Genomic DNA, 60,948 nt, shown 5'->3' with positions numbered 1-60,948 from the left:
TGAAAGTTAAGAAAAGGTCAAAATTTGGTTTGACTGTTAGTTGGATGGATAGCTGGAATCAACATGTGGAGCTTGGGTTGGTTTAATAGCTTGAATTATTGCTTGGTTGGGTCAATTTGAACATGTTGGAGTCAGGTTAGTAAATTGTTGATGATGCAAATCCGCTTGTACCCATACAACCTGGGACTCGTCGGGGTGCTGATCCTGTACAACTGAAGACGAGCCAATCACACGGGGACAAGGTAAGAGATTTAAGGACAACCTGGTTAGCTTCATACAAGGTGTTATTAATTCTTAAGAGGGTATGACAAAACCCAAAAATCCAAAGCCCGTTTTATGCATCCAAGTTATGAAAGCGGAAATAAACTCGGGAAGTAGTTTTAGTACATTTATGGACTCTGGGTAACAAGGAATGAATTTGTTGACTTATGAACATGATTAGCACTCCAAGGGATCAAAAAATCATGCCAAGGAAGAATCAAACCTGTTCATTAACCATGTTGACGCACAAGACTTCATGTTGGCTGAATTGCTTCATTTTGGCGCTGACTTTGATCTTTCTTGTTGTTCAAGCAAGTTTTTTTGTTCCAATCAAGGGCAACATATGGGAACCAATAATAATCCTATTTAGTATCTCACATGGAATATAGGAGCTAATTTGGAGCCTAAACTAGCTGGTGATTGGATAAAATCAGCTTAGTTGGCAAACTAGTCAACTAGTTTATTAATTTGAACATTTATTTTTTGTTTTAGGAAATACTCTTTATTTTTTTTTTATTTATTTATTTGCTGGAACAATTACTTTAGGAAAGTTATAATTTTATTATTTTGGTTATAAATTAATTAATTCCTAATTCAAAGTAAAGGAATTAATTAATCCAAATTAGATTAGGAAAGGTAGTAGAATTTGGCCACACCTTTGTTACCTTATCCTTGGCCGGTTCCAACCTAGCTGTTTTAGGGTTTTATTTTTGTCTTTCAAACCTATTTAAGGGCTTATTTTTCTAAATAATATTTAGTATATTATTCATACAGAATTTTATTTTGTGAGAAAGAAAAGAATTCTTTTTGTTATCTTTGAACGCCTAAAACATTGAATAGAAATCAAGTGTTTTAGTTTGATTTATCAATAGGATATCCATTACCTATTGTTATGTCTTTATCATATACCAAGGTTTCTAATCACAAGTTGATTAGGGGTTAAGGTGACCATTAGAACCTAAACTTAATTGTGATCCAGGCTAATTAAATACGGGTTTAGGAGCAAGTCGACCTAGGTTCATATCAATTGAGCCTTCAAGTGGGTTTTATTTTAAAGGTATTTTATGATCCCTGGGCATGGGATTCTTTATGTTTTCTTTAACTATTAAAGATGATCCTGCTGTGATCTTGGGGACTAAAAACGCAAAATTGGAACCTAAAATAATTGTCATGTTAAACTTTGAAACAAGCTTTAATTACATAGTGCATAATAAAAGCCCTTTATTATTTTATGTTATGATTTATGACAATTATTGTACAAAATAATCCGCATTTTCAAAGCGACATATATGCATGTACCTTGCTCATTCTAGTATGTTAAAATAGTTAATCAGGTTTTGGTTTGAAGAATTTAGAGACAGAATAGAGCCATTTTCTTCTTTCTAAATAATAATTCCCAATTAAATCCACTTTCTCAAACTAGGGGGTTCCTGTCAAAGGAAACAAACTTTGTAAGTGCAACCTCTTCACCATCTAATACTTAGGAAAATTAAACCCAATGGTTTAGCTGTTCCATTTCCCCCATCCTAAGAATGTAGTAGATATAAGAATGTAGCAGATGCCTTTGGTGTACTGCATAGATTTACTTGGAAAGGTCCAAAAAGTCTTTCTGTCACCTCTTTATCTGTCTCTCACACTCACCTGTATGTTACAATTAAATAGTGGAAGAGGTTTGTTAGATCAAAACAAAACGAAAAGCCCCATTCTTAATAATGGAAGAGTTTTTTTTTTCACTCCTTTTTTTTTTTTTTTTTTTTATCTCCCATGGTTGTTGCATCTCATGAAGTCACAAACATATGAAGTCACCGGTAATCTACTTCTACTTATATTTGATTTCAGTGTGTTCATGTGAATTTAAAGTTTGGATATAGTTTAGCTAATTTTTGTATGGGAAATCCATGTATTTGGTGTGATTAAATGAATGAATGAATTTTTCATTTTCTTCGGAGTCTCAAGAAATCTATATGATTGTATTATACTATACAAGCTTGTATGATGGTCTCTGTAAATTTGTTAATATTCTTTTAATTAAGTTTCTATTGCTATTTCTTGGAATTTAGGACCATGTAAATTTTACTAACAGTCATGCACTTTATGTTTATTTTAGTTGGTGATTCCATATCCAGTGTCTGTGATTAGTTCTTGTAGCATGGTGACTATTTCATTACATTGAGTATACGTTGTTTTACATTGGCTATGCTTTACTTTGGCTATTATGTGGTAGAAGTTGGAAAAACTTATATTATCTATGTGCATGTGCAATTCTAATTGCTATGGCAATTATTTTGTTTGAAGAGAGAACATAAATTCTTGTAATAATCTTTTATGTTTGTTGAAGTTATGTTTCATTATGTTTTAGCATAGATTTTATAACGATTTATTTTGTTATAGAGATACATTGAGATATCTTATGGAAAGTTTATTGCCAATCCATCTAATTATATGTTCTCAAATGAAATGCAATCATATGTTTTGGGGATTTGAATGAAGGAGTTGAAGCTATGGAAAAGAGTAAATCATGTCCAATATATATGTCCAAATTGTATAATGTTAACTATTAATTTATTTATTGTTCTAATTGGATTACTGTAATTTACTGACAGTTATTGATTCCATTGAACAAGTGAAACATGCATTGGCTTCTAGTGTACGTGGATTTGAAATAGCGCCATATAACTACATATAACTTTGATAAGGCTGGCAATCGAAACAGGGCAGATATGTATTTTAAGAAATTATGCTGTATGTTTCCTTATTTATTGCAGTCTGCATGCTTCTATAAGGAGCGGACGGATCTTGTAGAGTCCGTTGATGAGTTTACCTATGCATTGGCACAAAATTTTCCTCAGCAAACTAATGGGTAAAACCCATTAACACTTACATGTTTGTTGAATAAATTTTAACTATTTAATATGATTGTTCTTATGTGACGGATCTTGTTGTACTAATAAATATTTTGCAGTGGTGATTGTGGCATTTTTGTGTTTAAGTGTATGGAGTTTTTATATGCTAGATTACCATTGAATTTCACACAGACGACATAGTGTTCTTCATAAGGAAGTACGCTCATGAGGCTTACAACAATGAACTAAGCATATGAGTCGGGTGGTGGATTCATGAACAGCATAATATCTTTTTTATTGCTTTGTTTTTGTTACTTTCATCATGTTTATAGATGCATCCTTTTCCTTCTATTAGCCTTTTGAATGTAAAGATAATGATGGATTTTAATGTTCATTTAACAAAGATAATGATGGATTTTAATGTTCATTTAACAAAGATAATGATGAGTTTTGATGTAAAGATAACTAATTTACTTTCTAGAAAAGTTGACATTTTTATTAGAATTCATTTTTGCACAAACCCCTTAGGTCCAACTCAATTCCAGCTTCTAAAAAAATTTTCACTTGTCGAAAAAAATTTCCTCCGAGTGGAAAAATTTTCCTCCTATCAGAAAACATTTCCTCCTGTCCGAAATTGTCGGGAAGTATTTACTCTAGTCGGAAACCAATTTCCTTAAGTTGGAAAATCATTTTCCAATATATGAATAAATTAATATTGGGGTAAAAAAAATAAAAATGAGAGTAGAAACAAAATATATCATGATCTCAATAAATGAAAGTCTATCACATAATATATATGTGTATATATATATTAAATTCAATTATTATTATAAATATATAATGAAAATTAACCAACAAGATGAAGATGGATTTAACAAATAATATGTTGACTTTTATAATCACTAACCAATTAAAGGTTAATCCAAATTTATAAGTAATTAAACTTTAAACATTTAACATCAACTATTATAGTTTGTTCAATGTGTTATCAATCAATTGATATGCTTATAACTTTCGATGAAATCTTCTTCTTCTTCTTCTTAAAAAAAAAAAAAAAAGGATTATTGATACATCTTGTATTTCTTTTCAAAATCATTTAGACATTTCAGAAAATCTTTTGTAAACTAAAGATTCAAAATCATTTCCACAATGCATATTTTCATTTAGGATTACATTCTTAAACTAAAATTTCTAGATACATACTACACCATTATCACAACATAAAAAAAGCATACAGTTCGAGTAGAAAATATATCCATGATACAAAATAATTGTCAAAAGATATTAAACAATTTTATTAAATTAAAAATTCCTAATTCGAAGCATAAGACAATAGATTCGTACATCTCTACCTATAATGTCCAACACTACTGCATCGGCTACATCTACGTCCAATAACATCTTTAACTTGACATGGTATGTGTTGCATCCTCGGCCTACTGGCTCACCTACGTGTCCATCTCAGTGGAAAAGCAATACAACTTGACACTTCATCCGGAGCATGCCATTGTTTTTTATCTAACACAGGATAAATGGACTTAGCATAAGCTGCACAATATGCATCCGCAATATAATAATGAGAACACATGCCATAAGGAGTAATTTTACATTCTTTGCAAGCAACCATACAATGATCACAAGAATATTGATCAAGATTGAAGATTTTGCATGAGCATGTTTTTGATTGGAGGTTAACTATGCCCTTCAAACTCCCACCTTCCACAAGAAACTCATACATATGAACGGCCTTCACACGCAACCTAATAAACTCCAAATTGTGGATTTTGTGTTGCTCTTCCATATGGTTAGTCATAGGCTTCGTCAATTTTGCACCTGCAATTCGTCGTTCATAAAATCAAATTTGCAACAAATCCCGTATGTGCTCAATCAATGCTATTATTAGAATCTCTCTAGCATCTAGCAAAATACCATTCAAGCTTTTTGCAATATCGGTGGTCATGATAGTGTACTTTCTACATGGAAAAAGAGAACATGCCCACCTTGTAGGGTCATATGCTTGGATATACTGGGTAGCTCTATTGTCTTTTGCCTCAATTTGGCCCATATAAAACTCAAAATCTTCAAGCAAATATGTATTAGCTGAGAGCATGATACATTGCATTATCGTATCATCATTTTTTGCATGTCTATTTACCTTAACGTTTCTGCTTGTGTGGTATGTGGACAGCTCATGCTATGCATTAGGCAAAACTTTGCATATTTTCCTTTTCAATACCTCGGTGTCTATTACTCAGAAACACCAAATCCGAGAAATCTCCAATAGTATCCTTAAGATTTTGGAAAAACCATGTATATGCTTGCTCGTTCTTTTCATCTTCAATATCGAAAGCCAAAGGATATATTTGCTTATTGCCATCCATGGCCGCTGCAATATACATGTATATTTTGTATTTTCCTTTCAAAATAGTCATATCAATAGCCAATACGGGTCTTATGTGGGATATAAATCCCCTAATCCATGTTCCAATCACTATAAAGAAATATACAAAATGGTTATTGTGTTGAAGTATGACAATTTTGCCACTTGATGGTGCATGCATTACTCGGCTAGTATGCACACTTTGATATCACCTTCTTTCGTTTTATGAGTTTATATTTTCTTATATGTTTTTAATTGATGCAAGGTATATTTTGATGATGCTTTTTGCCTAAGTTATCTATGCAAAAGCATAGGCAAAACTATGTACAAAAGAGTAGAAACATTGTGCTTGAAATGCCTATTGGTGCTAGATTCATAATTTCCAGCATCATAGGTCCACTTTTTATATTATATCTCAGGATGAAAAATAATTTTTGGGCTAAAATTTTGATGGATGTCTACGGACATATAAATAAGACTGTACTCCAAATTTCAGGTCAAAATGACACGAGGAAGTATATTTTCTATTCCAAACAAATTCTATATTTGATGGGCCCAGTGTGCAGAGTTTAGGTTAGTTTTGGAGCTATTTGACCCATGATCCTGTTCCAGAACATTCCTATCTCATGAAACAATATTTCTTGATGAACAAGGATGCTTCAAACCGATTTTTATAAGTAGATACAATGGGAAACTAAGTAGGTGAAGCTAGTTTGATTGTTTACCTAAACTAGTTAGACAATAGAAATTTAGTTCCAACCATGTGCCACCTTTTTGCTATATTTGGAATAGACATGCTGCATCTAGTTTCTACCTCTTTTGTGTATGAAAATTTAGGTGTTGACCATTTTAATTTTTAAAATTTAAATGCTTTACTCATTTTGTAAGCTCGCATGCTTGACATGTGTGAACTAATTGTAATTTCATGCTTATATTGTTGAATAAATGAGATGACTGTATATCTAAGAGTGATTTTCAAAAATCAACGTGTTCTCCCTCTCCTTCTCTCTTCTTCAACATCTTAGGACACTTAGGAACTCTAAAAATGAGAAAACACCATAACTAAAATCTAAAAATACAACTCACACACAACCATTCCTAAGAGCATCACCAAAAGCTTGCTTGTTGCTAATACTTCAAGCTAGCTTGCTCTTGGTTACAACCTTCTCACCTTAATATGTTGTTGTCTGTTTTGATACGTGTAAGATTCTCAGGATTCTTCGACACTAACTCATAAGGTAGGTAAGAAACTTAGCAAAATTCTCATTCGAAGATCCCCTAACACTGTTAAGTGCATATTCTTTACCTCTTCATGCTTTATTATAGCTTATTTCGCCATATTTTTACAAAAAGTCATGTTGAATTTCTTTGAATTTGTAAACACGTGCAATCCCTTCATATTTAGATTTGATACATTGCTCGATAACCCAGCTACTTGCCTGCTTATGCTCTCGATGCACAATATCTAATAAGCAACTGTGTATATTATCAAAAATTTTCATAACAAATATTTTTTCATTTTTTAATTTGGTCGCACATAATCGCCATTTACAAGTATTTTCCAAATATACAACCTCATAGTGTTGTGTAGTTGACCATGTCACCTTAAACTCTTTATTTTCACACAGGCAATAAATACTTAGTTTATTCTGTAAGTCACGTTTGTTGTGAAATATCTGTCCAACTATATTGCTCTCACAGCTAGTGAACTTTGATAAAAATATGGCCATAGAACCACTTTTGTTGCTCGATGATAAGTGTTCACTTGTAGCACGATGAACCCTAACATCATCAACTCCTTAATTGTTCATTTCAAGATGCATATTGTTATTATTGTTGGGTGACTCATGTTCAAAATCTATATCATTATGATCAATATCATCCGACTGAATATTAATACCATCCCCTGCTGTACTGCAATTCTCATGGTTATTAATATTATGCAACTACTCATACTCCTCTTGATTAGGAAACCATTCAGTACAGTCACCTTCAACATCAACTCCTCCATGGTTAAGTGATGTACAAGATTCACGAACATCAATTGATCTCTAAAATGAGTTTGACGAACTACAATGTCATGAAATGTAGCCTCAATAGGTTCAAATTCGGAAACTTGGGGTAGACAAACACTAATTGAAGGACAAGCAAAAGATAGATGATTACTCCCACTATCCAAAGCAAATGTTGTTTCATGAACTTTTCTATATACATGTTCAACTTTTGAAATTACCTCAACATATAATGGAGGTCACATCGTTGTCATCCCTCCATTCCTCACTTTTTGAAGAAAGCATTTCACATCCCTATTATTGCGTATTTCTGTAAGATCTAACTTTTTTGCACATCGTTCATATATCCATTTTAACTTAAGGAAATATTCATTTTAGTTTATCTCAATAAAATTGAAAATCTCATCATCTAACTCTGATTTTGTGCATCTTTTGCAGACAAAAACTATTATATTTTTACCATTTTGATACTCCCAATGACCACCATCATTTTGCACCAATGTTTTGTCGTATAAAACCGCAATTACAATATCATCATTTTCTATTTTACTACAAAATTAAATAAATAACCTTAAACTAAATTAATAAATATATAAAAATATGAATACTACTAAACAAACATATTAATTGTCTCAAAAAACCAATCCCACTAAATATAACATTTTCCTATTAGCGGAAAACTAGCAACAAATTGGCGGAAAATGGCTGAAGTTCATCTTTTTTGCCAATTTTTCTTAGCTTTTACTAGTTTTCATGATTTTTTAGTTCTACATAATTTTTTTTCCCATTTTCACACCATATGTCATCTAAGTATCTTTAAACTCAAATATTACAGCTCATAAACTAATTTATTATATACCCATATTAAAAAAATCTTAAGAAATACAAGAGTGAGAAAATACAAGAATAAGAGAGTAGTTGGACAATTTCACATCATTTCACACCAATGTTTTATCTAATAACAAAAAAGAAAAAAATTTTATCCGAATTTAGCTTCAAAAGTAAGAAAATACAAAAAGAAAGAGAGTGAGACAAATAAGATGCCTAGGAGAACAAGCTCACTAGTGAGTTTTTTTTTTTTTTTTCTTTTTAGGTGAACGGGTGTTTATTTGAAAAAGGAAAAAAAAGTTAGGATAAGAGAAAAAATATTTTGTAATTTTCAATTTAACCAATGGTATTTTTGTCCATAGTTGATTAACTTTTTTTTTTTTTTAAATTACTATTTTTTAAGTGATGACCGAACAAGTGGCTATTTTTCCAAAAAAAAAACCCCACAAATATTTAATTAGGTTTTTTTGAAAAGTAACCATGTTTAAAATTGATAAATAACAAAAACTTTAATTTTATTGAATAGTAGCCATCTTTTTACACTTTCGTACTAAAATGCCCTTACTGACCAAATTGATAAACAACAAAATTAAAAGGGCTTTTTGTTTATTCTTGTTACATTTTCAAAAAGGTTTTTCTGAAACCTCCCGTTCTTCTTCAGCCATCAGCCCCTTTCATCCCTAAAAGATCATAAAGACGATGGAGGAAAAGGAAAAGCTGTTTCAAAAAATCCAAAACCATAGAAAGCTACCAAGGAGTAAACACAGGACAACGATTAATAGTTGGTCGATCACCATGCACCATGTTTCTTTCCTTCATTTTCTTTCATCGTAGCTGTTGATCTACTGGGCCTTGATCAGATGCCCAAAATATCACTGACAGAGGGAGAGACAGAGCCTCAAGAAAAAAAATGGAGATTAAAAAGGTAAATTATGATTTACTTGTCTTTCTTTTTTGCCTATTGAATTTTGTGAATTCAAACTCTTTTCATTTCATTTTTTTAATAGATTTTAATTTTTTTTTTATTGCAAATTCATTGTTTTGAAGTACTAAAAGTTTTTTTTTTTTTCAACTGAGTATGTGTATTTGAAAAAGGGCTAATTGGGGTTGATTTGTCTGCATTATGCACTTCTCCTGCAGCAGGTTATTATTTTTCTTTTCTATTTATTTTTATAGCTTCTTCTATTCTTTTCATATTTAAGATTTTTTTAAGTGTTAGTTGGGGATGAATATGAAGCTTACATTTTTTACTTTGGTTCTGATCAAAGACAAAAGTTCTGCAATCATTTTCTGAGTAAAGTTCAATGGAATGATTATCTATGGTAGGCAGAGAACCCACTTAAGTGATGTTTAATGCAATTTGTGATTGTGATCGATCAGGGGATGTATGAAAAATAAGATTAATTAACCACTATTTCAAATCTAAATTGCTTGTTATATATGTTTTGACTTTTTGATCTCCTATTGGTTTTTGTTAATTTTGGCCAGACCATGCTTTTGTCATTAACAATAGAAGTGAATTTCGTCTTTAGATTTAGCATATATGGCTTATAGTACAAGAGAGAAATCAAGGTGCAAATATTCCCTAGCTTATGAAAATAGAAAAAAACAATTAAATATTTATCAAATTTGAAATTTTAATTTGTAAAATTCCAATCTTATCACTTGGAAACACTTTACTTTTTATTTTTCAAGTAGAACCTCTACTTTTTTTTAAAAAAATATATATATAATTGCAAAATTTTAGTAAGTTTTTTATGTAATAATTCACTTGATGATAAGCCTTCTGCTTTTAATATATCCAAAAATTGCATTTCTGTTGGATTTAGTTGACATGAGATGTATTTAAAAAAAAAAAATTTATTGTTTGACCTCACTTTGTACTGATAAGATATGATTTCAATTTTTTTATTTAATTTGGTGACTGTAACTTTCAGCCCAAAAGGAATCTCGGATGATACTGGAAGTGGTATTTATCTGCTTATTAAAATGGAAAATGATCAACAGTCAAACTGATTGATTGGTCAAGTAAGAGAGGAAGAAGTCATTGTTAATTATAATTCATGCCTTTTTTATTATGCTAAATAAATTCAAACAATATGCTGCAAAGCCTATATTTAGTTTTTATTATTTTATTTTATTTTTATTTTTATTTGCTTTTTATATTTCATGTTTTTTTAATCAATGTTTCATGAGATAATTAAATACGTTGTTGTACTGTAATAACTATATTATCGTACCATCAACATTTTTTTTTTCTTTTTGTCTCAAATTTTGTTGAAAGCACTCTAAAAATTTTGCTAAACATAGATATAAAAAGAAATATTGTGCTACTGTCTTAGAAGTTGATATTGAAGGCAAATATGTAGTTTTTACTATTCTAGGCGGTTAACATTGTAAATTTATTTTGTTAGAAATATCACTTAACATTATCATAGCAATGTTGGAGGCTTTCTAAAGTATGATTCAAGCTTATAATCATAAATAAAAGGTTAGTTGCGTCTAACCTTTCCACATCAGATTATATGAGAGAGTTTAGTTCTTCCCATCTCATGTAATTTTTTGATAAATTGCCCTTAAATGGTCTTATTCACTGTTACAGATCATTAGTCTCCTATGTGCTTTCTTCTTTTTGGATTTATTTTGTGAACTACATACAATTCTACCTTTAGTGCATGTTTGTGATATTTTCCTTTTTCCTTTGAAGTGATTGAGTAGGTTGCAGCACAAACTTCTATCAAAACAGTGGAGTTTGATATGCCTCTTTCATCAAATAATTCTATGCAAAAAGAGATGAGTGAAAATAATGGTTTCTATGTCACAAAATCCTGCATGACTGTTAAAGAGCCCATTGGTATTTCGAGAGATAACATTGTTTTATTTTTGGAAAACCCATCCCCGTATGCCAAGAAGAACCCAAATCTAACCCATCGTCTTTCGCCGTTTGCTGTTCGCCAAAAATTCAGTTGCCTCAATAATGAAATTATTGAATACTTTTCTGATTTAGAAAAATTGTTGGTCCTTTTCAAATTTAGTGTTATGGATTTTTTGAATTCAATAAAGGAAGTTGCTTCCTAAAGTTTTCCTAAAGTTTTATTTATTTGTCTATATATTGTGTGAATCTCTGTAAATGCTTTGCAATCGAGGATATTGAGAACACTGTTTTGTATGTTTGCGAGAGAGAGAGAGAAACCTATGTGTTCAACTTTTTCTTGAGGCATACCTTTTCAGCTGCTAACGCTTTTATCAATTGAGAAGATGCATCTTTTTTCTTCTATTAGCCTTTTGAATGTAAAGATAATGATGGATTTTGATATTCATTTAACAAAGATAATGATGGCTTTTGATGTATAGATAACTAATTTACTTTCTTAAAAAGGCAGCATTTTTATTAGAATTTATTTTTGCACAAATCCCTTAGGTCCAGCTCATTTCTAGCGTCTGGAAAATTTTTTGCTTGGTGGAAAAAATTTCCTCCTGTCGGAAATCAACTTTCTCTTATTGAAAATCAAGTTCATAATCCAGGATTGATCCACGGACATCAACTTGATCTCTAAATTGAATTTTATGAACTACAATAGCAAGAAATGTAGCCTCAATAAGTGTAGGTTCGGAAACTTATGGTAGACTAACACTAATTAGAGGACGAGCAAAAGATAGATAATTACTTCCACTATCCGAAGCAAATACTGTTTCATAAACTTTTCTAGCTACATGTTCAACTTTCGAAATTATCTCAACTTACAATGGAGGTCGCATCATTGCCATCCCTTCATTCCTGACTCATTGAAGAAAACAATTCACATCTTTATCATTGCGTATTTCTATAGGATCCAACTTTTTTGTATATTGTCCATATATCCATTTTAACTTTAGCAAATATTCATTTCGATCTATCTAAATAGAATTGAAAATTCCATCCTCTAATTCTGATTTTATGTAGCATTTGTCGACGGAAACTAACATATTTTTACCATTTTGATATTCTTAATGACTACCATTATTTCGCACCAATGTTCTATCATATAAAACCACAATTATAATATCATTATCTTTCATTTCACTACAAAATTAAATGAATAACGTTAAACTAAATTAATAAAATTATAAAAGTATGAATAATACTAAATAAATATATTAACTGTCTCAAAAAAATCGATTTTGTTTTTTTCCCCCTAAATATAACATTTTCCTACTGGTGAAAAACTAGCTAAAACTGACAAACTGGTGGAAATGGCAGAAGTTTATCTTTTTTGTCAATTTTCTCATGCTTTTACTGGTTTTTGCAATTTTTCATATCTACAAAAATTTTCACCCATTTTTATACCATATGTAACCTAAATATTTTTAAACTCAAACATAACAGCTCATAAATTAATTTATTACATATCCACATTAATATAAATTCGTTTAACATAATAATGTAGAATTTAAGAGAAAGAAAAAAGAAAAAAATTTTACATGTCAAGGAGAACAAGCTCGAGTGATAATGTTTTTTTTAGGTGAACTGGTGTGTATTTGAGAAAGGAGGAAAAAGGAAAAGAGAAAAAAAAAATATATATATATATATATATATATATATATATAAATGTTTGGTAATTTTCAATTTTAGCCAAAGATATTTTTGTCTATAGTTAGCTTTTTTTTCAAAAAAAAATTTGTTTTTGCTATTTTTCCAGTTTTAATCGGGCAAATGGCTATTTTAAAAAACAAATCCTTCCTAATTTGTATATTTCATTTAGATCCTTTTGGTTATGTTTTTGTTACAGATGCTATAGTCTTAAAAAATTATCATTCAAATTCTATTTGTAAGTCTTTTTACAGTGAAAAACTATTATTGTATTTTACAATATTATTCAATCATAAAATATTGATTTTTAATTTTTTTATGGTTTTTAATTGTAAAATTAAATAGAAAAATTTGACAAATGAACTTATTTTGATAAATATAAAAAATTAAAAAGAAATTAATGATAATTTTTTAAAAGCATGAAGTTTAATTGTTATGATAGAAAAAGTGAGGTGTTGATGTAAAGTAATCAACTTTCACTACTCTGTTTTTGTTCCCAATAAAAAAAAAAAAAAATTACATTTAGACAATCTCAGTTTTACTATGAATATACTTAAACACCAAGTTTTTGGAGTATTATCATTAACATTTTTTTTCAGTTAATTTTTACAATTAAAAGACTATGAATGTCAAAAGTCAACATTTTATAATTGAATAATACTTTTAAAACACAATTGTATCCCTTAACTATTATAATTAACTTTAAAAAATGATAAATATAATCTAAATGATAATTTTTCAAAAGCATAGGATCCAACCGTAATTAGGACAAAATTAAAGACTATAAATGAATATTTTTTTTCTAAAAAACCAAAAAAAGAAAAAAAAGAAATTGTGGTCTCTGAAAAATTTGTTATTCAGTTCCACAGCTAATTTGAAATCCAAAAAGAAAAAAGTTTAAAGTCAGCATGTATTACTTCTCGGCTTGGATAAAGATTGTAATTAAGGTATGCCAAAATATTTTTGAATAGTGAAGGATTTCTATTACATCAACCAATATTTGAGTATCATCTAAAGTTTGAACCATTGAACCTTATGGTTAAAATAATAATATAACAATAGTGATGCGTCCGAACACACCCCCCCCCCCCCCCCCCCCCAAAAAAAAAAAAAAAAAAAAAAACACACACACACAGAGAAGGACAAAAAAATAAAATAAATACTAACTGAACTCATAGTAGTGGGAAAAGGGAAAAGCAAAAAAGAAAAAGAAAATTTTATGAAGGTTTAATATATGTAAAATTTCAAAATTGTTACAGAGCCTTTTCACATGGGCTTTATCTTCTTCTGCAATCTCCGGACTCTGGAGCTTCCTCCCCTTGAGGTAAATCTGATATGATAACCCAGAAAAGACCATTACAACGCAATCCCATTGCTTTGTTAACAAGGGATTGCCACTCAAAAGCAAAGACACCATAATGCTAACAAACTTGCGGGTAGAGGTAATGGTAGTGTTTGTAAGGGAACCAAAACGAATTATGGTTAAGAAGATAAAATTCTGGCTAACTGTGCCACAAAGGCTACAGAGAAAAAAAATGTCCCATGCTGCTTCTGGATGCTGCTTGCAGAATTGGACTGCCTCGAATTTGCTTCCATGTGGCCAGCGAAACATGTAGATAATGTTGTAAATGGTATCCCATAAATTCATTCTCCCAAGTATTAGTTTGCCTTTTATCATCGCCAAGGGATAGAAACTATTAGCCGTGTAGATCCTGATAGAATTGCGCCGTGCTTCTTGAAACTATTGTTATCAAATGTATGGATTTCTACTGTTAAATACAATAACATCAAATACATACATATGAGAAAAAAATGATAGAATAACCTGTTAAATTTTAGTCGAGGCAAGAATTTGATTCTTTGGCCGTAAGACAATTTTCGCCTCTCATTGGTGTTCAACGGATTGATAGATGGTGAATGTCTCCCAATATACAACGACTATTTTCTGAGAATAGTAACACTCCAAAATTCTCAAAACAGCTATGTGTTTTCACTCTCTCTCTCTCTCTCTATTTTATAAATGAATGATGCAAAAACAAAATTAACGAATAGTTCTTTCTATTGTTATGTTTCAGTCGTAGAAATATATTAATTGTTATAGAAAAGATTGCATCTATATGAAGAAATCCAATGCTTCAAAATATACGAAGCGTTAAAAGTTACTTCGTTTCCAATAATAGATATTTTTTTGTTTCCAATAATAGATACATTTCCACTCTGAAAATGTATTCTTTCACTAGAATATAGTTTCTATTATTTTATTTATTATTTATTTATTTGTTAAAATAAAACTTGAGTATTTTAAGTATTATGGTAACCAAATAAGTAAATAAATAATATTTATAATTTCTATTCACAAAATTCCAACAGCTATCTCTTCCCTCACATTCAGATCCTTACCTGCATTTCCAAAAGATAGCTTTAACATACAGGAACGAAATGACAAAACAGAATACCTTCAACGTAGTTCAAGGAAGATTTAAAGCAGATTTGAGAGAAATATGAGAGAAGAAAGAGGTACTTCACTTCGTTTTATACAAGTAATGTTAGAGCAGGTGAAGCTCGATCGTTGGCCAGTTTGCGCTAGCCGATCAAACTGAAATAAGAGCATCCTGTTGATTCCTTGTCATTATATTGGTAAAAAGCTTTCCAATGATTCACGATAGCTGCTTCAAGATATAGTAAACTTGATGAAACCTTTGGAATTTTTTTAAATTTTTAAGCAACTTTCTATACATGTTACTAGAAAGAAACTCAAGGCTTTTTTTCATGAAGCAAAGTGTAAAGATCAAAGACCCACAAGATCTTCAATTGGCATATATATGCAGATCTTTGAATGCTGTTGTTTCTAAATAAAGTACTTCTAAGCATTCCATCTTTTTCTCCAATTTCTGGGAGGCTTTTGGAAGTCTAGTAAACTTTAACTTAGAGCTACTTGGAAGCCTCCTAAGATTGACAAATAATATCAGACTCAAAGTGACAAGCTTGTTAAGAAATCCTACACAGTGATGAACCTAAAAAAAACTTGTACAATGATCAATAGTAAAACTCTATGCAGTCATAAGATGGTCGAAAAATCATTTTCTCCTAAGAATTCACAGAAACTGAGATTCATAAGTTAAAAATTTTTGAATACCTGCCAAAAATATGGAATAATACAAAAATTAAAATAAGTTTTAGACAAAATGTAAATATTAGTTGAAAACAAACGCCAAGTCTAGAGGATTCATTTGTCATTAAAATTGTTTAGATTGTAATGAACTTAATTGGTGCATCATAATTACAATATACACAGCCAATTCATATCCGCCAAACCTTTTCCTTTGTCTTTAGTAGTACTTCAACTTTCCATTGTTGGCTGAATATTAGTTGACTGTTTTTGCTTCATATTCTGATCTGTCACAGTCTCTTTGATCCTCAAGGGTTCACAGTACCTTTTCTGCTGCGGAAACCAACAGGATTCAGAGTCTTCATAAGTGTTGTAGACAGCAAAACTTCTCTTACTTGGTTGACTTCCTGAATTCTGAAACGGACAAGCGACTTTAATCTCATCTTCATCCCATAGAATGTGGATTCCACATTTAGAGATTACATTCTCAATTCGTTCCTTAAGAATTGCTGAAAATGTGACCTTATATCTGTAACGAATTCCAAATGGAAGCTCTGAGAGGCAAATAAAATCACCAGGGATATAGTGAAGCCACATGTGACCTGACTTTACTGAAATGAATGTCCTTGGATTCAAATTTTTATGCTTGTTTGAGTCGAATGACAATGCATGAAATAGATACGAAGCATGCTCTGTGTCAAGATGTAATGAAAACGTTACTGCTACACAGTCAAATTCAAAAACAGCACATATAATTATCCCTTTCACTGTTTTGAATTTGTTGGAATGAACGATGAAGTTAGATGTAAAACACCATTTATGAGATCCTCCACAAGAAGTTGTTATGGACTGCTGTTCCAATTTATTGCTAAACCAGTGTGGTATATCATGTCCAGAGAGTATAACTTGGATTTCGGAGCACTTCTGCTAAATCAAATGAAAATCATAATTTTGACATTAAATGGAGAGAGAGAGAGAGAGAGAGAGAGAGAGAGAGAGAGACCTTATTCGGTATGATGTTAGCCGTGGCATTTTTATGAGTATTGAGTGATTTGCAACCACTTGCAAACAAAAATGCTACATTTCCCGGAAGCTCTGGAATTTCTTGAAGGAATTCGCAATTATTCAAATCAACATACCAGAGTTTTGCAAGCCTGCGAATAGATGGAAGGCTAACAAACTTGTTTTCAGCTAGATTTAACTGTTCTAGATTGTTAAATCCACTAGAAGTAACAAGGAAATCAACTTCTGATATATTACATTTTTGAAGATCAAGGGACTTTAACATGGGAAAGGGAAGCCTCAAACTTCTACCAGGAGCAACTTTAATGACATCAGGAAGCAACTCAAGACTTGGGAACATTTCATCACTATTTGAAAAGAATATGCTCTTTGGAAACTTTGAGAGCTTTGAGCAACCACCAAGACCAAGATGCTCAAGTTGATGCAGCTTATAGATGCTACTAGGAACATGCTCGAGTTTTTTACAGGAGGCAAAATTCAAGATTTGAAGCGAAACAAGATTACCAATTGAAGATGGTAGCTCTCTTATAGCAGTACCAGATAAGCTGAGTCTCTTTAAATTTTTCATTTCCACAACAATATTGGGGATGCTTTCAAGACTAGAGCAGCCTGTGAGATTCAATGTTTCAAGGTATCCTGTTAGAAGACTGCTTGGAAGAGTTATGAGGTTAGGACAAAACTGGAGGTCCAATGTGCTCAGCCTATTAAGGAATCCAACAGACTCATGAATCAGAACTAAATTTGTACAATGGTCAAGATCTAAACTCTCAAGTTTTGGAGTTGTTGAGAGGCCACTCAACTCTTTTATAGCAGTTCTAGATAAACTAAGTTTCTTTAAATTTTTCATCTTTACAACAATCTTGGGAAAGCTTTCAAGACTGGAGCAGCTTGAGAGATCCAGTGTTTCAAGATATATCGATCGAAGACTGCTTGGAGGAATCTTAAGGTTAGAACAAAACCGAAGGTCCAATGTGCTCAGCCTATTAAGAGATCCAACAGATTCATGAATCTCAACTAAATTTGTACAATAAGAAAGGGATAAGCTCTCAAGGTTTGGTGCTGTTGAAAGGTCAGGGATTTTGGTTAAGAATTTGGAGGAACTTAAATTCACAAGTTTCAGGTTTTCAAAATTCTGCAAACAAAGAGAAAGAAAACAGAAACATTATGCAAATGAGTTTCTAAGAAAATAACAATGTAACTATAAGAATCTACTAAATTCATGCCCATTAATTTTACCTTAAATCCTTCCCCAAGTTGCTGGATATTGCTATGAAGCATGCTAAGTCTGACAAGCTGTTTCGGACCAGAACTTAATGGCAATGTGGGAAACTTATATCCATGCCAATCCATTGACCTTAACCCAGTAGGAAGATATTCAATGGTTGTAGAAAGAACTACATTATGAAAAATAAGCATTCGTAGCCTTTTCATTTTTTTGAATGCTTTGGCACTCAGGTATAGGGTTTTCGGTTCAGGTAACTCCAGCTTAATGCCTTCAATTGCATTTGTTCCCTAAATAGTTCAAAGCAGAGCACGTGATGCATTAATACCTAAACCAAAAAAAGAAAAAGAAAAAAAAATTATAGGAAAAAAAGTCTACTTGTAAAGTAAAAAGATCAATTAAGCTCCTTTAAGCAACCCTTACCATATTTTCTAAGAATACATGAAAAACATCCTCAGGTAACCACAATCTACTGCGTTTGCCAACTTCAGGAGATTCTTGCCGAACAATTTGCCAGCCCATCTCCTGTATTAAGAGATGCATTCGCACTTTTCCAGACTCTATGGATATGAGAGACATATCAGTAAGAACTCCAATTCCGATGGTTGGACAAAAATTAGAAGAACTCTCAAGCAGTTTGATTACATAATCTTCGTCTTCTCCAACAAAGAAACATGCAATATCAAGAAAGATAGCCTTTTCATCATCCTGCAAAGCATCATAACTTAATTTAAGTACTCCATAAACCTGCTCATGTGGTTTCCTTTCTAAATTATCAATGGCACTTTTCCATTCAAGTTTGCTCCTACCACATAGGAAGGAACCTGTAACTACAAGAGCCAAAGGAAGCCCATTTGCATAACCTACGACACGTCTGGATAGCTCATAGTAATCTTCTATAGGTTTGTCCCCTTTAAAAGCATTCCAGCTAAGAAGTTCAAGAGCTTCATAATCATCGAGACCCTCAACCTGATATGCTAGATCAACTCCATGAATTGTTAGAAAGTGCCTATATCTAGTAGTTATGAGAATTCTACTTCCTGAGCCAAACCAATCATGCCCTCCTGCTAATGTTTCCAATTGATCTAACTGATCCACATCGTCAAGAACTATAAGTACTCTTTTGCAACTAAGCCTATACCTTATGATGTTGCTACCTCTATGAGTATTCCCAACGTTTAAGTTTCTATCCCCAAACATGTCAAACAGAATTGTTTCCTGTAATTTAACCAGCCCACAATATTGCTTCGAGGTTTCTCTAACATTTGCAAGGAAACTTGAACCTTCAAACTCATCAGCAAATCTATTGAAAGCAGCTTTAGCAATGGTTGTCTTACCTATACCACCAATACCATATATCCCAACCATTCGGACATCATTCCCTCCTCGACTTATTAATGAACCCAAATTTTCTAAACGAGCTTCTATACCAACTAAGTACTTGGCGACATACAGGGTTGTGCGATCCAATTTTCTCAAAACGGCTTCCACAATTCTCTGGATTAACAAAGATTCATCTCTGCCCATATCAAAGATTAATTTCAAGAATATGCAAAAGAAAGAATCATACATATGGATGATGAATACACTTTATTGCTCTGGCTTATCAGCTGGTCTGTATATGATTTATAGAGAATTTGCACTACAAAAATATTAAGTGGTGTTCTATATATATATATATATATATATATACACACACTTTATTGCTCTGACTTATCAGCTTGTTTGTATATGATTTATAGAGAATTTCATTACAAAAATATTAAGTGGGATTCTAAATATATATATATATATATTATATACACACACTACAACAATAATTTTGATAAATTAGAAGATAAAGATATGTATGTATACCCAATGGTTAAATGCCATCCGGATAGATTACCAGCTTTGTTCAAAGCAATCTTCCATTTGGGCAGCTTTTCTTTGTACTTCTGACTGGGATTAGCTTCGTACATGGCTAATGCCTCTCCAAAACTACCACTGTGATTTCGCACTTGGGACGGCTCAACGTTGAAGAAGATGGGCCAAACCAATTGTCCGCGTGATTCTCTACACTCCATGATCATTACAAGTTCATCCAAACACCATCTGGATGATGCATAGTTCGTAGAAAACACAACAATGGAGATTTTTGACTCTTGAATCGCTAAAGAGAGCGAGGGTGAGATTTCTTCTCCCTTTATCAGCTGGTAGTTGTCAATGAAAGCTTGAATTCCTTTGTGGTGCAAAGCTGCATGAAGATGGGCAGTGAAATTGTTGCGTGTATCTTCACCCCTGAAACTCAAGAAAACATCATGTTTCACTCTACCGGTGGAAGAAGAAGAAGGAGAAGAAAAAGCAGAAGCGGCCATTTGGGAAAGCAAGTGAGCCATTCAAAAATTGTAATAAGTAATTACTACGATAATGGGCTTCAATGGTTGTATCCCATGAAAATGGTATTATATTAAAATAATAATAATTAATAGAAGAGAATAAATTTTTTTAATATAAAAATGTTGGGTTGATAAATGATGATTTTATTTTATTTATTTATCTTTTTTCGCTCTGAATGATGTTTTAGTAAACTTCAGGAGTCGATGATATTCTTCCATAAAAATAAGGGATTTTGGCAACATTGTTTTATGAATTGTCGGTAGTTATCAATTTGCATTGTATAGTTTATGTTTAGCATTTATATCTCTAAATTTATAGTTTTTTGACAGTAACGTTTCCAAGCTAAACTTACAAATATACTTATTCGCAAATATGGCTGTTAAAAATTTACAAATTCAAAATTATAAATATTAAATATAAAATATAAAATGCAAATTACAAATCCTCTAAAAATTGATGAGGATAATAATGCTAACCATTCAATAGATAAACCATGTAAAAAGGAACACAAATTACAAAAATTTAAGGCTAGAACCCTCCCAAATCTTGTTTTGAGGAGCTTCTATTTACACAATCAGAATTTCTCCTTCTACTCAAATTTTCATGGTCAACATTTTAAAGTTGTTTGGTAATATGATACTTCAAAATTTAAAATTGTTTGGCCAACTATAACTGGATGAAAATTTAATTGTATAAAAAGAGAAATTTTGACTGTGGGAAAACCGACCCTTGCTAATTTACATAGGTTCATGTTAATGTGAGGTACCAACTTTAATTCCAAAGTTTTTTGTAAAATAAAAAGATATTGGAAATGCATCCTAAATTATATATTGTTTGACATTTTGTATATATCCTGAATTTTTTTCAAGCATTGTACATCTTTTCACTTTTCTTTGTACTTTGCACCTTTTATATATATATATATATATATATATATATATATATATATATATTTAACTTTATAACAAATTTGTCACATATTTGCCACATTGAACAGACTATGAGGGTGGAAATACAATTTTGTATAACTTAAGATCCACAATGCAAAAATTTTCAAGTAAAATGTTTAATGAAAAATCAGCAAACTTTTTGATTAATGGGATTATTATCTTTTTAATAAATTAATAATATTTTAAAGGAATGCAAATGTAAATTTTGAAAATATATAAAAAAATATCTAAATATTATAGAGATTTAAAAATAAATAAAGATTTATAAAAAAGAAGTAATCAAGTATTTATAAAGGTTAAAATAGAACTTTGAAAGATTATTTTTGTAAAGTATGTTATTTTATTTATCACATGTATTTTTTATATTTATTAATTTTTTAAAAAATACTTTAAAGATTTTTCTAATATATATTATTTTATAAAATTTTACTTTTTCCACAAAAATGATTTTTTTAATGTTTGTTCAAATTTTTATTGATCTTTATGTTTTCTTGGATATTAATTTATACATATTATAAATATTTTAAATAATAAAAAGAAAACATAAAGACCCTTAAAACGATAAAGTATTTATACAATCTTTAAAAAAAAAAAAAGGAAAATTATTATAATAAAATACATTTTTCTATTTATTACATGTACTTTTTACATTTATATTTACTATTTATGAAAAAGATACTTATAAGATTTTCTAAGTATTTTTGATAAAATTTTACTTTTCCAAAAAAAATATATATATATTTTTAATGCATGTGCAAATGTTTTTATTTCTCTCTATTTATTTATTTTTTTAAGGTTATGTATTATATCTACAGATTTTTATTTTTATTTTTGAAAAATTACATTTTAAAATTTTTTAGTTCTTTTAGAAAAAGTAGTGCTATTATTTAATAATTTTTGTATATTTTAATTAATTTTTTTTATGTAAATTTTTTTATATTTTACACCTTAAATTATACAAAATTACATTTTACATTCTTATTTTTTGCCCATGTAGTATTTTAGAAAGTTAACTGAATACAAAATACCAAACTATACATGTGTGTATTAGTACCAATATCTTTATTTTATAGTCTTTAAGAAACTTTTCATTCAGTTTCTTAGTCAATTTAGCATGCACCACTTCTTGGCTTGGATACAAATAAAGCAAAATAATTTTTTTAATTGTACTGGCAAAAAGAAAGGTATGCCAAAATATTTCTGAAGGGTAAAGGATCTATTCTATTACATTCATCAATATTCTAACTATCATTCTAAATATTTGAACCACTGAACGTTACGGTTACAATGGTAATATAACAATAGTGATGTATATCTCAAAAAAAGATAAAAATTTAAATTTAAATTTAAATTTAAAAAAAAAAAAAAAAAAAAAAAAAAAAAAAAAAACCTCATGGTGGTGGGAAAAGGGAAAGAAAAAAAAGAAAAAGAAAAATAAAATTTTATAAAGGTTAAGATATATAAAAGTTCAAAATTGTTACAAAGCCCTTTCACATGGGCTTTCTCTTCTTCTGCAATCTCTGAAGCTTCCTCCACTTGAGGTATATCTGATATGACAACCCAGAAAAGACCATTACTACGCAACTCCATTGCTTTGTTGACAAGGGATTGCCACTCAAAAGCGAAGACACCACGATGCTTACAAACTTGCGGGTAGTGGTAATGGTAGTGTTTGCAAGGGAACCAAAACGGCTTATGGTTAAGAAGATAAAATTCTGGCCAACTGCACCACAGAGGCAGTAGAGAAAAATGTCCCATGCTGCCTCTGGATGCTGCTTGCAGAATTGGACTGCCTCGAATCCACTTCCATGTGGCCAGCCAAACATGTAGACTATGTTGTAAATGGTACCCCATAAATTCATTCCCAACATTATGTCCCAAGCACTTGTCTTTGGATACCTGAACAGATATGGATCAACCTGTAAGTTTGCCTATATGAGTGGCCAAGGTTTATTTGTTCTCAACAGATTCTATAGGGTCCATCAGTTAAGATTAGCATCAAATCTACTCCATTTTGATTAACTTCGCATTTCCAGTACAATGTGTTACAGAACAATGCGGGTAATAATGTTTTGGATATTGTTACATCACTGCTTTTTCAGACCAAAAATAAAAGATAATTGCTTCTTAACATACCTTGCATTTATTGAATCTTGAGTAGCATTTGTAAACCCATCAAATGCTAGGTTCAGGAAACATAGTCCGTATCCAAGGGGTGCATTTGGATTAGCCAGCTTGCTAATAGTCTTTGAACTAGTCTGGAATCGAAACCAAAACATGCCAAGTAAGAAAAGGAACGGACAACTGATAAAACATTCGGCTCTACCACACCTGTTGATTACTACGCAATGAAAAGATTTAACAGAAAAACATTTCCACACCATGACAAAGACGATAAATTCCTAACCTTCATGAGTGCAAATGTAGATACCCCTCCAGCAACAAGGAAAGTACAAACGTACTCAGGTAATGTGTATTTTATACCATAGACCAGAGTACCCATCAGCATCACTGCAAGGTTAAATAAGGCATAGATGAATGCCTTTCGTTATTGAAAATCATTAAATTGTTCATGGGAACCATTAGTACAGTTACAATTAAATTTATGTTGCCTTTTAACTTTCTATACTGAAAAATTTGGATATCAACGAGTTGAGAGATCAAATGACATAACTTCACAGGTTTTAAAAATGAATGTTGGCGAAACTATACAATCAAGCATTAAGGAAAGGATACTCATCACTCAAAAATTATCTCACCTGGAATCATTTTTGAGGACTTTGCCAAGACCTGCAAGTGAAAAGAAAAACCTCAACTTTAAAACCATTACATTTATTAGTGTAACATTACTTAGAAATCGCACAAATCAAAGCTTTTGAGAAATGTGCTCCTGCAATATTTAGCAACATAACGAACAAACTTAAAAAAAACCTACGCAAAGCCAAAGTATAATTCAAAACACCACAGACCAGCTTAACTTGATTAGTCCATTATCCCGAATCGTAGTCTAGTCTGTAAACATTTCCCTTCTATCTAGTATAATCTCGACATGAACTTCTCTATAATATCAAATCTCTTTAGACCATGTAGTGCAATTACAACCATGATAATGATATCCTTCCTGAGAACTAATACCCTAAAGAAACCCACATCAACCAAACAAGAATAAAAGCAGCTGTGCAGAAGACAAATTCTATATACGCCATAATTTACAAGTTGGCAAAATTAATAATGCTAAATGGTTGGAATTTCTAATGATATTCTCCAAATGCCAGAAAGGGAAATTTAGACTGAGCAGATCAAGCATAAATATACCTGAGCAGGGTAGCTGATATACTTCAAGGCTTCAATTCCCATTGCCGGTCCAATTGTATTAGTAATACCAGCACTCCAGAAAGCCCACCATGGTGCACCACCATTGCTACCTCTGGACCAAAGCTTTATCACTGTTTAAAGAAATACAAAGAAGAACTTTGAGCCCCCAGTTATCCTCATTCCGAGCAGACTATATGAATTTGAATAAAACAAAAATACTCACTTATATACGACCAGATTAGACACACTACATTCTGGGCCAAGTTCAGGAAAGAAAGGTGCTCAAATCTCTTCCCATCCGGACCAAATCCCTTAGTGGACCTAATCAAACAATCATATAATTAAATAATAATTAAAAAAATCATTCACATTTAAAGTTCTATTTTTGCCCTAATTAAGCTCAATGCCAATTCACACAGAGAAAGACAAAACCAAAATTAATACAATATCAAAGCTAAAGAAAACCAAAACGGTGCCATTGTCTGAAAAATCCTCCAAAGAAAACCATTACTGGAAAAAAAGAAGGGAAAAAAAAAAAAAAAGCTCTACTTTGCTCTAATTAAGCCCAATGCCAATTCACACAAACACACACACATATAGACACACTGATAACCAAAATTAAAACAAATAGCAAAGCAAAAGATGACCAAAATGCTGCCGATTGTGTGATAAAATCCACCAAATAAAAACCAAATCTTCGGGATTCAGAGATCAAAAAGGAGAACACTTACAGAGTTTCTTGAAGAAACCCTTGGTAGATATAGGCAGACCAAATTCCGGCGACGCAGAAGACCAACACTAAAACACGCCCGAATCCAGAGCCGTGAGCTTCCATTCCAGCCCTTCAATGTCGCCGGGGAGGAGAAAAAAAAAAAAAATGCAAGCTCCGAGATCCGGCTTCTCTGTGCGTATATATATATATATATATATTGCGTAGCGAAAGAACGGAGATCAGAAGCAAAGCAAATGGAAAATTTTAGAAGCTCAACTATAAAATTTTCGTATTCTATTTTTTTTTCTTTTATTAACTGCCAAAATGCTGGTGCTACGTGGGATTATCTACGTGGACGATGTTTATTGGTCTGATGACTTCGCCTCACGCTTCTGATTGGCTGATGAAACGCGGAACCCTTCTCTATTTGGATCAACGGTGCCATTTCCCAACCCCTACGTCTCAACCATATTTCAAAATTATATAATTTTGTTCATTTTACAATTTTTTTCCGTTTTTTAAATAAAATTGTAAATAAATATCAATTTATTTTTTTAATAGATATAATTTAAATCAGGTGTTGTTTATTTTGCACACATAATTGATATTTTTTTCACTAAATAAATAAATACAATAAAAATATTCAAATCCTTCAACTATTTTCTTCCATTTTACACGTGGGCTTTTTAGAATAAAATATTATGTAAATGAAATTCCACCACTAAAATTTTATTTTTGGCATAATTCCACTACTGAACCTTTGCGTAGAGTTGACTTGGCAGCAACGATCACACTTGCACGTTAAATGGAAACCGCTTGTCCCGTTCGCGTTGTTTTTAATTAAAAAAATAATAGTTACATAACTTTTCTTCTAATTTATTTCAAAAAAAAAAAATTATGGTTTTACTTTTTGGTTTTTTATTATATTTTTATTAAATTTTCTTCAAATTTATTTCGTTAGCAATTTATTTATTTATTTATTTATTTATTATTATTATTAGTTTTTGGCTGGGAAATGGGTTTCATGGAAACCGAAAGAAAGTCCAACTGTAATAACACATTCCAGGCACCAAAAAAAAAAATGCTCAAGAATCAAATTTGCTCAAGAATCAAATTTGCCTGTATTGGAATCAAAATCAATTCTACCAATAGTTCTAGAATCTAATCCCAACTTAGCCAGTTCATGCTTCATGGGCAGCAATGTTTGGAATTCGACCAACCCAACTCAAATAACAAGAATCAAAAGCAAGCCTAAGTTATACTAATTGGGTATTTGATAAAAATGAAAATACTAAAGAAAACTGATTTTTGAAAATCAGTTTTTTGGAATTCAGTTTCCTAAAAATGAGTTTTTTGGAAATTTTTTTTACTGTGAATTGGTTAATTATAGAAAAAAAATAAAACTTATAAGTAATTAAATAAATTTATACATTAAAATGAAATGATAAAATTATATTTAAAAAAAATACGTAATATCAGTTTCTCAAGAAATTTTAGAATGACATATATTTAGTAGCATCTACTTTCCCTGTCAGTTTTCCATTTTTCCACATGACAAGATTTATTTTTCATTGGGATCAATAAATTTCTTCTCTTAAAAATTATTCAAACATAAGAAAATTTTACTTTCATAGGAAATTTTAAATTTCCACTAAATTTATCACTATCCAAACACCTCATAAAAAAAGAATTTGGTGAGATTTTGAATATCTGGATTGAAATTTTGTAATAAACCAAACTTTTGAGGGGTATATATATGGGAGGCATTTGGTTGATGTGAGCTTGAGAGGCAAGTTGAATGTGAAGGGATTTTCTATATTGGATCTATTCTTTATCGTGCTGTAACAAATATAGCACACGAGTCTTTTCTATGTTGAAAATATTACGCACGAAGTCCTGAATACATAATTGTATCATTCTTAATTACAAAATAATAATTATTATAATAGTAGTACCTTTCTTCATTGCCAAAAAAGAAAAGAAAATAATAGTACCTTTTTTTTTTTTCTTCTCCCTTTTGGTTACCGTAATATTTCTTTTTTGATTCCTCGATTGCCATAATAGTATCTTTCAAGAGTATCCCCAAAAAAAAAAAAAAAAAAAAAAAAATTCTAAAGTTGAATATTGCGTAGCCCATTCCAATTTTCTTAATAATTATATATGTCTGTCTTCTTTTTATATTTCGGGAAAAAAAAATTCTAAGCTTTATTATTATTATTATTTTGTGAATTCAACAGTAATGAAAAATTCTCCATGATCTTTTTTTTCGTTTTTTTTTTTCTCTGATCCAAGAAAATAGAACTTCTTCAATTTTATAGCAATTTTTTTATAATAAATTATATAGCCATCAACCTAACATGGCATATGTGTCCAGTATTTTATTTTGGGGCTGATTTCACTTTAGTGTTTTGTAACATTAAGAGCATCTCTAATAAAGTGCGGTTTGTAAAAATTAACATGATACATAAGTAAAATATACATTAATTTTTAAAAAAATATTTTCTAATGATAATGCATAAAATTACTATCAAGCTAATGTGGCATAGATATTAACAAAGTAAATTTCTATTTTTTAAGATTTTGTAAGACATTGTATACTTTTCATAAATGTAAATTTTTTCTAAGAAAATAAGAATTTTCTAACAAAAAAAAAGTTACAAAAAATATAATTAATTAATAATCATAAATAATTATTTATCCATACCATTGGAGAATGAGTTTTTTACTTAACTATTTATTTATATCACATAGATTTAAATATTGTCAAATTCTATACCACATACATAACAATCCATATTTACTATAATTATGAACTAAGCTTTTTTTTGTCCATATTAAAAAATTATTACCGTATAGTGATTCTCTCATCCAGCTATCCACATTCACTATATGTTTATGCCACATAAATATTAACATTATCAAATAATATGCCACATGCACAACAATCCATATTCATCATAATCATTAACTAAGCTTTTTTCATCCATATGAAAAAAAATTATTAAAATACAGTGATTCTGTCATCCAAGAATCCTACACAAAAATTTATGGGAATATTGAGTATTCTTAAAAAGATATAAATGTAGTTTGATTATGTGTGTCCTAAATAAAAATTTGTTCAAGATTTCTACATTAAAGAAAAATCAATATATACATAAACATATAAGTTGTGGAATTCCATAGGATTCCATTCAAAATTGAGTTTAAAATTAGACCATAAAAGCATTTCCAATAGTAAATATAAATTATTGTATATGCAACCTAAAATTAACATTATTTAAATTCAGGTTGTATAAATTGGTCATTAATATAATGTGCACAAAAGCTTTTTGTGACTATTAGTTAATTATATATTTAATTTTATTTTTTTTTTGGGGGGAAAAATTGATTTTCTAAGAGAAAATTAGGTTTTAGGAAATTTTACAATGTCTAACATTGCCTCTAAAAATAGATATCCATCTTAACAATATATAGACCACATTAGTTCGGTATTAATTCTATACATTACAATTTAAGAGTAATTTTTTTTAAAAATATTGTCAAGATTATAGTTTTCTAAGAGGAAAAAAAAAAAAAACATAGATAAGTTGTTATGGGTAAATTTTTATCCACCTCATCTAAACAAACTTCAAAATTTACAAACTAAAATCACAAAGTAAGATAGGTCAAAAAGTCAGTCTTTGAGAGATGCCCCAGGTCGTAATGTAATTTACTCAAGTTTAGTTACAACTAGGTTATGGAATTGAACGAGCTAGGAACAATGACATGAAGAAACATGACCTAAGAATGTGGAAGGAAACTAAAGAACTTCGAATAAGGGCCATGTCACCAAAGAAGTGTTATGGTCCAAAAGCCATCAACTTGACTCGCAAGGAAATGGACAACACTAATAAGAAAGTGCCACTCGGACCTAATTGCTAAAGCACAGTATTGAAATAAGCAAATATTTTATAATCTCTACATTGAAGAAGGCTATAAGCTGAGAGCAAATCCACTTGGTAGAGAAGTTTTAGAAAACCAATAGAAGGTCTAGTTGACAACCATCCACATGCTCACATGCCACATGGCATGCGTCCGCAAGTCCTTAGAATGAATAAAAGGGGTAAGTATGGGTCTTCAATGAAACTCTTCTCCATCACTGTCTATTGTTACTCTGCCAAATTTTTGGTAAGAGAACAGCTTGGGTTATTTTGCGTTGGCAACATTGTCGACAACCCTTGACACTTTTCTTTAATTGCAGGTTGTTTTTGGCGAGCTTCTTGTTTCTAGTGGAAGGAGCTGAGACAGGGGTGCTTAATTTTCTCCATCGGTTTGAAATTTTCAAAATTAGGTGCCCTGAAATTAGACCATGGAAGCTTCTTGATTCTATTGGTAACATAAATCATTATCAATAGTAGGAAAAAATATATATTAATACATTAGTGATTAATTAGGATTTAAATAGAACCATTGGAGATCATTTTTTGCAAGCTTTTTTAATCTTTGTGCTACATAGATAGCAATTTATGTAGTCTTCCAAACTTAAATGAGCATATCCAATTACTTGGATTGCTAAATTGTTTTTGTCACTATTGGAAAAATATTCCAACAATTTGTTATCTTCTTAATATGCAAATATACCACTTCAAACCTATAACAATTGAAAAAAAAAAAATGTGTACTAAACAAACCAAAACTACTCAAGCGATTGTTATTAATTATAGAAAATATAATAATGAACAAGTCGCTCTTGTCTTTAATATCAAAGAACTTTTGAAATAAAATTTCGACTAAAAATACTTAACTAATTATAACAGATTCTAAAAAAAATTAACTAAGTAGTCTATTATGTTAAAGTTGCACGTAAATATAAGGGATCTTTGTCAAGGCCAATGAAACTTCACTTAATATAGAAAAAGACGGTTAGCAATTTTACATGCTTCCAATGTGAGATTTTTGCAAATTCCATCTTCAAAATTTTAATTTATCTATATAACAATCATATGGTGTTCTCATCTTCAATCAATATGGGATGGATGCCTATTAATTATTCTCCTAAAAATAATTTTTCAATAAATTTAAAATATTAAGTTGGAAATTACATATTATGATCCAAATGTTCACATTGGAAAAACAAATAATCATTTAAAGAAATATTTTCTGCTGGATTTGTACAAAAACTTTGTTAAGCTTATGTGTCCCCCCCAAAAAAAAAAAAAAAAAAAAAAAAAGACATTGCAAAGGTGATTGTGTATTTTAAAAAAGTCTATAAGGTAGTATAATTTAGCAAAAAATTAAAGATCGTTCTTATCAAAAATATAATTTTTTTAAAATAAAAAAAATATATACATATTAATATTAGATAAAATCATTAGAGAATGTAATTTTGAATTAACCATCTATTAAATAGATATTATACTACATAAATCCTTTCAATTTCGATATTACATAAATTGTAATTCACATTCCCATTGCAAATGTTCTAAATATAACATTTTGATTAGAAAAACCTTATATTGCAATTTTTTATTTTCATTTTTAATTGGTTTCATCACATCCTCATCAACTCATTACTATTTATTTTTATCTCTGGGATTTTATATTACTATGTTCACCTTATGCTCCAATTAATTGTAGCCACAAACATAAATAACAATTAGGAGTTCTTACAAATGATACATCGCATCTTTTGTTAATGATATAAGTTTTGTATCAATACTCATTTCTCTAGTAGGTCTTTATTTTTTTTATTTTTGTAGATTTATATTTTTTTTTTCTCCTACATATTCAGAATTTTAAGGAATTTGATAGGTGTTGAAGATTGGATGGTATAGTATCTACAATAGGCAATGTCGGTTAAAATTTCTTCTCCAACCGGACATGTCTAGAACTTTAAATGAATTTAGTTGGTATGCCAGAAGAGGAGATGAAAAGAGAGATGCGAGAGAAGAAGCTGTGAATTGATGAGGAAAGAGGAATGAAAAAAGATTAAATTTATAACTTATACTGTCTAACAGAATTTCCACAAAGAAAGGATCTATTATACATCGTCTATTTTTTTTATTGTCATCTCACTTTAATAGACATTTTGTATTGCACCACTGGAGAATTTTTTTTTTTTTTTAAATGTTGTCTGTCCATATGATGTAGTAAAGGTTTTTTTAGATTGACAGAATTAATAAACATTCTATTGAAGATGCTTTTAGTCATTACAAATTAAAAATTGTTGTTTCGACGAGACAAGTTGATGGTAATGTCCATACTCTTTTAAATGTGTTCAAATTCGAATATCCTAATAATCAATTTAAAAAAAAGAAAAAGTGATACATATTGTATTAAACATTTTAAATTAATGTCTATCTTCTTTCTAAAACGCTTATTACACAATAGCGAAGTTCTTTTTACATTGCAAAGAAAGTTTACACAATATCATTCAAAATTATTTACCAAAAATACCATCTTTCTAATTTATTTTGTAACCAATAGCCATCAATAGCCATTGGCCACCAGTGTTAATGTCTGCCGTTGGCAAGTTACCAAAGTCGTCTTGATGGATTATGATTTGATCAAGGGTTTTGGGACAATACTTGCCCAGCCAAAACATCTTCTATTTGTTCCAAAAACCCTAGCAAATTGAGAGCAACAAAATAAAATATATTTGACTTAATGTATTTCATTGATTGCAAAATATTATTTGTTAGTTTTTAATTTAAATGTTAGTTTTGATTAGGAAACTATGAGATATTGTCTTAGTTATTTTAGTTTATCAATGTTTAGTCTAATACGGAAATTAGAATATTAGAAAACTAGGAGATCTTTTTTCTTATTTTCTTATTTTTGAATTATTTTAGTATTTTAATTTATTTATTTTATATTTTATGTTGCCTATACATAGAGGGCTTTGGATTGTAAAAAGCAGTTGATTATAAATAATATTTTGAGTTTTCTCAATTACTATCAATTTATTAGTATTATGCACAATCAACAAGATTTTGAACATCTAATTCAGGTATTTGTGAACAAATTAATAGATTTAAAGTATCTTTGTATGTATTTGTGAGATTTTATTACTTTTCACACTGCATTAGAAAGCCGACACCTAAACTCAGAAAGATTGAGTGTTGTGGTGGGAGTTGAAATAGGATTGTTGTTTGCCTTTGATGGGTATGCAAGGAAAAACAAAACAATAAATCAAGGATTCCCTAAATCTATCCCTGCCGATTATGGTACTGAATCCAAGACTGAAATCGATGTAAGTAAAAAATTATATATGATTATATGTTTCTAATTATAAGTCATCAAAAGCTTTTGGTAATGATTTTTCTTTTATTATACAATACTTAAAATCTGTTAAATTTGCCAACATTAATTGGTGGAGGATGGAAAATTGAAACATCAGTTCAGGTAATGAAGAAGAAGAAAAGGGTAAGTGTTTTTTGCAGTGTAAGTAGAATTATTCAATTTGGAAACTTGCCAAGTAAGATACCCGTAATCCTTCCTAGTATTAGATATAATCCAAACTAAAAACATAGAAAGAAAAACACAAAGAATTTGTTTGCTTCTAGTGGTAATTGATACATGTGAGATTGGTACATGACATGGTAATTATTTCGCTTTTCCATAAAAGTTGTTAGTTTTTAAGAAATGTCATGTTATCTATGGACTAATATTGGTATTCGTTGATGTTTAAAAAATAAATAAAAAAAAGAAAAGAAAAAGGAAGCAACTTCTTACACTATGTGTAAACTTGCAAAATAATAAAAATGGCGTTCATCTGGAACACCATTGTTCTATGTGTTAAAACACTTTCGTGTCAAATTTGTACGTTTAGAACATAATATATATATATATATATATATATATATATATATATATATATATATATATATATATAGTTTTAATCTAGTGATAGAACTATAAACAGACTCAAATAACTCGTTATTAGCTTGAACTAACCTCGACTTTAGCTTGATCAAATTCGACTCATAAATAAAATTAGCCAAGCTTGAACAAAAAATGAAACTTGCAAGTTGATTTTGAACAATAAATTAAGCTAGTGAGAAGCTCATGAATAGTTCGAATTTATCATTTATATGTACTTATATCAAAATTATATTATGAATTTAAGCATATTAAGTATTTATAATACATAAAAAATATGTTTATATTTTAAATTTATAAACTTTTTAATTTATATTTTAAATTTATAAACTTTTTAAAATTAAATTAATTTTATGATAAATAATCAAATAACTGAAATTTATTAACTATTAATGTTAAAAAAATTTATTTTAAAAAAATATTTTTTAAAGTTTATAAATTTTTATAGTATAACAAGTCAAGTTGAACTAAGTCAAGCTTTTTATGAACGAGCCAAATTAAGCTTAAATAAGTAATTTCAAAATTTTATGAGTTTGAGTCAAACTTGAACACTCATAAAATCATATAAGCCAAACTTAAAAATGCTAATTTGTAGCATCCCGTCTTCCCTGGTGGACCTGTTACTCTCTGCCGATATTATTCCTAATTTAGCTACCGCACTAGATATGGGATGGTATGGGGGTTTTTATTCAAAGCTTATCAATAAGTTACCCATCCTATGGCTTAACTTCGAAGTTCTTTTGAACCCTAAAGCGAACTACTCTGAAAAGACTTCGACATTATGACAGTGACTATTAGTACATTGAATCATTTCCTTATCTACATCCGAATGATGTGAGATTGGACACCAGGTAGCCTACCAAATTCTCTTTTACCTGCCCACACTGGTCATTATAATCCACCTCCTTTGGAGTCCAACTTCTTCGTTGGTACATTTTTGGCTAGGTATAGGTTCTGATACCATTTGTAACACCTTACTTTTACTGACAGATTTATTACTCTCTGCTGATATTGTCCCCAATTTAATTATCGTATTCGATTTGTAGTTTTTTGTTCAAAGCTTCATAGAAAACCACCCATCCTTTAACTAAACTCTCCTGAGCACACTTAACTTGGGAATTCTTTCAAATCTTGAAACCAACCACTCTTAAAGGTCCTGATATTATGAGAGTGACCATTATTATATTTATATTATCCCCTGATCTACACCGGTATGATGTAAAATTGGATACCAGGTAGCTTGCCAATGCCTCTTGCACTCGTCCACACTGGTCGTCACACCAATACTTTGCTCAACTCAGCTCATTTGCTCTCTTATCTAATAGACTATCAAGCTCATCTTACGACGTAAGATATTAACATGGTACAAAACTAAATTGAGGTAAAAAAAAAAAAAATAGAAATACATAAAATTTTCAATTTTTTTTAAAAAATCAAGTATTATTTCGATATTACGTGAGAATTTAATTAGTTTTCATTAAAAGATTCACTTTTCCTTACTAGTTTTTTAGTATTAAAAATAAAATAAAAAATAATTTAAATTAGTACTGCTATATATGATTTGTTAATTCTACCCTACGTAGCAAATAATAAAAATGAGTTAGATAGTTGGTCAGATCATTACTGATATATATATATATATATATAATGCTTGGTTAAGGATATGTCGACAATATTATTTCAAACTAAAAATCTAGTTGGACACATGGCAACCCTTAATAGTTAACTCAGTACTAGATTTTTAACATAATATAAGAATTATATTTCCAGCATGATAAAATCTTGATGTAATGAGAGTTAATTTATAGGCAATTATTGAGACATTTATTATTAGTACTCTTTTTAGGGTTAATATTATTTTTTTGGTAATAAGGGTTAATACTATTTACTGCTATTAAGGTTTGATTAAACATAATTTGATCTTTTTAACTTAAAAAATATCATCAAGCTTCCTCAGGTTTTCACAATGTCATAATCTTCTTCTCCTACTATTTTATTTACACTTTTTGAATTTATATTATCCACATCCCCATAAAGATGCTACTTATATTCATAAAAGAAAAAAACAAAACTTATAATTTCAAATTTTTAAAATTAAATTGTAATAAGTGCAAATGTTAAGTAATTTCTATGAGATTTACCCACTCTTTTTATTAGTAGAGATATTGTTATGATAAATGGGGAGTCTTTAAAATATTATTTTAGTAGAAAAAGTTATCCGATAAATAGCAAAAACTTAAAATAATAATAATAATAAGAGAAAATAAATTAATAAAGTCAACGCTTACTTTCTCCTCTTCTGGTAAGGTGCAAGCACATCAAAAATCTCTTGCACAGTTCCTTTAATTTCGCATTTTATGGTGGGCCGAAAGGTTAGTGGAAGTCACAAAAGAAGATGGATTCCCCATGTTGCACCATGTATTTGGTGCAAGTGTAACAAACTCTACCGCAACTAAAACCAAAATGGTGCAAAAGTTGGTTGTGTTTTTCATTTTTTGTTTAGTAATAAAATGTAGATTGCTTTTTTGGTGCTAGGAAATGCTGGTTGTTGGATAAATAGAAAAAGTGTAAAAGAATCTACAAAAGTTGGTAGCAATATTAATTCCATTCAATTTGAGCTCATCTAAATAAAAATAAACATATGTTTAATAACTACCATCTTAAATGAACAATCATTTTAGTCTCTCGCTATATTAAAGTCCATGACAGAGTAACACGCCAAATAAAATCTTCCTCTTAATATCTCTACCAAATATATAGGCATTCATCTTATATCTAATCTAATAGTTTTAATAATAATTTAACCAATCCAATGACAAAGAAAAACAGTCCAAAATATCCTCCTCTCCGATTCTAATGTTGACCTAAAAAAAACTTATAATAAAAGATGTTATTTGTCATTATTATTTATTATTTTTAAAGAAACCAATATTGTCTCTATAATAAAATAACTAGTTATTCTCAAATATTTTCCCTTTTATATTATATTTTTAATTTGAAAAAATAAAAAAGCATCATATGTACGTAAGTAAGAATTGTCATATTAGTATAGATTCTACTAAATAATAATAATAATAATATATATCTATATATATATATATATTAATTAACAATAATTATATTAAAATAGATATATTAATTAACAATAATTATATTAAAATAGATCAATAATGATCATTAATAATAATAAATAATATTTTTACATTAAAAAAATATGTGGAAAGAGATAATTAATCTCTTGAAATTTGATCAATACGTATTCGAGGAAGGTGCGTACATGTGGGATGAAAATGAATGAATTCAAAATTAGGTTACTTGACAAAACAAAAATTTCTAAGTAAACCCATAAATCAGTCGAAGGCAACTGGGCAAGGAGACACTTCTCTGTGTGCGTGTGTGTGAGTGTGTGTGTGTGAATTTAATATTGTGTGTACCATCTAGGGGAAAAGACAACGACATCAACGGTGGCTGTTGATCGAAGGTGAACAGCAACGTAATGAAACAACCAACCAGCTGTTGTGGGGAACCACATCTGTCATGTCGATTCGACAATCACATGCCCTAGTCTCAAATTCAAACCCAAACCATTCGGCAAGATTATGGGGTGGGTACGTGTTTCTTTCATTTCCTGCATGTCTATCTTGTTTAATTTTTAATATTAAATATATATATGTAGATATATATATATATATATATATATTTCATTGTTTAGTGATGCTTGAGAGATTTTTAAATCATTTTAAATAATTATAGATTTAAAGAAAAGAAAATATACATATATAAATTTAGAAATAAAAAGAAAGATAATTTCAATTTTCAATTTAGTAGTTATGTTTTCTTTCTCTTTAAATTTTTAGTTAATCAAGATGATAAAAATCTCTAACCAATACTATATTAAATTTAAAATAAACAAATTAAAAATAATTAACTAGAAAAACCAAAAGTGAAAACAAAAACAAGTATATTATCAGAAAATTTCATCCATATGCTTTTTTTATTCAATTAAGGATTAATTATATTTTAGTATTTTATAATATCAATAAAAATGATTGTAAATCATTTTTTTAAGTTGCGATCTAAACTTTAAATTAACAATTTTTTACAATTTGGTCTAATTTAATTGTTAACAAAACTTAAAATGTATTTTAGTATATCTCTAGTATTAAAGAGTTTGCACTTTATCTCTAATTTAGAATAATTATAATTTACTACTAGTACATGTAAGTCCTGGGACAACATAAAAAAATATAACGTTTAATCATGGTTAACAAAAAGAAAAAAAGAAAAAAAATTAATTCGTACATATTCTAAATCAAAGCTTAAATTGCAAGGTTTAAAATATAGTTTTTAGAAACTAAATGGTACCAAGTTGCAATTAACCTTACTAATTAAATATGAATATGCATTTTACACGTATTTGATATTAAGAGATAATTTATAGGTGTATAAAAATATAATTGAGTAACAAATGTTTAAGCAATGCTTCAAGCGTTACAAAATTACTTATTTAATTAAGAGATTATTCGTATTTATAAACTTAGTTAAGTGATAAAAATGATTGAAAATATATTTCCAAATTTATAGTTGAAATTTTGAGATGGGTGAAAATTCCTTATCTTAAATATTACATATTTATTTATTTAATATTCAAAAACCAAATATTTATTTATTTATATAAATTACATATATTAAAATTCCAAAATAATAATAATAAAAATGAAAATAAGAAAAAAAATATATTATTATTATTATTATTATTTCTTTTTTTATTTTTCACAACTGGTTCAAGCCCAATGCTCAAAGGCCAAGGCTAATGAAAAGATTATTAAATATATGATCTATATAGTTTTAGACCTTCCAAGGAGAGCCCATGGATATTGCTGCTCGTCAATATAAGCTTTGAGTGTCCTTTCATAGAAACCATTTAGTAAACTTGTTTCTAAGAGCATCTTTAATAGAGAAGATCTTCACTGCACCCAATGCATATGCATCCTCACTCATATACATGTAGGAACTACATCTTATGTGAATGAGCGTTTACATGCATTCGATGCATTAAAGTTTTTATTTTTATTTTTATTTTTTTTCAATTGGATGCTCTTTTAGCAGTGTATTGCTAGATTACAATAGAAGAGCACTTTTTTCCTTCTCGAATGGCAACTAACAAATTTTGTCAATGTTATTGTTGGTGCCAAATTTGGCACGAAATTTACAATTGGCAAATTTAGATAGTGAACTCCTTGTTGGGTTCACACAATTTATTAATGACGATTTTAATTTTTAACTATTTTTTAATTGATGAAAATAAAAATAAGTGGGATCTATCATTGCTTAATACTTAAATTATTGTAATTTTGTTTTTTTATTGGTTAAAATGAATCCCATTACCATTTAATAATATTTATAATTTGGACAATTATATTTTTTAACATGTAATATTGAAGTGCTAATATTAAAATTTAGAATTGATATTGACATTTATTATTGAAAAGCTCGTATCAATGTCAAATTTTAAAATGCCATTTTATCTTTGGAGATGCTTTAAGTGATTAATTTAAAACTCCAAATAGTATTAACCTAATTATATTTTCAATATATACTTTCATTATATATATAAAATTATCTATTCAATTTTTTTATTATTTATTTTTAAATGTTCGAGTTTGAGTGAGTATTTAGCTTATGTTTGACCTTTTTTTGGTAAATTTTTGTTAGACTTATATTCAATCTTAGTTAGAATTGATCTTAAACGTTCTTAAAAGGACCTTGATTTCTTTCTTCTACATTTTAATTATTCTTCTGTTGTGTATGTCAAATTGAGTTTTTACCTGGAACAATAAGGAAAAAAAAAAAATGTTCTTTTTGGACCAAGAAAAGTTCAGCAATTTCATGATTATATTTAATTTCTTCAACGTAAATAATTCAATATCTTTGGTCGGACTCCATAGTTGATCTTTTAATGCCTTTATCTTCAAGTTTAGAAAACATGGAGGATATATATTGGACCTTTTTGCTTTTGACTATTTATTTCTAAATGCAATTTGAAGATAATTATTACAAAGTCATGTATACAGTTGTTTTCTTTTTTGGGTTATTACAACCATATATATAGTTTGTGTAGATATCATTAAAAAAAATAAATTGCATAGATATACATTCATTAAATGATATGGTATAATAAATTATCAAAATCAAATATTTAATAATTATTTTATAGGATATATATTTATTTTATTTTGATATTGTACAAAATTATGAATTATTTGATATACATTAAACGTGATTATTAACTGTTATTTATTTTTAATTTTTCTATCATTAAAGTTATTTGAATTTTAAATTTCATATATTAAAAAGTGTGAATATTTCCATAACCTTATACTGGAGTACTTTTTAACCGTAGAATCTGGTATCTCCACAAAAAGAGTGGAAAGCATAATTTCTTCAAATGCAATCTTTCTCTGCACCTTTTTTCAGGTTCAGGATGACCATGTTCCCTATACATTTAGTTCAGTGCTTTCACACTCACCAAAAGTGTCATGTCAATCTTCCATCTTCCAGAAGAAACTTTTTATAAAACAGAATTTATTCCTCCCAAAGCATTTTCTCTTTGAACCTATAATTTTCAATTTAATAAAACCCAAAACTTATTCTTCAAGCATAAAACAAATAATATAGCCCTCCTAATATAAATAAAATTGCTCTATGACTTATTCATAAGGTGGCCTACTTGGCTATGTCCAAGTGCAGGAACAGAATTTATTTGCAGGGCAAAGAATTTGAGTCAATCACTCAATTTCAAAACTAAATGATATCAAATAAGATTAGAGTTTCTTAATTTGTAATTTTTTTTTATTTTTTATTTTTTTATATAAAATGTGTTTTATAACTTGATAAAATAGTGGTCCTTTCTGGCCAGATGTCTTCTCAACCTTTTATTTGTTCCTTAACGGTGACAGAGAATAGAGGCTGGACCCTAAAAACTAAGGAATTGACGTTTTTTGCTTACCCAAACATGACGTTATGATTTTTTGTTAACCCATTATTACCCCTGGATTATTTTTTTGGCTCTTTTAGCAAAATTGGCTAGTAAAGGAGGGGTTTAAAGGTCATATGGAACATATTTATTTATTTATTTATAAATTATTTATAAATTTTTAAATATTATTATTAATTTAATATCGGATTTAAACTTGATTATGGGATGAAACAATAACAAAGTGAAAGCCCCTAGAATGTTCCTGTCAGACTTTTTCGCTTTGTTGAATGGTAAATGTGAGGCTGTCAAAAGGGCAGTGATCTTTTCATTTTTCTTTAGATTTCCCATTGGCCTTGACTCTTAACAACTTAGAATAATATTGTACATGTCTTTGTCTTTAGAATTTATGAATGGTTAGCACATGGAAAAGAACAGTGACAGAAGAATAATTTTAAAGATATTTATTAATATTAAATTATAACAATTAGTGTTGCTTTCCATTTAGCCTTTCAAGTCAACATAATTGTCATTAAATATTGATTTGTAAGAAAGTGCATTTGTATTTAAAGTGAAAGAAATCTGTCTTTTATTTCTCAAAACACGCTTTGCGGTCCTCTTATTTTAAAAATATATACCTGTTTTTTTATTTATTTATTTATTTTCCTTCTCGTTTTGACTCTTATAAAAAATATAGAAAAATTAGGGAAAATAAAAGATAACTTAAAAGTATTAAAATTTTTGGAAATGCTAGAAGGATCCAATGTTATATATAGTGTGGGGATAACTGCGGTTACCAAAATATTCTAAAACTCAATTTTTGAATTTGAATTTTATATTTTAAAACAAAATGATATTATGGATATGAAGATGTTTATTATCTGATATAGAATATTAAGTTTTATTTTTATTTCTTTATAAGTTCATTTTTATATTTATATTTTGTTTATATTAATTTTCTCAATAAAAATAATTGCATATTATTTACTATATCATTGTGGTAACGACTTGGTTAACAAATTATGCATCTCTAACGTTGCTCGAACTAGTAATTGTAGAAAGATAGTATTTCATTTGTTAAGTTTTGGGATTAAACTTATGTGATATATTGTTTTATTGAATTTACTAATCAATTATATCAATTTGGACAGCTATTAACATAATGCTTATGTCAAATATATCTAAAATGATAAAAAATATTAATTACTAAATATTATAAATTAATATTATCCACAAATAATGAATTTAATTACCGATTAACTATTAAAATACTGATACATAAGTTAATATCTAAAAGTATTAATAAATAAATGTTATCCACAAATAGTACTTAGTGGTTGTTCAAAAAAAAAAAAAAAAATAGTACTTAGTGGATTGAATTAGCCACGTAGCTATCCATTGAAAACATAGAATTTGGTAAAATTGTTTTATTTTATTTGCATTACTGAACTTGGTAGGTTGGATGGGAAAGAAAGCAGAGAAAACAAATTATTTGTAATAATTAAGTAAAAGATTTTTGAAGATAATATGCAATTAGAAAAATGGAGGGGGCATTATAGTAATTACATTGATTTGGCAAGGCAACTAGGAAGGGAATTGAAGAGTCCACCAAAAAGCCAAAGCGAGATGGTGCACACGTCATCGGTGATCTACTGCCCACGCGTTTGTCGTGTACAGCCCTGAAGGAAGAGCCCGATATAAGTCTTCCTCTGCATTTTTTCTTCTCCTTCTTCTCTGTTTCCTCAACCTCCATCCTAATCATCTTCTTCTGCTTTTTTTTTTTTTTTTTTTTTTTTTTGCCCTTTTCCGCTTTCATGGAACCCAGTTTCCAATTTCGCTTTCTCAACTAGTTTCTGATTGGTTGTCTCACTTCCTGTTTTTGGAAGTACTATATCACCGAACAACACGTTATGAGCAAACAAAGTTTTTTTACTTCCCGGTTTCATTTTTCTTGACGGTTTTCTGGGTTTTTTTTTTTCAATGACTTGCTGATTGTTTATCAGCACAAGGTTGCAGAAATTTGAAAAAAAAAAAAAAAAGATTGTGTTTTGGATTTTATTTATTTATTTTGAGTATACCCCAGATGGGTAACTGTTTAGATTCGTCTGCCAAAGTGGATACAGCACAGAGCTCCCATGTTACTTCTGGTAACTTTTTTGTATAGATATTTTTGTCTGTAATACATATTTTTGGTTTGAAAAAAAAAAAATTTGTTTTTGTAATTGTTTGTTCTTTTATTAGAAGAAGTTATTGTATGATTTATTTTCATTTTTTATTATTTTATTATTTTTAATTTCGTACTTGAGTTGGTCTTGAGTTTAGATGGGGAGATTCTTTTCTTGGTTCTTAGAGTTGGGTTTCTTATTTTTAGACGATTAAAGAGTCTATGTGGATTTAGAAGATTAAAGTTAATCTTGTTCTGTTTTTGTACCTGATTTTCAAGCCGTCTAATTTCTGGGTTACGGGTAACTTGGATTGAATTTTGTAGCTCATTTGTATTTTCTTCGTTTTATAAACTGTATTCTGGTAGGCTATTCTTCTATTTTAGTTTTTCCCTCTGGTTTTTTTGTTCTTGGTATCGACGCCGGTGTGAATTGATTGTGCTTCTATTTTTATTTTTGTTTTTAATTTTTTTTTGGTCTCTTCCTTTAAATGGAAATTTTCCATTTTTCTAATAAATATCGAACTGAAATTAAAGAGGATTTTTGTCGAGTTCGTATTCCTACATCTGGTCGGTTTCCTAATTTAGTTTCTAATGGTTGTTGAGTGGTTCAAAATTTGTGCATTTCCGTACTCGTTGCAAAGTTGGAACTTACATTTAATTATTTTGCTTTTGACTGACCATTAGAACTGTTTAAATTACGATCTGTAAGTGTTTTCCTATCGGGTACCTGGTAATAGATTCTTTGAATAACCTTTATCTAGATTGATGGGTAGTTGCTAGCCATAGAATTCTGAATTTGCTGATGTTTGTTATGCTCTTCTTTGCTTTTGGCCTATGATATGGTTCACTTTTGGTAAAATGTCTGTGCTTTGCTATTTATTATAATGGGTTATTCAGCCTGTATTTTTAACCTGCTGGAAGCAAAAGTTAGTCTTTAAATGGTTCATGTTGAAAAGAGTAGGGCCTAAGTGAAAAGCTTGGTGATTCTTGATCTTATGTAAAGCAGAGTAGATGTTTAAAGTAATATTTTGGGTTCATAAAGTCATACTTGGGGTTGGTCATTGCAATGAAATTGTGGGATTATATAGATTCTAAATTTTTAGTGGTCTGCAGTTGTCCTCTTGGAAATGTACAGTAAAGTATGAGAATACAACAATGATGTGCGTTTTGTTACAATTGCAAAATAGTAACAAATTATTCAAAATTTATATTATAAATGTCACTTTTTGAGGGTTGCTTTAAGTGTGTTCATTTGACTTTATTTTTCCTAGAAACCGAGTATTTGTTCAGCATATAAGCTATTATGAGTTGATCCCTCTTTTTTTTTCTGTCAGCATCGGCGGTTTCTAAGAATTCCAGCAGAACCAGCAATTCATCAGCTCCTTCGAGCTTGACCATCCCATCCTACAGTGATAGAAGCGGTGTTTCAAGTCTTCCTACACCAAGGACTGAAGGTGAAATATTGTCATCTCCAAATTTGAAAGCCTTCTCATTCAATGAGCTAAAAAATGCCACCAGAAACTTTCGGCCTGACAGTCTTCTTGGCGAAGGAGGATTTGGATATGTTTTCAAAGGATGGATTGATGAGAACACATTTACAGCTGCAAAGCCTGGTTCGGGGATGGTTGTTGCTGTCAAGAGACTTAAACCTGAAGGTTTCCAGGGCCACAAGGAGTGGTTGGTAGGTTTCTTGTTTCCTTCTTCAAGTGTGTTTCTTCACAGTCTTATACTTGCCTTATTCACTGATATCCCTACTCAATTTCAGACAGAAGTAAATTATCTTGGCCAGCTTCATCATCCAAATCTGGTTAAGCTGATAGGGTACTGCTTGGAGGGTGAGAACCGGCTTCTGGTCTATGAATTCATGCCCAAGGGCAGCTTAGAGAACCATCTGTTTAGAAGTAAGTGGTGCAATACGGTAGTTTTAATAGTGTTAACATTATATTGGTGAATTTTAACTTTTTACTCTTTACTCCTCTCTAGTTGTTATAGTTGTTACTGATAATGCCTGATGTAACATCTCAAAAGGACACATTTTGGATCTTTAATAAACCTGATAGTATTCTCTAGGAACTTTCTAGTTTCTAAAATGGATATTATGTTTTGTTATCAGGAGGGCCACAACCGCTTTCGTGGTCTGTAAGGATGAAAGTGGCTATTGGTGCTGCCAGAGGGCTTAGTTTTCTTCATGATGCCAAATCACAAGTCATATATCGTGATTTTAAGGCTTCCAATATTTTATTAGATGCGGTATGTTGAATAGAGGATGCATTTATTTTCCGACAGTAATTGCTGTAAATACTCTTTGTTGAATCTATGCAATTGCTTACATTAGACATGCATTGGGGATGTAGGAATTCAATGCAAAGCTTTCTGATTTTGGTTTGGCGAAGGCAGGCCCTACTGGTGACAGGACTCATGTGTCTACCCAGGTTATGGGAACCCATGGCTATGCCGCGCCTGAATATGTTGCTACAGGTCTGTTTAATGTCTATGTTGAGTACAACTGGAGTCTTACCTTGTTATTTTGGATCTTTAACTCTGTAAGATCTCTATGTTATTGGATGTGCTGTTTTTGGAAGGAACTAGATCTTATGGTAATTGAAGGAATTGTTTTGTTAGTACTACATCTTCATTTGAGCAGAACTTGAATTGATGTGAAGGCCTAGAAAATAACATTTCTTCATAAAACCTGTGTCTAACTATTATTCGCATATTTTCCTACTTCCCTTAGAGCTTAGAAGAGTTGAACATTATCTAATTGCATTCTTGTGTTAGACAAGTATTGGACCCATTTATTTATATGGGGTCATTTATTATAGTAGGCCTAGATAGGAAACATGACCACCTCTTTAGTGCTTGGCTACCTCTACTCTGGTAATACTCTAGTGGATATGCAATAAACTCCGTTTGAATCAGGAGTGAATTTGTACTCAGAGAAGTTTTATTGTTGAACAGGTCGATTGACTGCCAAAAGCGATGTTTATAGTTTCGGGGTTGTCCTACTGGAACTATTGTCTGGAAGACGTGCTGTTGACAAAACGAAAGTCGGTGCTGAGCAAAACCTGGTAGACTGGGCAAAACCATATTTGGGTGACAAAAGAAAGTTATTTCGGATCATGGACACCAAGTTAGAGGGTCAGTACCCACAGAAAGCAGCATATACGGCTGCTAGTCTAGCTTTACAATGCCTAAGCAATGAAGCTAAAGTTAGGCCTAGAATGGCAGATGTATTAGCTACATTGGAACAGCTTGAATCTCCAAAGAGTGCAGCTAGAGTCTCCCACTCAGAGCAGCAGAAAGCTCATGGTCATCTCAGGAAGTCCCCGATGCGACCGCATCGTTCTCCTTTGAATCAAATTCCAAGTGCATCCCCATTGCCATCTCACCGGCAGTCTCCACGTGTGTATTGAGCAGAGACATCCATTTGATCTGTAAATTTTCTTATTTGCTTCCACACAATTGTTTACACATAATGTTGTATGGACTGTGGGCATGCATGTTGCACAATTTTGAAGCTCACTGAAACAGGTTACTTACCACCTGTTTTTCTATGAAGCATGTAGCGCTTCAATCATAGAAATCTGTATGTTTAATCTTGTGTGAAGGTATATATATAACCAGTTACCCATTTCTTCAATTAAAAGCATGTGAATGTTTTTGTGTCATCCATATTAGAATACAACAACCTCTATCAGCAATAAGTTGGATAGGAGGTGTCTCTCCATGCATGGCTTCGGAGCTTCTTAGTAGAGGGAGGAGGACATGAAGAAAACGTAGCAATTGTAGGAGGGGTCTGGTTTCTAGCAATTGGAGGAGAGGTCTGGTTGCAGCTCCCGCGGGCATTTTGCTGTAATTGTTCTAACTTGGTCACAACTTCAGCCATTGTTGGTCTGCTCTGAGGATCTAGATGGAGGCATTGTTGTGTAAGTTCTGCAAACCTGCGAGCCTCTTCCATTGGAAAGTTGTTTCCAAGTGCTTCGTCAACAAGGCTATCAATTCTGAGCTGACTAAATCGCGGTTCAGCCCATTGTACAAGGTTTCCCGTAGTCCCATCTGTGAATTTCTTCACTGCACCATAACCAGATAAAATCTGTAGAAGTACCACTCCAAAGGAATATACATCTACCTTTAGTGTCAAATGCCCTGTAAAATACAACAAACCAAAAAAACGAAACCCCGTCAGGGTCATGGAGCTCCCTTGTGTCCTAAATTCGATTATTTGTTTTACCTGTTCCAATGTATTCTGGAGCAAAGTAACCTCTGGTACCAAGGACCCTTGTGCTAACATGATCAACATCGCCTTTGGGTCCATAAAGCGCTAGACCAAAGTCCGAAAGCTTGGGTTTGAAGTTCTGCATTATCAAACATAATCTGGTTCATTGTCACAAAAAATAAAAGGTACGCCTAAATCATCACATCATCCATAGAAACTCACAGCGTCAAGCAGGATATTCGAGGCTTTGAGATCCCGGTGAATGATAGGCTTTCCACGTGCGTGAATATAAGCTAGTCCTTCGGCTATCCCAAACGCTATATTTATTCTTGTGCGCCAGTTTAGCTTTCTTTCAACCTCTGTTTATGCCAATACGATTTAGCTCTATTCTACCCTAATGATGAATTTGTGCTTGTTTTTTGAGTGCCTGTAAAGCCATAGTACTTTTACCTTTCAAGAGATGGTCCTCCAAACTTCCTCTAGACATGCATTCATACACCAAAATTCTGTGTTCACCGTCGCAGCAATACCCTATTAGTTGCACTATGTTTGGATGGTTTAATTTGCTCAGAAACTTCACTTCATTCTGCGCCATCCTCAATATACAAGTTAGTCATTATCCAGAATCTTGACAAAACAAAAAGAAGGAAAAAGAAAAAAAAAAAAAAAAAAAGGTCACGAATCCGCATTCGTGTGCTTATGTGCGGCTCTATGTGGACGAATGCGAATCCTGTATTTCCAGGATCCTGGATAAGAAAATTTCTTACATTACATACATATATAGTCATTCTCTTATATATTTTGGATCCTGGATAACAAGCGCTCATGGATGTTTATTGTTCAGCTAGCACTAATAGACACGTCTTAGCACATGTATGCGATTTATGGAAATTATAGTCCAGGACTTCAATATGTAAAGCAATTTTTCACCTATGCTGGGAAATTTTTGTCAAAATTTGTTTAGGATTTATCCTGTTATAAGTAATAGAGCTGTGACAGACACCTTATTTTGTCCAGAAATTTTCAGATAAGAGAAAGACTATATATATATATATATACATATACATCTAGATGGAAAGAGAGATGGATCTGTAAAAAAAAAAATTAGCTGACCTCCCATTCTTCTTGGCCTTGTGGATCTTTTTTTCTGAGTATTTTGACAGCAACTGCAAGTCCAGCATTTGGTTTTGAAGCGGTGTAGGTGCAGTTGCAGTAACTGAGAAATCCTTTATAAACATCAGCGGAACCGCCTTGTCCGAGCAAATTCTTGCTATTGAATTTCTGGGTTGCGGCCTTCAAAACACTATAGCAGAAGCAGTAGCTCTTGTAACCATGCAACACTTCTTTCTTACCGTTACTATTCCAGTTTCTTGAAGTTTGTTGGTTACCACGCCTTCTATTTTTTCTTCGTTTTCTGCCAACTAATAATTTTACACACAAATTTTAACTTAGAACAAGACAAAGGAAAACGATCAATAACACTGTCTGACGGTCACAGTTTCAAAATTCTTTTTTTTTAAATACCTATTTGGGTGTTAGAAGAAATTGAAGCACCTGAGTTTCTATCTGCAAGTGGTGATCTGCGTTGACTTTCATGTTTACCATGTTTTTCTGTATCCGGAAATGTGCCAATAACGTTAAACATAATTAAGGAGACAAAACAACACTTATGTGAGTATATACAAAATTACAATTTTGCTATGGTGGGGAAAATGCCCACCGTTCATTGGGCCTCCAACGCTTATCCAAGTACATGTGTAATATCTGCATTTAGGATATGCATTGGGTGTCCACTGAATGGTAGCCGCCTTCCCCTACCATATGAGCTGCACAAATATATATATATATATATACAGTCCGTTTACGGTGCGGACGGTCCTCACACGAACTACAGTATTGGTGATGATTTTTTATAGTATTGGTGACGATTTTCTAAGAAATCATCGTTAATATTATGAAAATCCGTCACTAATACTGCGGTCCTCATGCGGACTTTCCTCACCATAGAATTTCTATATATATATATATATATATATATATTCATCAATTGGTAGTAAGTTATGAAAAAGAAAAAAATTTGGCAAGACAAAAATTATATAAATACCTGGAATCTATTTTATGGGTGGACGTTCACAACTTAAATAATTTGCGAACCAAGTGTTTTTATCCTTAAAAAAAATATTGCTTTTCCTTGACGTGTAAGTTAATTATTTCTTTGTTTTGCATTTTTAATAGACATTTTAAGGAACTTTGATCACATTAGAAGTTTTTTAACACATTTATCCTATATATTCATGCTTGGCAGTTATTATCAACAAAACAGTGTAGAATTGAATCTAAACCTTCAAATTTGTAGCCAAAAGTATTTTTTAGAGAGAAAATTAGCTTTAAAACCCTAAACGTTGCCTCCCATCAGTGTTTGTAAGGCTAAAAAAACACTTGTTTGGACGTCCACACTGGAAAGAGACTCTATATGCTTGTATGTTTGCAATGATCAAAAGCATGAAGAATATAACAAAGTTTATATACATATCTATATATATATATATATATATATATAAATACCTGTGAAAGCAGATGAGATTCTATCATGATGAGATGTTTTACCAATTTTTTTGGTCTGAAATACTATCCCTTCGACTCCTTTACAAAGTCAAAGTGTAAAAAGAAATTAAGTGGTGGAATTTCTGAAAAAACAATGTAAATAGGTAAAAGAAACAGTCTGAAGTGCAAACCATCAGCGTGAGGATGAGGAATGGCAACCGGTTGGTTAGGATCTTCAAGTTGTAATTTCTTCAAACAATTTCCCATTTGGCCAAAACTTTGAAGAAATTTTATGCAGAAAGAGACGCATAAGCCACAGCATTATTGAGATCAAATATAGAGATTGAGGGATATTAAATGTATGGAATGAGTACGAATAAGTCCAGAAGATCCTTGTTAAAGATGATTAGGAGAATTGAGCTAGGTGACAGCCTTGTGTAGAGTTTTGAGAATTTGATTAGGAAATAAGACAATTTTAACGATAATTTTCAAGCGTTTAATTTGGAAGCTATATATATATATTTTAATCTTATCTCTTTAGGGAAGAAGATAAAGATAAAGCTTGTCTGTCTCTTTGTTTTTTTTTGTTTTTGTTATTATTATTATTATTATTATTATTTTTTTAAACTTTCGAAAAACTTAGATTGAAGTGATAATGATTTTATTTCTATGTTCCAAGAAGTTGGGCAATGAGAAAAATTCCGTAGTATGCTTAGGACAGTTGAGTAGCCGCCACTTATATTGTTAAAAAACTATTTAGGATTAGATGTATGGGCTGGTATTTGGTATTTATTCACATGCATTTCAAGCAAGTCTTAGTGTCCATAAAAATAATTGATAAATAAACAAATAAAAAATTCAACCTGGTCTTTGTTGCCGGTGGCTCTAATGGAATTTACCTAAAGAACAAAGTTCAGGATTAATACAAATTTTATTCTTGATAAAAATAAGGATAAAAGGGGGAAAAAAATTTGAAGAGTACCCATTATAATATCACACCTGAATCAAAATAAAAGGGCAGGACTTTTCATGTCACTTTCTATAAGATATTTCATCCTGTTTTTCCATTAAAGTGGATGGACATTGTGTTGGTACATTTTATTTGAGGCTCATGACCGAGCTAAAGCTTGGAAAGAGCTTGATACAACAAGACAACTACAGTGTCTGACTTGCCGTATCTGAGGTGATAGCCTCGGGCAAGGCCGAGAATGCAAATGTAAATCTTGATGCATTTGGGATTTATATATATGTATGTAGCAATTAACTCGTCATTTCTGAGGTAGCAGTCTCAGCCTGGATAACCCTTTTGATCCCCTAGGATAGGAGATTTGTAACATAAAGGACCAGCGCTGGCTTAGGGAAACATTCACTGTCTCAAACTAGCTGAGCTTTATTAGGCTTGGGATGAGTTAGATTGGCACGAAATGAGATTTTTTTTTTTTTTTGGGTCGAATCACGAAATGAGGTAGCTAGATCAACTAAGAATCAACTAATTTAGGTCCCAGGTATGGGGAATCATGTCTATTTCATCAATGATATTTATTAAAGTATTCAAGATATGCTAAATCACTCGTTTAAGAAAACTTTACATATGAATTCAAGAAAATCAACTAATACATATTGTCACAGGATATTTTCCTTAGGGTTTTTTTAAAAAAAAAATGGCCACCTTGATACGAACCTAGGACGACCTGCTCCTAAACCTGTATTATATTAGCCCGGATCTTTAATTAAGTTCAAGTTCTAATGGAATGGACCTCAACCCCTAACCAACCTGTGGTTAGAAACCTTGGTATAATGTAGACGCCACAATAGGGGATGGAAAACCTATTGATAAGTCAAGCTAAAACAACCAATTCTCTAATGGTGTTTTAGGTGTTCTCAAAGAACAAAGAGATAATTAATCTCACAAGTATTTTCTTAATCAAATCAAAGTTGTTTTCTTATTGATAACTAAGCCTTTAAATAGGCTACAAAGCCATGAAATAAAACCCTAGAACATAAAGAAAACCAGCCACCACACATAAAGAAACCTAGTTGGCTGAAACTATACTTCCTTTCCTAATCTAAGTTTGATTAATTAATTCCTTTATATTAAATTAGGAATTAATTAATTTACAATGGAAAGAATAAAATAAAAACCTTGAAAGAATAAAATAAAACCTTCCTAAAGTTATTTTCCCAGAAAATAAATAAATAAAAGCCAAAAAGTAATGGTAGTTTCCTAAAACAAAAAGTAAAAACAAATTAGGAAACTAAAAATGCTAGCCTTTTTGATCAAGTTGACTTTGATCAATCTTTGACCTCTTTGAGCTTCAAATCAGCTTCTAGATGCTTTTTAGGATGCCAAATAAGCTGAATATGAAGTCCCACACGTTGCCCATGCTTGGAAAAATAAGAGAAGGCTAAAACAGTAAAATACAGTAAAGCCAGCAAGCAATACAGCAAATTCGGCCAAATTGTTGATGCTGTCTGTACAAGCCCTTTTTGATTGCATTTGAGGCTGCTTTAACTTGATTCCATGACCTCTTAGGCATATGTATTGAACCCATAAAGCATTGGAACCATTTCATGCTTCCCGGACTCCAAAAATGTACCAAAACCGTCACCCGGGTCCGTATCGGCTTCCACCACTTGGATGCTTCGAATAGGCTTTGTATCTTCAAGTATGGACAAGCTCTGTTGAGATTGATTACCCTCTATATAAATACTCCCAGGTTGCCCTTAAATCTCTTAATTTGAGCTCTTGTGATTGGCCTAGTCTTCATCCGTGTCAAGTCAGCACCCCAGCGGGTTATCGGTGGAGCGGGCTCGGGCGGAATCGCATCATTCCCCTCCTCTTGAAAAGGATTTGTCCTCAAATCAAGATCATCACCTGCAGCAAAAGGAGTTAAATCAGCAACATTAAATGCAGCACTCATGTTATACTCACCTAGTAAATCAAGCTTGTAGGCATTCTTGTTATTGGGCTCCAAAACTTGAAAAGGTCCATCCATAGGCGGCATGAGCTTTGACTTTCTTTGATTAGGAAACCTTTCCTTTTGTAAGTGCAACCAAACCAATTCTCCTGGGTCAAATACTATTACAACAAAATCTAGAAATACATGCTCATTATGGTAAAAATTACACTTTTTAAAGTTAGCAAACAATATTTTCCAAATTTTCAAATTGCCACTAAGTAAAGCTCTCAACAATGCAGATAAAGTTCTATGCAATAAAGACATCTTTAAAATTCATGGTTAGCAATGATTTCTTATTCATAATTACTTTATTAACATCACCAAAGCTAAGATAAAAATTTGTATTTTTCCTTTCTTGTCTTCCTTTTCCTTTCTCACTCAATGCCATCTCACCTTCCTCACTCTCGGCTTTTGCACCAAATTTTTCACTCTTGGTTTTATTAAAATCTTTCCACACAACCTGAGTATTAGAAGACTTACCTTGGATAGCAAGCTTACCTTTTCCCTCTTGATTGGATGGTAGTCCACTTGGAATTTCATTTGGGAAGACATCTCTAAATTCCTTCAAAAGAGAAATCATTGAACTTGGCAATTCAAGTTCTTCAAAGTTAGTTTGATCATTAAAATAATTTTCTTTATAAATCATGACCAGCAAAGGTTTCTTACACTCAATAACCTTATTAATATCCCCTAAACTCAAATAAAAGTTGCTACTTGACCTTTCTTTTCTTTCTTTTTCTTTTTCTCTCTCGGATTGGCGTAAACCTTCGGATTTCCCTTCCTTCTCCAAGCTCTCGGGTTTGCCACTTTTTTTCCCATCTCTTTCGGTTTTTCCTTGATCTTTCCACTCAATATGAGTCTTAGAAACCTTACCTTGATCAGTAACCTCATTCTTACCTCCTTGAAAGGATGGTGAAGCCGTTGGTGCCATACTTGCTTTTTCCTTAAGCTTTTCGGCTTCTCTCCTTTGTTGCATTTGTAATTTGTCTTTGTAAACCTCTTTAGGAGATAATGGTTCCAGCTTGACCTTCTTCCCTTTAAACCTGAAAACAATACTATTTTCTCGACCAAAATGAGTAGCATCTTTATCAAATTGCCATGGCCTACCTAATAGTATATGTCCAGCAATCATGGGTACAATATCACATAAAACTACATCCTCATATCTACCTATATTAAATTTTACTTTGGCTTGTTTATTCACTTTTATTTCACCACCATCATTAAGCCATTGTAATCTATAAGGTTTTGGATGTTTAATAGTTATTAAGCCTAATTTATCAACTACAATGTTACTAATTACATTTGTACAACTTTCACTATCAATAATCATACTACAAATCTTACCTTGAATTTCACATCGGGTGTGGAAGATGTTCTCTCTTTGAATTTTATCCTCATCTTTGTATACAGCAAGTACTCTCCTAGAAAGCAAGTTTAATTCAGCATTGGATGCTTGCAAGGTTTCGGGTTCATCCTCCAAGTCCTCCTCCTCTTGCTTGGCTTCATCCTCACTTTCTTCACTTTTCGATTCTAGCTCGTCATTGCCCTTTAACACCATGATTCTTCTATTCGGGCATTGGCTAGCAATATGTCCTCCTCCCTGGCACTTAAAACACACAACATCATGAGTTCTAGAAGGTTTAGGTTCTAATTTTACCTCATGCTTTGGTGCTTGGACATATTTGATTCTAGTCTCCTTGCTTGGCCAGTTTGAACTTTCTTCTTTGACTTTCGGCTTTGGCTTGCTTTCATAGATGGGATTGTTCCTCCAGCCACTTGAATTGGACCTTCCACTATTGGAAACACCTCCAAACCATGATCTTACACCCCTCCTCTTGAATTGATGCTCTAATTTAATAGCCACATGCAACATCTCCTTCAATTCCACATATTGTTGCAATTCTAGTTGATTGGCTATTTCACGATTCAAACCACCAAGAAACCTTGCCATGGTTGCTTCTCTATCTTCATTCAAGTTCAATCTCATCATAAGCATCTCCATCTCCTTGTAATAATCCTCCACGGATCCATGTTGTTGAGATAAAGATTGAAGTCTTTGATGCAGCAACCTATGATAGTGTGATGGTATGAATCGCTTCCGCATGGCTCCTTTCATTTGTCGCCATGTAGTAATCAAGTCATCACCAACTCTCCTTCGGGTGTTTTGCTCATTGGTCCACCATTGGAGTGCATAATGGCCAAACTCCATTGCTGCCAATTTCATCTTCTTAGCCTCCGAATAATTATGGTGGTCAAATATCATCTCCATCTTTTCTTCCCACTCCAAATATGCTTCGGGATCACTTTTACCCATAAAAGGTGGGATGTTAACCTTGATATTTCCCAAATCATCATCTGTATCTTCCCTCTTATATCTTCCATGGCCAGCTCTATCTTGGACAGCAAAAGTTTCGTCCATACCTTCCTCAAAGTCTCCATCGAATGGCTCCTCATCAAATTCCTCTCTCGGTCTCTCGCGACCTCCTCTTCCTCGGCCACGTCCTCCATGGAATTCTTGCCTATTTCTTGTGTTCAAAATTCCTTGGGAAACTTCTAGCCTTCCCATCCTTTGATTCACATGCTCAACTTGAGCACTAACCCACTGTATTGACTCCAAAACAGCTCTCATGTCCACTTGGTCTCCGCTCCCGGTAGCTCGGACATTGCCATGGAATGCAATGGACTCCTCCTCATTGATCCTCAAGGGTGGCTCCCCTCTCCTCATTCTTGATTCTGTCATGTTAGTATAATAATGAAATAGAAATAAAATAGGACGTTACAATTTCACTCCCTTACGTGTTTCACTCAAATGAGGACTCGACACTCGTGTTTGCACATTTGTTTCGGCTTTTTACTCTCTTTTAAGCTCACACACTCTTGCCTTTTTCCACTCAATGAATTATCTCAAAGTTATAATTAAAACACCCACAAAACAGCAATTAGATCACTAGTATGTTTTAATTAAACTTATCAACAAACAGTGAGCAAAAAGTAGGCAATGCCGAAAGAATCCAACAAATCCTAATTTTTCGGCTTTCTAGACAAGAAAACACAAAATAATGGGAAAACATTGGAATTTTTGAAAACTGCACCAGATGGTAGTAGATTATGAGTTCAAGAATAAAATTCCAGAAAAAGAAATTCAAATACGAACAAGAATCAAAGAGAACAAAAATATAGAAAAGTGTTGGTTGTTGTTCTTGTAATTCAAGTTTTGTGTCAATTCCTTTAACTAATTTTAATCCAAAAAATTTAAACACCCAAAATCCAAATATCCAGCAGCAAAAATAATTTCCCAGCAACTCAAATATTGAATAAATAATCAAAGAAACCAGCAGCTCCAACAAATTTCCAGCAAGCAAGTCAAACTCCAACAAACTGAAATATTTTTTATTTATTTATTTTTTTATTCGGCTTTACCTCTTTTTTTTTTTTTTTTTTTTTTTTTTTTTTTTTTTCACTCACAGAACATAAACAACTGCAGTAGCAAGAATAATTACCAAAATTGCAATTCCAACTCCAAAACAAACACCAAACCCGTGACCTCCCAATCAAAAATTAAAAGTGCAGTTTTTTTTTTTTTTTTTTTTTTATATGTTGCCGCAAACCTTTTTTTTTTTTTGTTTGTTTGTTTGTTTTTTTTTTTGGAATATATGAATGCAAATTTCTAAGACTAAAACAGCAAAGAAAAAATCAACAAAAACCAAATTAACAAGAACAATGATAAAAGACAACCAACAAACTAGGAAACAAAAATACGATAAAACTAGGAAATCCTAATTCAACTAGGAATGAAATTTTTTTTTTTTTTTTTAAGATGCTGAACGTGTATAGGATGGATGCAACCTTAACCTAATGCTAAAATTGCAGAATAACACAAAAACAAATAATAAAGCAAATAAAGATAGATCAAACCTGAACAAAATTTAGCTCTGATACCAAATGATACGAACCTAGGACGACCTGCTCCTAAACCCCGTATTATATTAGCCCGGATCTTTAATTAAGTTCAAGTTCTAATGGAATGGACCTCAACCCCTAACCAACCTATGGTTAGAAACCTTGGTATAATGTAGACGCCACAATAGGGGATGGAAAACCTATTGATAAGTCAAGCTAAAACAACCAATTCTCTAATGGTGTTTTAGGTGTTCTCAAAGAACAAAGAGATAATTAATCTCACAAGTATTTTCTTAATCAAATCAAAGTTGTTTTCTTATTGATAACTAAGCCTTTAAATAGGCTACAAAGCCATGAAATAAAACCCTAGAACATAAAGAAAACCAGCCACCACACATAAAGAAACCTAGTTGGCTGAAACTATACTTCCTTTCCTAATCTAAGTTTGATTAATTAATTCCTTTATATTAAATTAGGAATTAATTAATTTACAATGGAAAGAATAAAATAAAAACCTTGAAAGAATAAAATAAAACCTTCCTAAAGTTATTTTCCCAGAAAATAAATAAATAAAAGCCAAAAAGTAATGGTAGTTTCCTAAAACAAAAAGTAAAAACAAATTAGGAAACTAAAAATGCTAGCCTTTTTGATCAAGTTGACTTTGATCAATCTTTGACCTCTTTGAGCTTCAAATCAGCTTCTAGATGCTTTTTAGGATGCCAAATAAGTTGAATATGAAGTCCCACACGTTGCCCATGCTTGGAAAAATAAGAGAAGGCTAAAACAGTAAAATACAGTAAAGCCAGCAAGCAATATAGCAAATTCGGCCAAATTGTTGATGCTGTCCGTACAAGCCCTTTTTGATTGCATTTGAGGCTGCTTTAACTTGATTCCATGACCTCTTAGGCATATGTATTGAACCCATAAAGCATTGGAACCATTTCATGCTTCCCGGACTCCAAAAATGTACCAAAACCGTCACCCGGGTCCGTATCGGCTTCCACCACTTGGATGCTTCGAATAGGCTTTGTATCTTCAAGTATGGACAAGCTCTGTTGAGATTGATTACCCTCTGTATAAATATTCCCAGGTTGCCCTTAAATCTCTTAATTTGAGCTCTTGTGATTGGCCTAGTCTTCATCCGTGTCAAGTCAGCACCCCAGCGGGTTATCGGTGGAGCGGGCTCGGGCGGAATCGCATCACACCTTACAAATCAAAACTTGAAAAATAGCAAAAAACTGGCCAACTTGTGACAAAAATGTCCTTGACTAAATTGAAAATTATCAAATATGATTTCTCTTACCCTTTCCCTTTTCCTTTAAACAACCGTTCACCTTTTGGAAAAAACATTCTTTAACAGGATGCTAGTTCTCCTTGCATCTCATCTACTCTCACTCTCTTTTTCTTGTATGTTTCTCACTTCCAAAATTAAACCAGATAAAATTTTTCTTTTTTTTTTCTTATTAGATGAAACAGAGGAAATATTGGTATATGTTTTTTTCTCTTTTTTCTTCTATTTTTTCTTATTTTGTATTTCTTTAGATTTTTTTAATATGGTTATGTAATAAATTAGTTTATGAGTTGTTATATTTGAGTTTAAAAATACTTAGGTGACATATGATGTGAAAATGAGGGAAAAATTGCATAGAACTGAAAAATTGCAAAAAATAGTGAAAGTGGAGGAAAATTGGCGAAAAAGATGAACTTCCACCATTTTCTGTCAGTTTATCAGTTTTCGCTAGTTTTTCGCTAATATTCTACTAGTTTTCCTCCAGTAGGAAAACGTTCTATTTGGTGGAAAAAACGATAGAATCGATTTTTTTGAGATAGTTAATATGTTTGTTTATTATTATTCATATTTTTATATATTTATTAATTTAGTTTAATGTTATTCAATTAATTTTGTAGTAAAATAGAAGATGATGGTAATTGCAACGCAATGCATATCATCCTAAGGTGAAAATGTTATTGGACATAGATGTAGCCGATGTGGTGGTGTTGGATATTATATGCAGATATGTACAAATCCATTGTCTTATGCTTCAAATTAGGAATTTTTAATCTAGTGTTATAGTTTAAATTACAATGTTGGACATTATAGTTTAATAATTTTTGACAATTATTTTATATCATGTATATATTTTCTACTTGATGATAATGCTTTTTTTATGTTGTGATAATGGCATACTACATATTTAAAAATTTTAGTTTAAAAATTTAATTTTAAATGAAAAGAGGCATTGTGGAAATGATTTTGAATTTTTCGTTTATAAAAGATTTTTAGAATGTCCAGATGATTTTGAAAAGAAAAACAAAATATGTCAAAAGAAAAAACAAAATATGTTATAACCTATTTTAAAGAAATATCAATAATACTTGTACCAATGTATGAGACTTAAAGACTTTTTTTTTTCTTTTTTAAGATGACAAAATTCTCCTAAATCCCTACATCTTATGACTCGAATTAGGAATTTTTAATTTAGTGTTATAGTTTAAATTATAATGTTGGACATTATAGTTTAATATTTTTTGACAATTATTTTATATCATGGATATATTTTCTACTTGATGATAATGTTTTTTTTATGTTGTGATAATGGTATACTACATATTTAAAAATTTTAGTTTTTTAAATTCTAAATTGAGAGAGGCATTGTGGAAATGATTTTGAATTTTTAGTTTATAAAAGATTTTTGGAATGTCCAGATGATTTTGAAAAGAAAAACAAAATATGTCAAAAGAAAAAACAAAATATGTTATACCCTATTTTAAAGAAATATCAATAATACTTGTACCAATGTATGAGACTTAAAGACTTTTTTTTTATTTTTATTTTTTAAGATGATAAAATTCTCCTAAATCCCTATATCTCATCACTCGAACTCATGTTCTTATAGCATAGATAGAGGTGTTCAATCACTAAAGTTATTCTCTTTTTCATGAGACTCAGAAATTTTATAGGTAATAAATCCACTAGACTTTCATTCATTAAGTTCATGACATATTTTATCTTCACTCTCATTTTTAACTTTTTACCCCAAATTAATTTATTCATCTATTGGAAATTATTTTTCAATTGAAGGAAATTGATTTTCGATAGAAGAAAATTATTTCTGATAGGAAAAAAAAATTTTTCGACAGGAGAAAACTTTTTTCCAATTGAAGGAAATTTTTTCTGACAAGCGAAAATTTTTCCACATACTTGAATTGAGCTGGTTTTGAAGTGTGGCAATTTTGTCACTTGATGGTACATGCATTACCCAGCTAGCACGCACACCTTGGTATCACCTCCATTCCTTTTATGAGGTTATATTTTCTTGTATGTTTTTAATTGATGCAAGGTATATTTTGGTCATGTTTTGTGCCTAAGTTATTTATGCAAAAGTATAGGCATTATGCTGAAATGCCTATGGTGCCGGATTCATAATTTCCAGCAATATAGGTCTACTGTTTGTGTTATATCTTAGGCTGCAAAAAGAGGTTTGGACTGAGATTTTGAGGGATGTATAAAGACATATATAGAAGACTATGGTCCAAATTTTTCTAGTTAACATGGCATGAAGAAGTCCATTTTCTATTCCAAACAGATTGCTGTATTTGATGGGCCCAGTATGCAGAGTTTGGGTCAGTTTTGGAGCTATTTGATCCATGATCCGGTTATAAAACATTCCTATCTCATGGAACAATATTTCTTGATGACCAAGGATGCTTCAAACTGAGTCTTGTAAGCAGATACAAAGGGGAACTAAGTAGGTGAAGCTAGTTTGGTTGTTTACCGAAACTAGTTAGACAATAGGAATTTAGTTCAAACCATGTGCTACTTTTTTGCTATATTTGGAATAGACATGTTGCAGCTGGTTTATACATTTTTTGTGTAAGAAAATTTAGGTGTTGACCATTTTATTTTTTAAATTTCAAATGCTTTACTCCTTTTGTAAGCTCACATGCTTGGCATGTGTGAACTAGTTGTAATTTTGTGCTTACATTGTTGAATGAATGAGATGGCTAAATATCTACGCCTTCATTTTCAAAAACCAACATGTTCTCCTTCTCTTTCTCTCTTCTTCGACATCTTAGAACACTCTAGGAACCCTAAAAACCAAAAAACCATAATCAAAATCTAAAAATACAACTCATACACAAGCATTCCTAAAAGCATCACCAAAAGCTTGCTTGTTGCTAACACTTCAAACTAGCTTGCTCTTAGTCATAATCATCTCACCCCAACAGTTGGAACTTAGGGGTTTGCGCAAAAATAAATTCTAATAAAAATATCACATTTTCAAGAAAGTAAATTAGTTATCTTTGTATCAAAATCCATCATTCTCTTTGTTAAATGAACATTAAAACCTTAGAAGAAAAAATATACATCTATAAACATGATGAAGTAACAAAAACAGAGTAGTAAAAGCTCGCATTCCAATTTCCTTTTCTCTTTTTCAACTTCTCATTTATCTTTCTGTAGTTGTTTGATTAGCAATTTTTCTTCCTTTTTTTCTTCTATTTAAGCCTTATTAATATAGAAAGAAAATTCAATGTAAGAAAATAAGAATAAAAATAAAACAGAACAAAATCACCATAAGTAAAAGAGTTACCACAGATACATACAAGTTTGTACCATACTTCTACAGCAGGCCATTAACCAATAATCTTTGCCTTGAGTTTATCTGTGCATGTAAAGCTAAATCCCTCCAAGCTGCCTAACATTGCCATTGGACATT

General features: G+C 31.0%; 4 protein-coding genes across 8 annotated transcripts; 1 reads left to right on the top strand and 3 right to left on the bottom strand.

Annotated features, from left to right (window-relative positions):
* Positions 1-16,112: 16,112 nt before the first annotated feature.
* Positions 16,113-20,672, bottom strand: LOC107428826 (disease resistance protein RPV1-like). Of its 3 annotated transcripts, none has more exons than XM_016039417.4 (5): positions 20,106-20,672; positions 18,672-19,767; positions 18,263-18,538; positions 17,007-18,158; positions 16,113-16,927 (listed from the first exon to the last, which is right to left on the bottom strand). In XM_016039417.4, exons 1-5 carry the CDS (start codon positions 20,624-20,626, stop codon positions 16,235-16,237), a joined length of 3,738 nt encoding a protein of 1,245 aa, XP_015894903.4. In that variant the 5' UTR covers positions 20,627-20,672; the 3' UTR covers positions 16,113-16,234. The 3 variants fall into 3 exon arrangements, with proteins under 3 accessions (XP_015894903.4, XP_024934432.3, XP_048319175.2); XM_025078664.3 differs by having other exon boundaries at positions 20,137-20,271; XM_048463218.2 differs by having other exon boundaries at positions 18,672-19,745; positions 20,106-20,259.
* A 2,324-nt stretch (positions 20,673-22,996) lies between these two features.
* Positions 22,997-25,889, bottom strand: LOC107428830 (UDP-galactose/UDP-glucose transporter 3). The gene is made up of 7 exons (XM_016039422.4): positions 25,624-25,889; positions 25,116-25,213; positions 24,893-25,023; positions 24,337-24,367; positions 23,985-24,088; positions 23,714-23,835; positions 22,997-23,476 (listed from the first exon to the last, which is right to left on the bottom strand). The coding sequence occupies exons 1-7, from the start codon at positions 25,725-25,727 to the stop codon at positions 23,068-23,070; spliced, it is 999 nt and encodes a 332-aa protein (XP_015894908.2). The 5' UTR covers positions 25,728-25,889; the 3' UTR covers positions 22,997-23,067.
* Positions 25,890-42,219: 16,330 nt separating this feature from the next.
* Positions 42,220-46,250, top strand: LOC107428831 (probable serine/threonine-protein kinase PBL3). The gene is made up of 6 exons (XM_016039423.3): positions 42,220-42,587; positions 43,939-44,285; positions 44,370-44,505; positions 44,718-44,854; positions 44,959-45,082; positions 45,563-46,250. The coding sequence occupies exons 1-6, from the start codon at positions 42,524-42,526 to the stop codon at positions 46,015-46,017; spliced, it is 1,263 nt and encodes a 420-aa protein (XP_015894909.1). The 5' UTR covers positions 42,220-42,523; the 3' UTR covers positions 46,018-46,250.
* A 48-nt stretch (positions 46,251-46,298) lies between these two features.
* On the bottom strand, positions 46,299-49,694 carry LOC107428832 (probable serine/threonine-protein kinase PBL11). Of its 3 annotated transcripts, none has more exons than XM_060813423.1 (8): positions 49,556-49,694; positions 49,386-49,463; positions 48,345-48,431; positions 47,934-48,241; positions 47,271-47,406; positions 47,043-47,179; positions 46,836-46,959; positions 46,299-46,750 (listed from the first exon to the last, which is right to left on the bottom strand). In XM_060813423.1, exons 1-8 carry the CDS (start codon positions 49,629-49,631, stop codon positions 46,299-46,301), a joined length of 1,398 nt encoding a protein of 465 aa, XP_060669406.1. In that variant the 5' UTR covers positions 49,632-49,694. The 3 variants fall into 3 exon arrangements, with proteins under 3 accessions (XP_060669406.1, XP_060669407.1, XP_015894911.4); XM_060813424.1 differs by having other exon boundaries at positions 48,375-48,431; positions 49,556-49,693; XM_016039425.4 differs by lacking the exons at positions 49,386-49,463; positions 49,556-49,694 and having other exon boundaries at positions 48,345-48,496.
* Positions 49,695-60,948: the final 11,254 nt, after the last annotated feature.

The sequence above is a fragment of the Ziziphus jujuba genome, chromosome 12 (genome assembly GCF_031755915.1).
Source record: "Ziziphus jujuba cultivar Dongzao chromosome 12, ASM3175591v1".
NCBI lineage: Eukaryota > Viridiplantae > Streptophyta > Magnoliopsida > Rosales > Rhamnaceae > Ziziphus > Ziziphus jujuba.
The sequence above is the reverse complement of the archived record's forward strand: the minus strand, read 5'-3'. Positions and strand labels throughout refer to the sequence as shown.

Bases quoted from the DNA above. Each gene is read 5' to 3' on its own strand.
- LOC107428826 (XM_016039417.4), bottom strand. From the start codon at position 20,626: ATGGCTCACTTGCTTTCCCAAATGGCCGCTTCTGCTTTTTCTTCTCCT. The intron at 18,159-18,262 runs GTAAAATTAATG...CTTTGTTTGCAG, and splicing joins AACTTGGGGAAGGATTTAAG to AATTTTGAAAACCTGAAACT. The intron at 16,928-17,006 runs GTCTCTCTCTCT...TTGATTTAGCAG, and splicing joins CTAACATCATACCGAATAAG to AAGTGCTCCGAAATCCAAGT.
- LOC107428830 (XM_016039422.4), bottom strand. From the start codon at position 25,727: ATGGAAGCTCACGGCTCTGGATTCGGGCGTGTTTTAGTGTTGGTCTTC. The intron at 25,024-25,115 runs GTGAGTATTTTT...TTCTTTAAACAG, and splicing joins TCTAATCTGGTCGTATATAA to TGATAAAGCTTTGGTCCAGA. The intron at 24,089-24,336 runs GTGAGATAATTT...TTAACCTTGCAG, and splicing joins GTCCTCAAAAATGATTCCAG to TGATGCTGATGGGTACTCTG.
- LOC107428831 (XM_016039423.3), top strand. From the start codon at position 42,524: ATGGGTAACTGTTTAGATTCGTCTGCCAAAGTGGATACAGCACAGAGC. The intron at 44,506-44,717 runs GTAAGTGGTGCA...TTTTGTTATCAG, and splicing joins AGAGAACCATCTGTTTAGAA to GAGGGCCACAACCGCTTTCG. The intron at 44,855-44,958 runs GTATGTTGAATA...TTGGGGATGTAG, and splicing joins CCAATATTTTATTAGATGCG to GAATTCAATGCAAAGCTTTC.
- LOC107428832 (XM_060813423.1), bottom strand. From the start codon at position 49,631: ATGGGAAATTGTTTGAAGAAATTACAACTTGAAGATCCTAACCAACCG. The intron at 48,242-48,344 runs GTATTTAAAAAA...TAAAATTATTAG, and splicing joins TTCTTCTAACACCCAAATAG to TTGGCAGAAAACGAAGAAAA. The intron at 46,751-46,835 runs GTAAAACAAATA...TGTATTTTACAG, and splicing joins TCCAGAATACATTGGAACAG to GGCATTTGACACTAAAGGTA.